This window comes from Lytechinus pictus, chromosome 6, assembly GCF_037042905.1.
Source record: "Lytechinus pictus isolate F3 Inbred chromosome 6, Lp3.0, whole genome shotgun sequence".
Lineage (NCBI taxonomy): Eukaryota > Metazoa > Echinodermata > Echinoidea > Temnopleuroida > Toxopneustidae > Lytechinus > Lytechinus pictus.
The window spans coordinates 21,190,846-21,262,934 of NC_087250.1; the positions used below are offsets into that span (position 1 = coordinate 21,190,846).

The 72,089-nt window shown below is 36.0% G+C and overlaps 2 protein-coding genes across 2 annotated transcripts; one reads left to right on the forward strand and one right to left on the reverse strand.

Moving 5' to 3' along the window:
* Positions 1-16,006: 16,006 nt before the first annotated feature.
* Positions 16,007-42,014, reverse strand: LOC135154558 (uncharacterized). Its single transcript, XM_064101182.1, has 5 exons — positions 41,730-42,014; positions 40,521-40,559; positions 33,577-35,147; positions 25,917-26,434; positions 16,007-19,352 (listed from the first exon to the last, which is right to left on the reverse strand). Exons 1-5 carry the CDS (start codon positions 42,007-42,009, stop codon positions 19,220-19,222), a joined length of 2,541 nt encoding a protein of 846 aa, XP_063957252.1. The 5' UTR covers positions 42,010-42,014; the 3' UTR covers positions 16,007-19,219.
* A 22,688-nt stretch (positions 42,015-64,702) lies between these two features.
* On the forward strand, positions 64,703-68,822 carry LOC129277928 (uncharacterized). The gene is made up of 3 exons (XM_064100473.1): positions 64,703-64,850; positions 64,982-65,791; positions 67,462-68,822. The coding sequence occupies exons 1-3, from the start codon at positions 64,703-64,705 to the stop codon at positions 67,467-67,469; spliced, it is 966 nt and encodes a 321-aa protein (XP_063956543.1). The 3' UTR covers positions 67,470-68,822.
* The last annotated feature ends 3,267 nt before the right edge of the window (positions 68,823-72,089 follow it).

A 72,089-nucleotide genomic window follows, 5' to 3' on the forward strand; every position in this document is an offset into this window, starting at 1 on the left:
TGCATTAATGATTGCAATTCGTCTTTAGAATCATCCGACCTTTCACACGCTCAATCGAAAACTGTGATTTGAATTCCAATTCCGACCAAGCGAAGGTGTTTTTGGTGACTTGTCAATCAAAACACTGCATCGGTACGATGAGTGTATGACAATTGTATTATCTACGGAAGTGCCTGAAAGGACACGTAAGCTCCGACCCTAAAAGATGTTTTGGAGGTCAAGCCTTTCACACGTAAAATTCGTACCCGTCATTTTAGTGAAACTTAACTGGAATTCGCATCCGGAGTAGAATTTGAATTCGTGATTGTGATTAGCGTTCGTGATTCTAGTTTGGTTTCACACATGCTAAAAATTCGCCATTAGCCATAGTTTTCAATGGGATCATCATTCAAATTACGATTTTTTTGCCGTGTGAAAGGGCGGGTTGAGTAAGAAAGATTACTGAGTGAAACGACTCACATACTTGGCTGCCCAAGTGCATGCCAATCTACATGTTGAATACTTGCACCTGCTCTAAAAAATGTGTGCCGTTCAGAGAATCATTAATCGCCCTTTCACACGGTCAAAAAATCAAAATCTTGAATGTAAATGATTCCATTGAAAAATAGGGCTAATGACGAATATTTAGCACGTGTTAAACCAACCTAGAACCTGTTTAGAATCACGAACGATAATCACAGTCACGATTACAATAGTAATCATCATTATAATGATGATTCAAGATTCACGTGTGAAAGGCCTTAAGTTAACACAAACAAATCTCTGCACCATATTATCTTTGTTTTCCATAACCCTGTAGCTATCCTTCGAATCTAATGATTAACGATCCAGTGTAATATGCATTGCAGTCTTATAAGGCAGTAAAAAAAATGTAGGTCTGTAAGCATAATTCCAACCCCGACACTGAAAATTTTAACTTAAACCACCACAAACATTTTCACGACTCATGAATTACTGGCAACGTGTTGATTGCTATGATTAAATTGCTAGAAAAATTACACTATGTAGTATTTACTGTAATTCAAAACTGAACACCATTATAACTTCAAACATTTGAAAAGAAGTATGCATTTTCGAGAATAATTTGTTTTCTTCAAATATGTTATCAATGTAATTCTCTGCTTTTATGACGAATAATTTTGTATAATTCATATTGAAAATTATATTTTATGAAATTTGAAAAATGAATGTTTATTTGAATTGAATTGAAAATATTAATCATATCCGCTTTTCTGCAATTATTATACTGTCGGTTAAACTGTTACGTAATCAGGCCAACTTGAATTATGAACTCCACTGAAGTTTGAAAATGAGAACATTTATATTTACACTAATTTCATAATTATACATAAAATGTATAATCCATGTTACAAGCATATCGTATGCCGATATTTACTTTTTTTTTTAAACAGGGTAGCCCCATCAGTAGTGACAAAGCTGTTATACTATAATGCCCTGCATAACGTAACATACATATACATAAATATACATGAAAAAACATCCAATGGTGATACGAAAGATACAAAATAATAGTGGATGCTACTTGTAAACGAGTTATAATTGAAAAAAAATATTTACAACATAATTGATGAATACAATTTTAATCTTTGGTTAAATTATGATCAACGAAAATATAATAAACAAACAGTTCATTTTAAGGCTACTAACAAATAAGACTGTAAGAAGATAAAAGACATTCGGTAGGAGCAAATCGGGTCTAAACTAGTCATATTACTTATTATATTATAATAAGCTGCTCTCAGAAATGATATTAATGAATATTATAGTAGCTATCTCTACAAAATTGGGCAAAAAAACATAAAGGCATGGAACATAGCAGTTGACTTGACGAGTTCTTGTGTTTTCAGCGTCTAAATCCATTCCATGGCGTGGTATACTATGAACCTGCTTGCATTAGGCTTTGATGGCGCATTTAGGATTCAGCTTCACTCTCATCATGCTCATCGCTCAATCGATCGATGTGGGGAATGGAGTAGGCTTCCGGAAACAACAAATCATCCTAAAACGAGACACAAAACAATATAAATGCCACCGAGATAAACAACATTCATTAGTGATGACACATTTTTCAATTTGTATATGATTTTTAACGTAACGGGAACGGAGACAATTTTTTTGGTTGATATACATTGGTTTTGATAATTATACACCCCTTGTTTTTGTTGCCTCCTTCATTTGGTTGTAACCCTCGTCCTATTCGGAGCCCACGCCCATAGCCCTGGGAAGCGCAGGTGCTGAAGCGTCCCAATATCTATTTATTTCATGTATTTATTTAATTTATTTATTGATTTAAATATTAATTTATTTATTATCATGATTATTACTTTTCTGGGGGGGGGGGGGGTGCTGTGAATGTTATACACCATAGGCAATTCCCCCTGAAAACCACTTGGTGTGCAAATTGTAAAATACTTATTTCATTTAAAAAATAGTTCCCATGTCCCTGTCCATTCCCCTTTTTATCAAATTTTCCTACCGTCCCCTATCTCGCTAATTTGTTTAATATATCTTCATTTCGTCTATATCTTTTTATTCGTCTGCCGGTTATTGCGCTTACAATCCTCTTTATAGTATCATTTTAATCTACAATATGATTATACGATCAGATAAATAATTTTCTTTTGATAAAATGGAAAAGCGAAATATAGAATATTGGGAAAATTGGTTAGATGTTTGCTTCCTTTTGTTAGTTTCGTTTCGATTTTCAATTTTTATTTTCACGGAACGATAACGGGAAAAAAATTTAAACAAAACGAAACTTTTGTTTTGGTTTTAGCTATTGATTCTTCAATTCTTACTTTATTTTGGTGAAATGAAACTTAAATGGTCTTAAGGCACAGACACTTGTTCTTTTTTGCATAGTGCAGGGTCTGAAGCAGTTAGGCTAAAATCAATAAGTTATGTGACTGACTCTACTCTCATTTCACGCAAGATTGGGGTCAGTGCTTGCAGACTAATATCTTAATGGTCATTTCTGGGGTTATCCTTACTTTGATCTTGTTTCTAGAAATTGGAAACTAAGTCCCTCCTATATCAAAATGCTGTAATTTTGAATGGAATAATTTTGAGATATAATATTTCGTAGGTGGTTTTCTAGAGTCATAAAGCAACTCTTGGGGAAAATAAAATCGATCGGTTTATTCATGCATGGGTAATCAAAGATTGAATCAAAAATTATATTTTTCACAGTCACAAGTTTTTTCATCAGATTATGTAAATACAAAGTTGGGCGAATGCTTTTCTTTTGTGGTGAGTTTTATGGTGCTTATGATGTTTCACTATCCATCATTTAGCCACTCTACATACAATTTTGATAGCGTCTGTTCATGGTTAAGTGAGCACATTTTTGTGACGCATCATCATAGGGTTTTATGGTAGTATCCTCTATAACTTAAAAAAATACACGTAAGAATTGAAAAGTGTTAGTGGCTCCCCTCCCCCAATTTCTCGCCCCCCTTCCCATTTTCAAATTCTGAATCCACCACTGATTTGTCCATAAATTTAACTGATCCTGAGAAATTGTTAGGAAATGGATGCATTTATGCTACACAAGAGTATTCATTCCTAAGTTTTCAAGTGTAAAAAACTTCAGAAAGTGTGCGGTGATAAAAATGACTGAAGATAAAACCAACAGCAATCAAATCACATTTGAAACGGAATTTGCCCCTTTATAACCCCGCAAAATAACTGTGACATTGAAAATGCATTTTTTTCCCTCTTGGATGCGTGCTCATACCACTGAACTAGAGATACGTGGAATACGTGTCCCTATTCCCAACGTACACAAAGCCGTGCGGCAACGAAGAGCATCGGACTTCACGCTCGACTGAGCGCGCCGCCATTTTGCTAGGTCAATACTGGCTAGTCGACAAATGCTGCGTGAAGGCAGATGGGAGAAAGGAACGCAAAGAAAGTGTTCCTTGTGCTGTTTAAAGTTTTAGTTTGCTTTGTTACATCATGAAATATATGTTATTGAATACTTTCATAACTGAAAATGTTGATTTAGTCACATTTTTGTATTAAAGGGGAGTTAGGGGAGTAAATATACAGACATGAAATCATAAAAACTCGACCTTTTTCACGCGCACACTATGACAAAGAAAGGCCCAACAACAACTCTCTCTTATTTCTCCCCTTTATATCATCTCGATCTCCCTCTTTATTATTTTACCTTTCTCTTTGGCTTCTTTCTCTCTGATTTTCCTCTTCTTTTCATCTCTCTCTCTCTTACCTTCCCTTTCTATATATCCCCCTTATATCTCTCTTTTATTTCCCCATCTCCCTTATATCAAGCCCTCTTATCTCCCTCTCGTCTCGCCTTTCTCTCCTCACCTCTTTCTCATTCCTCGTCATTTCCCCCTTTCTCTCCCTCTCTCTCTTTGATCTTCCTCTTCTTTCCATCTCTTCTCGTTGATCGTCTGTTTCTTTTTTTCTCTCCGGCTGCATCTTTACCATTTTGCCTTTCTCATTTCAACTTTCTCTATATAAATTTTGAGTAAATATTCCCTTCCCTCCCTCTCATACTGTTCAATCACACATTTAGGGTGAAAAATTTGATAGAAGTTTGAGGACAAGAAGGTTGTTACTTTTAATGAGCCTTCAAAGTTGGACCCTCGTGTGCTCAGCCATGAAATATCTACTAAGTACAGTGTATATAAAAATGGGCACAATATAATTTGAATTCTTATGAAATTTAATTTGGAAGAGCATGGATGTTGCACGACATGTGCTTATACATCAATACACCTTTACATAAAGGAAGGGGTGATGGATAAACAAATTCAACTCTAACAAGTTTACTAATTAGAGCACAGATCAGAAAAACATAGCAATGGTAATTCCATTTAAAAAGTTGTGGCACTAAATTTCGCTTATTTTCACATACCAGATAATTATATGCATATCCTGGTCAGTATATTAAATATTCCACATGTCAAAAATTGCACAAAAAGGCCACTACCTCTTGTCAAATATTTCCAGGGTGACCAGACGTCCCGTATTTCCCGGGATCGTCCCGTGTTTTGCTCCTTTGTCCCGGCGTCCCGACAAACCCTTTCCGGGACACCTATCTGTCCCGTATTTTTAAAATATTGAACAAAATGTAGTTGATACATTTAAAAGTGACGAATTTTCATCAAATAACCTAACAGATGACGAAGCAGAGACAACAATAAATCGATAACTAAACTTTTGCAAAGTTTTGCGGGTGATTTTTATCCTAACCCAATAGGCCTACATTGCAAACGAGCAGCTGCTGGCTTCCTGCCTGTGTGTGGCAGGCTCTATGCATGTAGGATCGGAGCAGATTCTCAATGGTGCAAACAATCTCACATGATAAACAGTTTTTCCACCAATATAATCGCAAAATCGGCGGGAAATGTTTATGATCATATATTATAGATTCTCAGATTACTGATTTAATAGGAGGAACAAGTTTTTTAATTTTCATAACTGGATCTACATGTAGTTGTTTTAGCTTTCGTTTTGAGTCTTGTTGTGTAGGATGCCGGCGCTGTTTCCTCTAATTTGTAAGTTGACAATGTTTCACTTTGAAATTTTATTCATTTCTAAACCACTTAGTTTTTCAAAATTTTAAAGATAAAAAACACCAAATATATCATTGTTATTTCTGTTAGAAGATTGGATTGCTTTTGTTTGCTTGAAGTTTGAACTTTTTCCTCTTTCATTTTTATTCTTCATCCTTCTATCCTTCCTGCTTGCTTTTTTTGTTCCATCTATCTTTTAATATTTCCTACCTTGCTTTCCTGATCCAGTCTGTGTGTTAATTTTCTTTCTTTCCTTCTTTCTCTTATCTGCCCTTTTTATCTACTTCCTTCTCCCTTCCTCACCTTTAATTTCTTTTCGTTTTTTCTCTCCTTCCATTATTTTTTTTTCATTCTCTCATCCCTCCAATCTTTCCTCCCTCTCTTTCATTCTTTCTTTCATTCTTTATTCTATTTTTCCTTCTAATTCTTTCTTTCTTTCCCTCCTTTCCTTCCCCCTTCATGTTTTCTTCTTTCTTCGTTTCTTTCTTTCAAAGAATGAAAACATTTTTCTTTCCGGCATTCTTTGTTTCCCTTCTTTTTCTTACTTTTTCTTTCTCACCTTTATTTTGTCTGTCACACATCTTCCCTTTAATTCTTTCTTTTTCTTTCTTTCTATATTCAATGAATTCAACGAATGACGGAAACCTTTTATTCTCTTTTATTCTTTCTTTCATCGTCTTTTTAATTATTCTAACTTTCTTTCATGTTTTCCCCTTCATTTTTTCTTTCTTCTTTCTCATTTCATTTCTTTTCTTTCTCTCCTTCATTCTTTCGTTCACCCTCCCTTCCAATTCTTTATATTTTTTCTCACAAGTATAATACTGTGTAGCCTTCTTTGATTATCTTTTTTTTATGGATTGTCCCGTATTTCATTTTTTGAAATCTGGTCACCCTGATTTAAACCCTTTTTTTAAACTACATGAATACCAGGTCCCAGTACATTGTGCATATAGAAATATGTTTGTACATGATTGGCTTAATGACATTAAAATACACTTTGCCACACTAAGTAGTACATCAGTATTAATCTTATATTTATAGAGAAAACATATTGCATCTTGCACATACTTTCAATTGCCTTCTACGGCGCGTTCTCGAACAATTGACCTAGCAAAATGGCGGCGGTCACGTGACTTATCGAGTTCGCCGGCGATGTTTTGCTTGGGTGAACACGACTTCCACGTATCTCTAGTTCAGTGGCTCATACGAAGCCCCAAACCGGACATTTTTGACAACGAAAAAAAAAAAATTATTACGTACGTACGTGGTATTACTACGTACGTACGTAGTAATTATTACGTACGTACGTAGTAATTATTACGTACGTACGTAGTATTTATTACGTACGTACGTAGTATTTATTACGTACGTACGTAGTATTATTACGTACGTACGTAATATTAATAAGCACCTCGCCGAACCTGTCGGGGAACCTGTATAGAGTTTGGATTAATATATGGATGCCAAATTTGTTCATTCATTTATTTCGATTTCCCCGCCTTTTGAGGGCTTTTGTGACTCCGGGGTGCGCGTGATTACATATTCACATTACAGCACATTGAATGATCGCTATGTGAGTTTGCTGGACGATATGGGGAGAGCGGGGGCGGGGCCGGGTCACCTCTCCCACGTGTGATCGAGCCTCGTAGTCAGTTTAATGGCGTGGCAAGAATCAAAATTATCTATATTGTACGGTCAAAGAAACATCGTCATAAAAATCCACTGGGGCCAGCATAGGCAGATCCAGGTGGTAAAGGGGCCGCCCCTCCCCCATTGCAATGGCGACGCGAAAAAAGGGGGAAAGAAAGAAAAAAAAAGGAAAGGAGGGAAGGGAAAGGAAAGGAAAGGATTTAAAAAAGAGGCAAATAAGAATAGGGAGCTATTACAATGCTATAAAACATTGGAATTCCCTTCCCAATGATATAAAGGAAATAAGAAACTTTTTGCATTTTAAGAGGAAATTGAAAGAATATCTTTCACTTGAGAGTCAAAAAGAAGATGCAAATGATATGTTGTACGGTTGATTTAGCCTGAATACTGACCTAGTTCTTTTCTCTTCTCTACTAGGTATTATTATGTATTTTACATAGTTTGATTGAAGCTTCGATATGTCCTTTTTTCTATTCTTTCTATTTATTTTATCTCTTCCTATTCTCTTCTTCGTGTTGTTATTGTCGTCACGTTTTTGCTGTTGTTCTTCTGATTTATTTTCCTTCGTTATCAGTTTCTTCCGTCTCCTTCTACTCCTCGTCCCCTCTCTTCTTCTGTTCCTCCTCTTCCTTCTCCTTCTTTTCTTCTTCTTCGTTATATTCTTGTATATATCTTATTTATTGTCTATATATCTTATTTATTGGTAATAGTGAATTCTGATTTTTTTTCTTCATTTTTAATATGTAAATAGTATAATTTTACCATTTTATTAGCTTAATTCTGTATATTGAGGACCCCACTGGAAATAAGCTTTCGAGCTTTCATGGGTCATCCTGTGCAAGCCTGTTGTTTTAATGCTACTGTATATATGTTATGGTGACTTGCCAAATAAAATCAATCAATCAATCAATCAATCGAGCTAGACGAGTGAATGAAAATAAGGTGAGGGGAAAACTTTGAAAATAAAAAAATCTTGATCATGCAGCTATATACAGTATATAAATTTTTTGCTCTTGCTCCGCGCTCTCGTTGCCTGTTATGAGATAGGCCTACATATATCTTGCTCAACAGGCTGAAATGGAGATAAACAAAACATATTCAGCTCGGACATCGAGCTTTTATTTATTTTGTGTAATTTACAAATTGATTTTTAAGTGCTCTGTATTTTTTTTTAATGCATGGTCTGCATCTCAAAATATCTCAGCTCGAGCTTCGCCCTCGCGCATTATTCATGTGGGAAATTAACCATCCTTTTCATGAAAATATGACTAGAGTATATAGGCCTATCCTATTTCGGGATTTAAATTTCAAACTTTGCGCTCGCATCAATCTGCCTATATCATGTTCATAATTATAAAAAAAGGTGCTTAGAATGTCCAGTTTTTAGGTCCGAATATCAATTTTTTGCATTTTTTTTCTCGGGCACTTTAATCTTTAAAAGGGCACCGACAAAAGTTTAAGATTTAGATAGCAGTATAACTAAACAATTTATTGATGCGAGCGGAAAAAAGTTTGAGATCGAGATCTAAAAACTGAATATTATATTTTTAATTATGAAAAGGATGGTTATCTTCCTTTATGAATAATGCGAGCGCGAAGGAATACAAATAATGCAACTAAACAATAATTGATGCGGCGAGCGCAAAGCACGAGCGGAAAAAGTGTGAGATTTAAGAAAACGGGATACTCTATTTTGTTACTATATATTTTTTTAACCTAGTTTTTAATTTAATGACAGGCCGAATGAGAACGCGAAATTTTGGAATTCATACAGAAGTATTCTCACTAACCAAAACACGAGCTCGCAGTGCTAGTTGATATTTTTTTACAATAAGACCTGAACAATAGACCATCTTGAGAACTTTATGGAATACACGAAGAAGGACCTAGTTCACGTTTCAAATAATGCGAGTGCATATCAGACAAAATAATGAATGCTCTATGTCTGAAATGGAATATGTTTGTGTACTGACTTAAAATTGAATATTTTAAGCTCCATATCAACCTCTATAAATTGACATGAAAGATTACTTTTTCAAAGTCTTCGACTGCCCCCCTCATTTTATTCACTCGTGACCCGTCTTCATTATTTCTTTTTACCCTCTCCTTTCCTTTTTTTTCTTTTTGAGTCCCGAAGTTTTCTTACTGCGCCGCCAATAGGGGGAAGGGGGGGGGGGCGCTTTCCTTTTCTCTTGGATCCGCCTTTGCTGACCCCTGCACTTAACAAAAAATCTTTTAGGATGTTGGTGATAATAGCAATGTTTCTATGAACGTACATTATGCTAATTTTTATGTTCTTGTTACTCCACAAACTGACTTAGCTCGATCACATAATGTATCAATATTATAATGCCAACACTATTATGGGAGGGGTGACCCCCTTAAGTGTCCAGCAGATCTATAGTCACAAAAGGTGTGGAAATCGAAAGATTGACATCCATCAAAAGTAGTCAAAATCTATAGTCCGACTGTCATTGATCTGTTAAGATTACAGGTTCGACGAGGTGCTTATTACGTACGTACGTGATGAATATTACGTACGTACGTGATAATACTACGTACGTACGTGATAATACTACGTACGTACGTGATAATACTACGTACGTACGTGATAATACTACGTACGTACGTGATAATACTACGTACGTACGTGATAAATATTACGTACGTACGTAATAATACTACGTACGTACGTGATAATACTACGTACGTACATAATAAATACTACGTACGTACGTAATAAATACTACGTACGTACGTAATAATTAAATGCTAAATAAATCCCTTTTGTTCAGGTCTGATTGCAAAAATATATCAGCTAGCACTACGCGCTCGCATTTTGGTTAGTGAGAATACTTCTGTATGAATTCCAAAATTTCGCGTTCTCATTTAGCCTATTATTAAATGAAAAAAAAAATCCTTTTTATGAATTCATAATCCTTATTGTCTCTTTTTTCAGATCGGAATATCAACAATATTTTCAGCTCGCCCTTAGGTAGAGGAACTAATAATAGTTATCCTTTTCATATGATGACAAAATGTGCTTAGAATGGTGAATTATCGGATGGTCTAATACCACATGGTCTATTATCAGTTCGTCTAACTTCACATGGTCTAAACTCATTTCGTCTACAACCAGTTCGTCTAATATCCAATTCGTCTAATTCCCACTTGGTCTAATATCCAATTCGTCTAATTTCCATTTGGGCTAATAACCAGTTGGGCTAATTTCCACTTGGTCTAATATCCAATTCGTCTAATTCCCACTTGGTCTAATATCCAATTGGTCTAATGAGCAGTTGGGCTAAAACCATTTAGTCTAATTTTCAGTTGGTCTAACACCACTTGGTCTAATTTCCACTTTGGCTAATTTCCACTTGGTCTAATTATCACTTTGTCTAATTGCCACATGGTCTAATGACCGTTTGGTCTAATTTCCACTTGGTCTAATTTCCATTTAGTCTAATTTCCACTTGGTCTGATAGCCAAATGGTCTAATAACCAGTTGGGCTAATCGTCACTTGGTCTAATTTCCATTTGGTCTAATTCACACTTGGTCTAATGTCCATTTATTCTAATATAGCATCATTATTATTCATTTTATCTAGAATTAGCAAATATGGTACGTAATGGATAAATACCATGCATCAGTTAATACATATCGCCAGGATCCGGAGGGGTAGAGCTGGTGGGCGAAAAAACCTCACCGTGAAGGACTATCGATGACAAGATAGTCGCTCATCAAATTAATTATTCTAATAAAATAATTCTCATAATTAGGCCTGTTTATCGATTATAAGATGATGATAAAAATTATATCATACTCATAATCATTACATCACCGCATGCACATTTACAGAACAATAAGTTGGGGACCTTGTAGCTTATAATGGTCGAATGGCGGGGTTTCATCAGAATAAAATTATTATGAAGAAAGGAACGAAAATATAATGTAATTGATTATGTGGATACGTATCTGGTAAACATGTTTATGCCTCTTTTAAATCATTGTTATGCACCATTACGGACGATACTTGAACTTGATGGCCTAGTTATGCAGTTTGGGGGATTCCAAAACTTACAAAGCCATTAGATCATGCAATTTTGTTATGAATATTTGTTTAGTTATTTCAATAGTAAGACCAGTTAGATATAGTTTGATAACACTATACAGGTCTATTGGGTTAGCTGCGACAACATCACTGCGACCATCTTGGTAGCAGCCACATAATTCTGACGTGTAATAACATAGTATACATGTAGTCTACGCTTGCAGACCTTTATCAGTTATCACCACAGTAGTCATTCATCTTATATATCTTCTCATTCTGTTTTTGTTCTACTTCTTTGCCTCTTCCTTAAAATGGATTGGCAAGGTTCCCACCCCATCAGGGAAATCAAGGAAATCAGGGATTTTTTAAAAACGTTTTTCCAGTCAGGGATTGCCTCAAATCCGGGGAAAATGCCTCAAATGACGGCAAAATCAGGGAATTTTGATCGGCCCAAAAGTCGAAAGCATGATAGTCAGTGAGACTCTGTTATATTTTGTTGTATATTAAAACAACATTCATTGAATGACATGTTATGGTGGTTTTTTTTAGTGTAGCCTCTTCTACTACAATACAAGTATAGGCCTACTGGTACATTAATTATACATGCATAACTAAACTAATAATAATACATGTAATTCACTGCAACAACTTAGAAAACATGAGAAACTGGGAATGGGTTTAAATGATTATTAAGGAATTTTTAAACTTCATTAGAGATATCAGGGATTTTTGTTTTCTTGAAAAGTTGGGAACCATGATTGGGATAAGCCAGCGTTAACTATCTACAGTAGATCGTATACATAGAGGTGAATAAATAAACATATTTTTCACCTCTATATTAGCATTATTTTACAGAAAAATAGCAAATTTTGTTGTTTTCACCAAAACCTTCAAAAATCCCCTGAAACAGACAAAAAAATCCCCAAAGTTTGTTTAATCCCTAAATAATTTTTTTCGTCCCCACAGGCTCTCGAAAATCCCCATATTTTCAAAATTCAGTTGGGGACGAAATATACGTCACTCTAACTGTACTCCAATATCGAGGGGCGCGCATGTGAAGATTCGAAGCCGGCGCGCGGAAAGTAACTTTAAAAATTTCACCAGAAAATTGAAAAGAAGTCACCATGCAGATTTTACAAATTAGACCAAATGGCGTGTAGACGAAATGAATGTTAGACTATCTGGAAATTAGACCAAGTGGAAATTAGCCGAAGTGGAAATTAGACCAACTGCACATTAGACCAACTGCACATTAGACCAAATGAATAATAGACCAAGTGAGGATTAGACCAACTGGTATTAGACCTACTAATATAAGCCCAACCGACTATTAGACGAACTGGTATTAGACCAAATGAAATTAGACCAAGTGAAAATAAAATAAATTAGACGAAATGGCAATTAGACCAAATGAAAATTAGACCAAGTGACGATTAGCCCAACTGGGCATTAGACCAAGTGGCTATTAGACGAAGTGGTCATTAGACCAAGTGGCCATTAGACCAAGTGGATATTAGACCAAGTGGTCATTAGACCAAAAGAGAATTGGACTAAGTGGGTTTAGCCCGAATGTTGTTAGCCCATCTGATGATTAGACCAAGTGATAATAGACCATCCGTCAGTAAACCCTTAGAATGTCCCGTTTCTATGTTAAATAAATATAGTAACAAAATAGAGTATCCCGTTTTCTTAAATCTCACACTTTTTCCGCTCGTGCTTTGCGCTCGCCGCATCAATTATTGTTTAGTTGCATATTTTGTATTCCTTCGCGCTCGCATTATTCATAAAGGAAGATAACTACCCTTTTCATAATTAAAAAATATAATATTCAGTTTTTAGATCTCAAATCTCAAACTTTTTCCGCTCGCATCAATAAATTGTTTAGTTATACTGCTATCTAAATCTTAAACTTTTGTCGGTGCCCTTTAAAGATTAAAGTGCCCGAAAAAAAGCAAAAAATTGATATTCGGACATAAAAACTGGACATTCTAAGCACTTTTTTTAAAGTTGAATTAAGAAGGGGGTGAGTTTCCATAAATATAGGTTCTACACACAATATATAGTATATATAAGTAGTTCAAACAGATAGCATGTCACAAAAATCCTCTGCCTTCTCGATATTTTGCTTTGAAAGTCTATGAAATTAGCCACCTGTCAGAGCCCGAGAGACGAGTGTACAGAAAAGCCACTCGGAGTGTGACGTCACCGGGGGGAATTTAGTATAAGAGGTGCCTGAATGTCATACAGAAATGCTATGCAGAGAGAGAAAGATATTTTACAATTTTTTTTCAAAGCAACTCAAATCAAACAAATAGGACTGATATGTACAAATCTTTACTTTCCCTGTATAAAAAACAGTATGAATAACCATCATGAACTCTTCAATCATGATGTAAGATAGCAAACAGTGAGTTATTGAATGATATTTTCACTATTTCTTATTTATTTTATCACGATGTTCAATCAAGTGAATAGCTGGAAAGTAATTCCGGCGGCTAGCTCAGCTCTCGCTCAGCGCGCGCTGAACGCATAATACTAGTACACACAGTACAACACCCAGGCATTGAGTGTACTGTTATGGTCTGGTATGTCGACTTAGTTCATGGCCGTGCAGCGATCCCCTGGCGTTTTTTCTTCTTTTCTTTTGTCTTTGACTCCACTTTTATATCCTCTGGATCATTTCCACTCATAGCTCATTCCACAGAACAATCTTGAACCAAACGTATTATTCTTTCTCGGCCTTCTGAGTTGTTTTCTATATTTAATTACGCTAGGGGTCACCGTCACACATACAAACGCAATTCGCAAGTGAGTTGAAGACAGAGAGATATAATCTATGGTTGAAGACAACAAGAAAGGTATGCGGTACGGTGTAGCTCGACAGCTAGCTGCGCCGGAGCGGGCGGCCGGTCGGCACAAAGCAATTCCGCAACCAACTGTGTTTTTTGCAAGAGCCGCGTCACACGCGGATAAATATGTCATAATAACACGTCTGCTACGTTATCGACTGGTGAGAAGATCTCGATCAAATTTCATATTATTCACCTTGAAATTATTCCTTTAGGGTCTATGGTATCATTCTGAGGGAATTTACATATTTGGAATAATAGTACGGCCACAAATATTTTAATCATTTCCTCTTTGCAAGTTCTATGGCTCGCAGATACAACTTCAACTGCAGTTATTCCATATGAAGGCGTACAAAGCGGCACTGCCTTGTTTACTACACCGGGACCGAATACCCCCCGGTGACGTCACACTCAAAGAACACCCGTCTCGGTAGGCATTGCAGGAGCGAACTCAGGGAAAATGGGTAGGGATAAATCGTTCAAATTCACTATTTTGAAAAAAGAAAATGGGGGGTCGAATCACCTCTTAGTGTTTGGGGGGTTGTAAGGTTGCTATTAATGTAAATATCTCAATATTTGGAATCGTCTTCTTAATTCAACTTTAAATAATTATGATCACGATATAGGCAGATTGATGTGTGCGCAAAGTTTGAAATTTAAATCCCAAAATAGGATATAGGCCTATATTCTCTAGTCGTATTTTCATGAAAAGGATATATTTTCCCACATGAATAATGCGCGTGGGCGAAGCTCGAGCTGAGATATTTCGAGATGCAGACCATTAAAAAAATACAGAGCACTTAAAAATGAATTTGTAAATTACACAAAATAAATAAATCTCCATGTCTGAGCTGAATATGTTTTGTTTATCTCCATTTCAGCCTGTTGAGTAAGATATGTAGGCCTATCTCATAACAGGCAACGAGAGCGCGGAGCAAGAGCAAAAAAAATTATATACTATGTAGCTGCATGATCAAGATTTTTTTATTTTCAAAGTTTTCCCCTCACCTTATTTTCATTCACTCGTCTCCCTATTGTTATTTGCCTCTTTCCTTTCCCTTCCCTCTCCTTTTTTTTTCTTTCTTTCCCCCTCTTTTCGCGTCGCCAATGGAGGAGGGGCGGCCCCTTTACCACGTAGTGGATCTGCCTATGCTGGCCCCTGGATTTTTATGACGATGTTTCTTTGACCGTACAATATAGTTAATTTTGATTCTTACCACGCCACAAAGTGACTACAAAGCTCGATCACACGTACGTGGGAGAGGTGACCCCCGCCCCCCGCTCCCCATATCGTCCAGCAAACTCACATAGCGATCATTCAATGTGCTGTAATGTGAATATGTAGTCACACCCAGGAGTCACAAAAGGCGGGGAAATTGAAAAATTTGACATCCATAAATTAATCCAAACTCTATATACAGGTTCCTCGACAGGTTCGGCGAGGTGCTTATTATGTACGTACGTAATAAATACTACGTACGTACGTAATAATACTACGTACGTACGTAATAAATACTACGTACGTACGTAATAATTACTACGTACGTACGTAATAATACTACGTACGTACGTAATAATACCACGTACGTACGTAATAATTACTACGTACGTACGTAATAATACTACGTACGTACGTAATAATACCACGTACGTACGTAATAATTTTTTTTTTTTCGTTGTCAAACATGTCCGGTTTGGGGCTTCGTATGCTCATCATCCATAAATAAACAAATCGATTTCATTTTTGCACAGAATTCCGCCCACAGGATGATAAACATTACTGTCAAATGACATTGATTAAGACAGCTTTGAAAGAAAGTTCCACCATATTAAATGAGGGGTTACTTATTCTTAAAGGTCCTATGACACCAATTCCATCTCATCTAGATACATATCTATTATTAGGTAGTTTTACTTGAAAAATACGAATTTGCCATCGGTTCCTGTGTACGACGAACTGGTGTTGAGTTATTCCATGGAAATTAACTTCAACGGGAACGCCCACTAAAATTTTCGAAAGAGTCCGACCGATCGACCTGTCAATCATTGTGACGTCATCGAAGGAAGGCTTTCCCAGCTGTGCAGCCGGACCCCTAGTTATTGTACACGTTCCTCGTGTAGTTGCTGTTTCGAACGAGCTCATCCTTAACGGATTTTTTAAAGATTTTTATGATGTTTTGATCATGGCTGCAGCATCGTCATCAGCTGCGTCTGATTCTTCAGACTTTGAAGATTCAGGTTCTGAATATTATTCCAGCAATTCAATTTATTTACTTTGGATCCACATGTGCAACCAAAATAAACACTTCACGCTCCGAACGTGAACAACACTCAGCAGCTTCCTTCCCTGACGTCATAATTGTCACGTGATATATACGAAACCAAATCTGGCTGAATTTTTTTGGGAGGGGCGAATTTGGCTCAATTTTCAATATAAAACTGCCTTTGAACCTGATGTGGGATATTTTTGGGTAAAATTTTGATGGAATCGTAATTAGTAACTACTAAGCTAACGAATAAGTCAGCATCTTTGCTGTATTTCATGGCACCTTTAAACATATTCACCCATAGTGTACAAAATGTATATGACAGAGGAAACCAAAATTTTAATAAAATGGAAATGAGGGTTTGTTTCATAGACGGTTTTTGTTACTTTTGCCAACTTTTTTCCATGAAACTTTGCCCATGGCATCAGTGTGACACTATCCAAAAAGTGCGCACACTAAAATAATCATTCGGTACAGCACAGTGTGGGAACAAGGCCTTGAACTTTCTTCGTTTTTGCATAATTTTCGAATATATTGTGCTCACTGAAGCATAATGCACCGGGATTTCATAAAAATTATATCAAATGAACTATGCAAGAAGGTTTGTGACAGATATCCATAGTTAGCAATTGCATTTTTCCCAATAGAGTAAAAAAAAAAGAGCTATTCACATTCCTCATGTTCATTCAAGCGGGAATGTTTAATTTAAACGCCTTTGAATCACTGAAACATGTTAATTTGTCATGAACTTAACGAAAAAAAGTTGATAAGATAATTTCAGTTCCCATAATAAAACAGTACTTGCCTATGATATTTGTTGACGATACTCTTCCCAAAAATAATTGTCATCTTGTCATCATATTCGATCATTTTTATCGATAGAAATGTGTAAAAAAAATCAAATTATATCAAATTTTGAATTGTGTTTATTCAACCGTGAAATTTAGCAAAAAGAAAGTTGTACGGTCTTTTAGAAAGTATATTTTCAAGCCATCTGACGATTTTTCGTGATGAAAATGTAAAATTCGTTCCAATAAAGTGGAATCAAAGTCATGATATTTGGCTCGCGACTTTTAAAAAGTGACAATTTTGGCTCCTTACGGTGCCCACTAAAGCATGGCATAAAGTACGTCCGTAACATTCACTCTGAGGGTAGCTTATAAAATTACCTACACGCTCATGTAAAAATATATCGAGCTCTCTCAGTGGTTCGGAAATTATTGATGTTTGTCTAAGGAGGGACTTACTTTTTTGTTGTGTATTATTTCAACTCTGCCTTCTTTTTCTTATTTTCTTCACAAAGAGATAAAAGAATGTCTTTCGTTTTGCAATGTTGCTTATTTTTTGCATTTACGACGTGAAACAAGCATGGACTACATTTTTTTCTGTGGTGAGAAGTTTTGGTAATTGGTTAGCTAATAGAAATAAGACAGGTGGGATCTCATGCACTCCATGCCCGAAAAAATAAAACGAATAAGGAATTATCAATGTATTATATAATATAACACAATAAATGGCATAATCCTTTTCATGGTTAAAAATAATTAATAATCATGTCATTCATAGGGGTAGGTAGTTTACGAAAACAACATCACATGTCCTGAAGATACCATAGTTGTTGTTTTTCACTGGAAATAATCGATAGAAAAGAAGATAACGAGTGGTAATATTCTATTTGTTTCATATGATATTGTATTTACATACTATATTTAAACGAATGTTTATTTACCGATGGTCATTTGTAGTTCGTGCCTATAATGTAGATTTTCTATGATCATCACACGATGTATCAATTTACGTTTTTTATGGGGCATTGTAGGCCGCCACGGACTATAATTTTTTGCGTGTGTGTGTGCGTTTATATTGTTTAAAGTCATCTTTTGAATGTACATGCTTGACATCGTAGATGGCCGAATAAAAGCCATCATGAGACAACGATTGTTATAACAAACTCACGCAGAAAATACAATAAGTATAGCATCACCAATCAAGCACCCTTAAGTTTGCTGTTCGTTACAACATAATTATGCAATTTGCAAGTCATAATTGTGATCGAGTTATGACTTCGATTTTCCTCCCTCAGGTTAAGTATATAACGCTTGATAGTTACGTTTTACTGGTATAGGATCGGTTTAACGTTAACTTGCATGAACGGAATATTTATATGTGGGGCTATGGACCGACTACGATAAGAAATGTTCTGACTTTTATCCCTTTCCCTTCCCTTCATTTCGCTTTCCCCCTTTGACCTTTTCCTTACATTGAATATATAGCGAATTATATGTTAAAACGCGATCACTTTTTTCCCCACATTCAAGGCTTTTACCATACTGGGTGCTTTTGTTTCTTAATAAAAAAATGCTTCAATTCCTCATTGTCGTTGGAGTATGCTAAGAATTAAAGGTAAAATTGATTAACGCGCTTTGCCTGCTTTCAATTCAATTTATTTCACATTTGCATAAGACGACAATACATATAATTACAGTGAAAAAAGGCATATAATACATAAGATCACACAAAATACCGAGAATACAAATGTGTGGAAACTAACAAAGGCCAACGGCATATCGAAGGCAAATCTCAAACGGTTGCAAACAGAAAAAACGTGTTTAAAATAGAACCTAGGCAAAGACACGAATTTATCAGAAATTCCATTTATATTCGTTGAAAAGAGTTGAGTGAATTATGAATCGGAGAAGAGCTACTACTACACATTAGATTTCAAATTGCATTAATTTAATCTTTCACTGTTGGATTATATTTCGATTTATTCTGACACGTACATGCTTTACCATCAATACTGATATTAGTGTGTCAATAATGTGATATTGAAATTACATAGTGTAAAGGCAGAGCATGTGACTTACATAGAAAACATACACGTCGAGATCGTTGGATGATTTAGTGTAAAGGCGCTTGAGGTGAGAAGCCACCTTACCATTCGACATCGTCCCACAGTACGTGAGCCTATATTCATGAAAGAAAGTAATGGGTTTAAGGAATCAAAATTAGATGGGGAATGTGTATCAAAGTGTCTGCGTGTCTTGTACGTATATTTGTATGGTTGAGGTGGATATGCTAGTGATATTGGAATGTTTCGTTTGGATGGAAGATTTTTTGTTTACTGTTCCCTTCGGAAATCAAAATTTATACTTTATAATGCAAAAGTGTTTAAAACATCAGTCCCTTTGGAGTTAGCGCATTGCACATTATAGAATTCCATGAGAGTTTGCAATAACGGATATCAAGATCATGGTTCTCCAAATATCATTTCAAATTGAAACGGAAGTGTGCGGAAGTGTTTTGTCTTTAGCTTCAGCTTTAAGCTTGATTTGTTGAACATGCGTTTCGGCGACCACCTCACCCTAACAAATGTAATTGTTTGGCCTGCAGTGAACGTGAGATGATTATGACGAAGTAAATTATCTCAATCGAGTTTAAATGAATACATTTTGAGATTTGTATTGGTCGGCTTGGGTGACAAATATAATAAATAAAAACGCAATATACTATTCATCTTTTTAACAAAATGCCATTTCAGAGCATGTTGTGTGCTGATAAATTATAGCTTTGTCGTTTAATTTGTAAAATGATGGGGTGGCACTTAGAGCCATTTTCAAAGAGGTTAAAACAGAATTACCGAGAGAGGGAGCTCGATATCCCCGAAGGTGACATTCTGATTGTCAGATCACTTTCATAAGATTAACAAATTAATGATATAATAATAACAGTCCATATTCAATATAATAACTATACCAAAATTGAACTATTTGTTCTGAGATGTACATTCCAATGTTGTGATAAGACAAACATATTACCCCCTCTTCGTCCAACTCTTTTAAGTAAATCTTAAGGACGTTCCACAGTCAAAGTGAAATCCATGTCATTTTCACCAAACTTTGCACATAGATACTTTAGAACCTTAATATTTGAAATATGCAAAAATTAACATAGGTCCATGTGCTTGATTTTTTGCTATAGAGCTTCAAAGTTCACCCAAATTGATGTTCTTAAGAATTGCGCATTCAAAAGAATTTTGCATTTTTAGACCGCCCAAGATTACTTCAATGAGTTTAAACCTCTATTACTCAGTCAAAATACATGAAAAAGTCATCAAATTTCGCAAGAGAGTTAATGATTGTATCGTTAAAATGGAGAATCTATTCATAGTGCTATTTGTTTGCAATTTTAAGTTTAACGGCACTGTCAGTTCTTAATAATGGCGTAAAAGATAACAAAATCCCAATCTAAAAAGTGTAAAATTTAAGTAACAAACTACAAACGTACAATAAATGCTGCACTTTATTCAAAATCCATGTAATTTTCACCAAAATTTGCAGAGTTGTAGAGGAAGGTATACCTAAGAGGTACAAACTTTAAAAAATAGGGGTTCATGTGCTTGTTCTTAAACTATCAGCATTTTTATCAGAGCAAATGTGCTTTTTAAAACACCAAAAATGCACCGAATGCTTAGTATCTGTGTGAAGAAAAAATCAGAACCACTCTACCATTTATTCAAACTCGGGGTAATATTCGTGATTCTTGGCAGCACTGCAGAGTAAAGTATTTTGAAATTGTAGAGAATATTTTTTTTGAATGGTCCATGGAATAATTCCATTTTTTAGCTTCATGAACTAACGCATCGGATCTGCAGTTAAAATGCAGAAGATGAGAAAAATCAGCTCATACCCGCAGCTAATTAATCACCTGTTCATCCATTGTGACGTCAGCGCGCAGAGTGTAAATTATGCGCAGATCATAATAGTCTGGTCTGTTAGCGGAATTATGTGGACACGGTGGACAAAAGCATATTTTTTTCTCCAGACCTTTGCTTATGTATAAGAATTAAAAATTGGGTATGCTCCAAAAAATCTGGCTGCAGGAACAGTGAAAAAATGGGTGAAAGAGTCAGAATTTATGAGTTTAGATTGGTCTGATATATAGACTAGCGCTAGTGCAAAACTCAATTGCAGTGCATTATTTTGCATTGATTTAGTTCTTGAATTCAGACCCTTTTTTAACATATGTTCTGTTTGTCCTCACATCTCAATGCACCAAATATCTGAATGCAGATGCTAAACAAGCCGAAGGGTGGCGGTGGAGGTGGTTGAATGTTGGTATGTATGTACATATTTTGGTCTTGGGGTAAAGATGTGCAAAACACATTTTTGCATGTGTTGGAAATGGTGTTGCCATGGTAACAGTGTATTATGGCAAAAATAAGGTAAAAATCTTACAGTTAGAACTACTTCCTCTGTTTTTAACCGATTCTCATGAAATTTGGCACACACATTGGTCTTGAGGTGAAGATGTCTAAGACACATTTTTGTGTGTCTTTCAGAAATCTTGTTGCCATGGTAACAATTTATTATACGGTGAAAATTGGGAAAAAAACTTAGAATTCAAACTGCTTCATCAGTTTTCAATCATTGCTCATGAAATTCGGCACACACATTGGTATCAAAGTAAAGATGTATAAGGCACTTTTTTGTGTGTTTCAGAAATTGTGTTGCCATGGTAACATGTTATATGGAAAAGTTTAGGTAAAAATGTTGCAATTTGAACTACTTCATCAGTTTTGAACCAATTCTCATGAAATTTGTGTCACACATTTACCTTGGGGTAAAGATGTGCAAAAACCATTTTTCTGTGCATTTGTCAGAGAGTGCATTGCCATGGTAACCACATATGATAGCCAGAAATGCAGGAAAACTCATTGTGGATCAAACTACTTCCCCTGTTTTTAGTCAGTGCTCATAAAAATTGGAAGAAATATTCATCTTGGGATAAAGATTCATATTAAATTCCAAATGTCTTCTCTGCATTAAAATGTTCACGCCAGAGTGTGGGGGTATAAATCACCTTCATTAATATTTCTAGGTTTTGGGGGGGGGGGAGGGGCGGGATTGGTCCGTAAAATCTGACATCAAAATAAAGAAGGTTAAAGGGTTAATGATGACTTTTATTTCTCTGCATATACTTATATTCTAGTCATATCCCTTTCAGATGGTGGTAACTGCAGGAATGGGAAAACTCAGTGATAAAACTAAAATTTTCACAGAGGATTTTTGGGAAATAACTAAATCCATTTTTGTCAAGCAACAGTTATTCCATTCTGAATGCTGCAACCTTGTTAATATGAATTTGATGCACCTTTACCAAAATATAATATCATGACAGTAATTTCTTCAATTCTTTAAACTAGACATTAAATATTGCTAATAGTATTATTCAGGACAGAGTGTAGCCAAAGTGGAGTTTAAAAGATTATGAAAAAAAATGAATGTCATGTCATTATATTTCGGTGTATAGGTGTATTAGTATTCAAAATGGAATAATTGTTGCTAGATAATAATGAATTAAAATAGCTAAGAAAAATGTACTTAGAGAGGGAGACAAAGAGGGGGAGAAAGGAAACAAAACAAGAACGTATGGTAAAGATCAAAAGTACAAAAAGTGATGTAAGAATGTCAGAGTAGGAACTGAAATGAACAAAGACTGAGCAGAAGAAGATGAATAAATTATTGATTAATTGGGCACCGAAAACGATATTTGAATTAATACGCTGAAGTGTAAAGGATTTTTCTCCCCCCTTTTTTTCTTGGGGGGGGGGGTTAAGTTCCTAGTAATAATTTCCTTTTACTCTTTATGTGGCAATTTTCTAAAGCCCCCCCCCCCCCAAAAAAAAAAAAAAAATGGAAGGGGTGCTTTTTTAAAAGAGTGTTTAAGTTCCTAATGGTCATGGCCTTTAACCTTCTATATTTTTATGTTGTCAGTTTTTAAGGACCTCCTCCGCCCCCCCCAAAAAAAAAAAAGAACCTATAAATATTATTGAAAGTGATTAATACCCTGCGCTATGTCGTTAAAGGGGAATCCAACCCAAATAAACACTTGTTTTTAGAGGAAAAGGAAAAATCAGACAAGTTTATAGGTCAAAGTTTGAACTATATCGGACAAACCATAAGAAATTTGTGAATATATAAAAGTTGTAAACATTGGTAATCACTATACCCATGAAGACTTCAAATTGGCCGCATATGTGATGTCATAGTGATGTAAGGCAAGGACCACTCTTCCATGTACTGGAATAATTAATTGGCTAAAATGTCTTTTTCAAAAGTTTTACTTCAAATTATATCTTTCTTTCATGAGGACATAAAACAATATACTACCGGGTTTATATTACGGCCCCAATGGAATAGGGATTTAGGAGAAAAACAAAAATCCTGATAATTAAGTACAAGCCCTATGAAAAAGTTGTCCTTGCGGCCCTTGTCATAATTTACTTACCCAGTTGCCAATTTGAAATCTACATACTAGCAGTCTTAGGGATCTTAATTTTAAAGCAGCCATAAATTTTGCTTGTCCGATTTCTTTCAAACTTTCACCATTCTTATTTTTCTCCTTTTCCACACAACATGTTATGACCAAGGCTGGATTCCCCTTTAACACTGAATATGAATCTTTACCCAAAATGAATATGTGTGTCAAATTTATGAGTACAGGCTGAAAACTGAGAAGTAGATTGATCCACGATGAGTTTTCCTGCATTTCTAGCTATCATATGTGGTTACCCTGGCAATGCACTCTCTGACAAATGCAAAAAAAAAAGGTTCTTGCACATCTTTACCCCAAGGGCAATGTGTGAGCCGTATTTCATGAAAATTGTTTCAAAACTGATGAAGTAGTTCAAATTGCAAGGTTTTTACCTAAATCTTGCCATATAATATGTTGTTACCATGGCAACACAATTTCTGAAACACACAAAAAGTGCCTTGTACATCTTTACTTAAATACCAGTGTGTGTGTCGAATTTCATGTGAATTGATTGAAAACTGATGAAGCAGTTTGAATTGTAATTTTTTTCCCAATTTTCACCATATAATATGTTGTTACCATGGCAACGAGATTTCTGAAAGACCCACAAAAATGTGTCTTAGACATCTTCACCTCAAGACCAATGTGTGTGCCGAATGTCATTAGAATCGGATGAAAACAGAGGAAGTAGTTCTAACTGCAAGATTTTTACCTTATTTTTGCCATAATACACTGTTACCATGGCAACACCATTTCCAACACATGCATAAATGTGTTTTGCACATCTTTACCCCAAGACCAAAATATGTACATACATACCAACATTCAACCCCCTCCACCGCCACCCTTCGGCTTGTTTAGCATCTGCATTCAGATATTTGGTGCATTGAGATGTGAGGACAAACAGAACATATGTTAAAAAAGGGTCTGAATTCAAGAACTAAATCAATGCAAAATAATGCACTGCAATTGAGTTTTGCACTAGCGCTAGTCTATATATCAGACCAATCTAAACTCATAAATTCTGACTCTTTCACCCATTTTTTCTCTGTTCCTGCAGCCAGATTTTTTGGAGCATACCCAATTTTTAATTCTTATACATAAACAAAGGTCTGGAGAAAAAATCATGCTTTTGTCCACCGTGTCCACAAGTAGGGTGTTTTTTACGCTAACAGACCGGACTATAATGCACACAAACATAACTGTGGAACGTCCTTAAAGGAAAAATCCGACCTTTTTCCAAATACTATAATTGTCACGTGTTTGATATTGTGTTAGAAGAGTTTTAATTTAAGCTTAAAGGAGAATGAAACTCTTGGAGCAAGTTAGCTTTTGTGAAAGCAGATAAATAAAAAAATAAGATAAAAAAAAGTTTTAGTAAAATAGGACTAGCAATAGAAGAGTTATGAGCATTTGAATGTCGAGATCACTAATGCTATGGAGATCCTCCCATTGGCAACGCAACCAAGATCTATGATATCACAGATGAACAACTCTCCCCTTTTGGACACTGAAAATATACCCCAAAACATATCTTTTTGCTCATTCTAATCATATGACAAACGATTCATCAATGATATAATGTTGTGAAACCTCTGTCCTCTCATAAAGAGAACACCTCACCTTGTGATAGATTCTATATAAGTGAGAATATAAGTGAAATAAGTACTAAAGCAATGAGGGAGTTGTACGTGTGTGACATCACAGATCTTGGTCGCATTGCCAATGGAGGATCTACATGGCATTAGTGATCTCAATATTCAAATGCTCATAACTTTCTTATTATTCATTCAATCTTCCTCAAACTTTCAACAATATGTTTCTTTGATTTTTCTCTTTGATATGGATTCAGCTGGTTTCAAGGGTTTCATTCTCCTTTAATAAGTTTGAATCATTTTGATTAACACAAGTAAACATTAATATTTTATGAAAATGATGCAAATACAATATTGAGAGAAATTGGGGGAAATACACTAACGTGTCGAGTATTCAATATTTCTTATGAGTTTGAATTTGGAAATAACAAATAGTATTAATCTGTTTTTTCAATTGTGGTATTTAATGTTTACAAAAATTCTGTGATTGGTTTAATAGTTTAAGTAGCTGAAATGTTAGCCCTGGTGCAAATTAGTTACAGGGGGATCTCTTGTAATGTTAACGCTTTTGATTGATGTACCTTAATAATAACAAATACTGTTTAAAGCAAGAACCTACCTTACTTGTACCATCGTCTTCACATGTCTGCAGCATTCAATGAAATAAACCAAGTCACCCTCGTCTGTACACTTCACCTCTTCCAGATGGAGATACTCCAGGTTCTTGGTATGTTCCTTGATGAGCAGACCCAGTCCTCTCATTGTCTTGCTTGATACATGACTCTTCTCTGATGGGAGTGAGTTCGTAGTGCGAAGGGTAATGTGTGTGAGCTTCCGTCCTCCAGTCCGACGAAGACCAGCCGTGATAAAGGCTATGTCTCCCTCTGCATGATCGATAGTGATATGAAAATTTACCACAGCAGGGAGTGATGAGATCAGACCTTCAGGGCATTGTGACGTCACTCCATCAGTTGATAGCTTTGTGATGGATGGTAGCTCAGGAGGAGATGGAGGGAAATCGATAGATGAGTCTGAGATGGTGAGATACTTAAGCATCGGGAATGATTTAAGGCAGGCCCATAGTCCATCTGTCACAGCGGTTGCCATGATAGACTGCTCGAATCGTACACTCACAACCTATTGAGGAAATGAAAGAAAAACAAATTAACAGCATAGGAAGGAGATACAATCGGTTTTATTTATTGATGGTAACTGCAACACTCAACGAGTATTCTTTAACTATTTACCAATATGTAGTATTGTATACCTTTTAGTAGTTTTTTTTCTCACAGGACCAAACTGAATAGTCAGTAAAACGGACCTACTATACCCAGCTTTTTATTTTTTATTTTTAGCTCTGATTTGTTTATTGTTTGATCATAGTGGTCTGGTTCATCACCTGTAGCGGCCGCACATAAACGCTGTTAGGGAAGGTGTTAGCGCGAACAATTTACAAACAAATCAGCCACTAACAACACCATGAGCAGACTGAACGCACAGAAAACGTGGGTTTGAGCCTTATCTATGACATGCTAAAGTGATCTATGTGTGCATTTATACAATGTAAGGGCCCTAGGTTCAATGTATTATTCCCATTAAGTCGGGGCTCGGATTTGCAACATTAATTCTTACTTTGTGATGACATTTTAGTACGGTGTTAATTGGTCCATGTTTTAACATAAATCATAGACCTTAACATCGATGAAAAATAATGTATTAATGGCATTAATCGTTAAAGGGGGAGGGGGCTATATTGCTTTGCTCGTAGAGTGGAAGAATAGGATGTGAAGTATAGAAATACAAACCATTGAAAATGAGGTGAGCTGATCATGTTATTTGTAATTTCCCCCACTTATTCATTTATACATGTGAGATTGTGTTCATTTAAACTCAATTTGTCCTTGCAGGGAAAAGTAAATATGACCACTACTTCGGTAATCATCATGACCATTGACAAGTTTTACATAGGCCTACAGGTAGCAGTTGTTACAACCGATAATGTCGCAGATTGCGACATTATGCCAAGAGCGTCCGACGCATAATGTCGCAGCTATCAACGCATAATCTCGTAGTTTTTCTAACGCATAACGTCACATGTCGCAACGCATAATGTCGCAGCAAATTTCTAACGCATAACGTCACATGTCGCAACGCTTAATGTCACAGCGGTATTTTCTTCAGGACTCGAGTTACAGATACGATATAAAATATGCTTTCACTAAGTATTTTTAAACACGAGAAAGAGAATTAGGTGATTTGGAAATCAGGATTACTCTTTGTATGGATATTTATCGGTTTATTGCCTTTTTGTCTACTGCCTTTTCCCCACTATCGCATGGTCTGATATCATTTCGTCTACCATTAGTTAGTCAACTATCAACATAGTCCAATAAACATTTCGTCTTATTACCCTCTCGTCTAATAACCAGTTGGTCTAATAGCCGTTTTGTTTATTATCATTTAGTCTAATTGTATTTTTTTTCTATTGGTCCAATATCCACTTTGTCCAATATCATTACTTCTATTACCTTTTGGTCTTTATAGCCAATTGGTCTAATAACCACTTGAACAACTCTCATTTCGTCGATGTTCCATTTGAACTTCAGTTGGTTCACTATCACTTTGTCTAAACCAATTTCGGCTAACAATCATTTGGTATCGTTGCCATGGGTCTAATCACCATCTCGTCCAATCATCATTTCGTCCAATAGGCATATTCATTTCATCTTATAACCATAATGGTCTACTGGCACTAGACCTCTACGGTGAATCGATGTATCATTGCCGATTTGTTGCACTCCTGATTTGTGGTTTAGATCAGCTCGCGAGCGCAAAATAAAACCTTTACCATCCGCCGACAGGGCATAGGCGGATCAAGGGATAGGCCCGGCTTCCCCTCCCCCGCATAAAAAGGAAGTGGAACGAAATAAAAGGAAAAAGAAGGGGAAAGAGGGTGCCATGAGCCTAATTACATCAGGAGGGCTAAAGATATTCGTTCGACCCAACCCATTCGAATTTTTTCAATTTGATATTGCTGATTGACAAAAGTGTATGAATATGATTCAAAATCTAACACCGATTTTAGAAATGGTAACTACTGAACTTCTTTTGCCCAAATTGGGAAGATATATCAATGATTTGGAACTATTTTTTTGACTGGCGGAAGAATTGGGGCTATTTTACTGTTTCAGTTGATGAATTTGATCCCATCATAGTTATCTTCATAAATGGCGATTTATTTTTAAAATGAGCTGGCTACGATACCCTTCTCTGGTCAGATATGGAATGTCAGATATATATCATATCCAAAGGTAGTACACATTCGACCCTCTAATTTCACATTTATTTTTTATGAATTTTTCTTAAGTGCCATTTTAACACACAAGTCTATGGGGAATGTTTTACGCGCGTGAGACCAGAGAGGAGGGAAAATGAGGAAAAATAAGAGGAGACAGAAGAGTGAATAAAATAGGGTGAGGTGAAGACTTGGAATTTTTTTTTCATGTCTCAAAAGAGGCGCGATAGCTCAGTCGGTAAAGCGGGGTTTCTGATTCCGGTAACCCGGATTTGATTCCTGATAGGTGCTATAGTGCCCCTTTGTACGGCATAATAGTCATTATGCCTACCAGGTCCCTTGTAGAGGACCTTAAGCCGTCGGTCCTCTGGTTGCTTGCTTACAAGCATTCATGCTTTCTTAGCAACCAGGTAAAAAAATCACCATGTGATATCTATAGCCTAAAATTTTCGCTCGCGCCTCGCATCCACATCCAATTCAGAATTTTCATGCATAGTGCTTGAAAAAGTGCTTAAATTTACCCCTTTTTGGACTGGAATATGAAGTATTTTTTGCTCGCGCTTCGCTCTCGCTTTATATCTTTATGCTTTTTCAGTTCTGATCTGCATTGCAAAGTGTACATCGATAATTATTACTTTTATTGTTTTTACTATTACGAAGTTATGTTTATGCATGTGTGTAAAATAAGGTATAATGAAACTAAGTTTTTAGGGGCTGGCCTCACATACAAGCATTGCTTATTTTCGCCAGCCCCTCCGTTTTACTATAAAATACAAAAAAAAATAATATAAGGCAGCTTAATGTTATTGATTGGAATACTCCCCAGGGAGTGGAGGATGTGCACACATTGTGTGTGGGAATGGCTGATTGAATCCGATGACCGGGGTAATAATATATCTGTAAAGCGCTTAGACACGTCGTTCAGATGTATTAAGCGCTAAGTTTATCAAATCTATAGGCCTTATTATGTTTTATAAGATGTTATGTTTTGTTATATTCTTTATTTTTATGATATGTTCATTATATACAACATTGTGAAACGGAAAACAGCGAATGAAATAATTAAAACATGTATTCAAAATGCCTAAATTCTAGGTGTAAAAAAAAAAAAAATGCGCATTCAAGTTTGTTGAGATACGTAGCTTGTTCTATATATTTATAGCGTGCTTGAATTGTCCAATTTCAGATCAGAATATCAAAAAAACTTCTGCTCGCATTAATAACATTAATGTAGGAAGATACTTAGTTACCCATCCATTTTACGACTTACAAAACTTTAAAAGAGTGTAATGTTCTTAGATCCGAAATCTATTTTTTCGGCTCGCGCTGCCGTCAATTGTTTAGTTATGTAACTCGAGTCCTGAAGAAAATACCGATGATTGGACCTATTGGTGATTGGACCCATGGCAACGATACCAAATGATTGTTAGCCGAAATGGGTTTACACAAAAAGATAGTGAACCAACTGAAGTTCGACCAAACGGAACATGGACGAAATGAGAGTAGACCAAGTGGTTATTAGACCAATTGGCTATTAGGCCAAAAGGTAATAGACGTATAATGATATTGAAAAAGGGGATGTTGGACCAATTGAAAAAAATACAATTAGACTAAATGATAATAAACAAAACGGCTATTAGACCAACTGGCTATTAGACGAAATGATTATTGGACTATGTTGATAGTTGACTAACTAATGGTAGACGAAATGATATCAGACCATGCGATAGTGGGGAAAAGGCAGTAGACGAAATGACAATAAACCGATAAATATCCGTACAAAAAGTAAACCTGATTTCCAAATCACCTAATTCTCTTTCTCGTGTCTTAAAATACTTAGTGAAAGCATATTTTATATCTTATCCGTAACTCGAGTCCTGAAGAAAATACCGCTGTGACATTAAGCGTTGCAACATGTGACGTTATGCGTTAGAAAGTTGCTGCGACATTATGCGTTGCGACATGTGACGTTATGCGTTAGAAAAACTACGACATTATGCGTTGACTGCGACATTATGCGTTGGTGCGACATTATGCGTTGGTGCGACATTATCGGTTGTAACAGCAGTGTTGTATTGAAACATAAATTTACCAGTTCGCGGTAAAATCAGGAAAGGGGGGATGAGGTATGGGACTTTTTTCTATTTATGATTTTTGATTGGTTTTGCAATCACAAACATAATCTCAACATCTACATATCATTGGTATACTTAATGGGGGAAAACAAGGTAATGAAAAGGTAATAACAACAGTAATAATAACAATCATGAAACAAATGAAAAAGAGACTTGACTTCGTAATTCCATTCTAGGATATTCATTGTGGCATGGATAGTCATCAATGTTTTCTAAAATACTGTACAGTGTTCACTTCATTCAGTTCATCTTTCTTCATTATTTTCCATGAAGAATTATGTTATTGATTGAAATTACTGTCTTCTCATCTAATTTAATTATGTTTACTCTCATATGCACTGGGGGCTGGATCACTGGCGGATCCAAAGTAATGATCCAAATTTTCAGTGTAAACATGCCAGCCATTTTTACCGAAGTGTGCCCCTCCCCTTAGAAGCGATTAAGAACCCTTTTTTTGCTAGCAAATTTTTATTGTGACAATAATACCTTAAATGTTAGATGTAACCCCCCTTCTTTATTGCTTGCCAAGCTTTTTCTCGGGAAAATGTGCCCCCTTTTGGAAGAAACTGAATCCGCCCCTGTGCTTGAATGTCCTTTTAACTCGATTTAGGTCTATTCTTAAGCACTTGATATAAAAAAGGAGACAAGTTTTACGCAAGAAACGCAAGAGATATTCATTTAAGGGATAGTCCAGGCTGTCCATATCGAAAATTTGATTAAAATCGGATAACAAATAACGAAGCTATTGAATTTTAAAGATTTTCATCATCTGGTGAAACAATAGGCATGTCTTTATGAATATTCATTACGTGGGCTGATGATGTCATATCCCCACTTTTATTCAATCATTTTCTACCAAGAGCTAAAACAATTGGATTGACAACTGATTAAATGCATTACTTATTTATTGCTGCAACTTATTTCATCACAATGGAGACATATCATTTACACATGTATGAAATAATGAAATATTTATGATTTCATGTAATAACATTTTAAAAAAAAAAAGTTGGGATGTCACATCATCAGCCCACCTAACGAATATTTATGACGATGTGCATATAACTGTTTTCACAAAATATTGATAAACTTCAAAATTCAATAACTTCGTCACTTGTTATCCGATTTTGATGAAATTCTCAGCATTTTGCTCTGTGAATTTTACTCTATTTTTTTAGATATAAATATTTTAGCCCGGACCATCCCTTTAACATTAGCACTCTCACTGACTTTGGCACTGTTATTGGATAGTTCAAACATTAGCGCTAATGTCAGCTTCTGTGCGATCTTGTAATATTAGTCTAACAGCGCTAGCTAGTGATTTGGCTAACATCCTGCTCCTGTGCGGGCAATACCTCGCTAACAGTGCTATGAGCGACAAGTGCTCTGTTTAATAGCGCTAACTGCGACCTTTCGCAAACCTCACGGACGCTAATATTAGAGTCCTCTAACACTAAAGTTGACGCTTAATCATACACTTGATTTTTAAGATTGATTGTACATTATAGTCAATAGAATCAAACGTAGAAAACTGCTCTACAATCATTGCTAAGCTTTGTGTTACAGAGGGGGGGGGGGGGGGGGGTTACAGGCCCTACATATCTGCTTTTCGTGTGCAAAATTCTTTCCCGCGACACCCGCACCATACATGCATGTACATTACGACTGATAGTCATCATCGTATAGATTATGACATATGGATAAGAAAGTGGTTTTTCGAACAAATCGAGTACATATTAAGTGAGGAATGAAGTTACTGAATTAACCAATGAAGTTACTGAATTAAGGCTTATATATAGATCATTACAGTCCATCGAATCGATATTGCATTTAATGTGGATTATTGGTGGATGACTGGCAATTGATTCCATGGGTCAGATCACCTCTCCAGCCGAAACCGTTTCGCATGCGTTGATATGTGCACGGCATATAGGCAATAGGCCTAAACATATATACGTCTGAATACAAGCCAAATTTGCGGGGTTTTTTCTTTTGCTTACTCCTCCTACACAAACGATATGCCCCTATGTCTCTAGCACCCAATGTAATGGGCATTACGTTTTACTTTCCCCAGAAATTGGGGATTAGATTCAAATTCCCGGGGGGACCACTTCCATTGATAAGTTGATACCAGGCGCGACCATGGGGTTTCGAAAATCACCCTAAACAAGGGAAGCAAGTCTTTTCAAGATTATGAAAATGCATCTCTTAACAAGTATTAAGCTTGTAAAACCCTACAAGTATTGGAAATATACCCCCCTTTTCAGTATTTCAAACATCGTTTTTGGCACCCTTATTACGTTACATATGCCTATACGTAACGTACTAACCCACTCTTTCCCTTTTTACGCGTGGTCGCGCCTGGTATCCACTCTTCAATGGAAGTGGGCCCCCGGGCGGCCTCTCAAGCTCTGGGTGGAATCAAATGTGGCTCTGGAAAGTCGTTCTAAATCGGATATATCGCTGTTACCATAGTAGCAACCAGAATTTTGCACACGGAACGCAGATTGAATGTTTCCGTTCAAAATGCGAAACGATAAAATCTCATGTCACACAATTTGCATTGCAGGACAGAGTTTTACGACCATGACGACGGGCCCAAAAGTCTCTTCCAAAATCAACTACCGTTGTAAATAGCCGTTTGAGTTCTCGAACGAAAGGTCGGGAACAACGTTTCTGCGCGGCCGATACTTTATCATCAATGGATTATATTCTACTGCTGTTATCTTAAACGATTATCGATTAATATAATGTGATTTGGTATAACAAAAGAAAGCAAATATTTATGAAATACAACATGATGGATTATATGAATTTATTTCTCTAGCAATTATCTAGCATTAGAATACCTTTTGTTTCAGTTCTCTTGGAAGATTTCGCATCCCAACTACAGTATACACTGTTGGCGATTGCAAAAGCATATTTTGTGACGTCACACACCTTCGAACCAAGGATGACACATTCCCATCGCTAACCCCAGACTCTGATGAACAGTCTAAGAGAATACGATAACGCTCACTCTCGGATAAATAACTAGTTGTCAGAAGCGTCTCCATTATTCGAATACAGAGACTGTTCTTTGTGCCAGCAGCAAAACGAATGAGATTTTCATAATCGCCAACATTTCTTTTAATCTTTCGCAACACTTGGTCTAACTTAGAAATCTTCAAATTCAGCTTGAAACGACTTGTTTTATGAGCTAGGAACTTCCCGGCTGCATGTTCTTGGGCAAGTTTGTGATAAAATTCTATAGTAGTAGAATAGGTTTCGTTAGTTTGAGGAAGGTGTTCGCTTGATAAAGTTGTCTTGGATACTATCCCTAACTGACATGCCTTATCGAGGACAGATGGAATCTTCTGAAAATCACGAGGGGTAAATACCAACTTCTTAGAATCAGCAAGTAGACCAGTGAGAGCAACTTTGCCCAGTTTGTGGATTACTGCGTCTAGGGTTTCAGGTGTGAATACCCCACCGGTCCGTTCATTTGCGTGGTGGCTTAGAAATACGTTTACTTTGTCGAGTAATGCTGTTTGAGTTGAAGTCTCACTGTTAAGACGATCTACAGACCATAAGTGACATACCATGAGGCAGAATAGTGGTGTTTTTACTAGTTCCTCTATCAGTGGATTTGTCTCGAGGTAAAACTTCAGACCATCTGCTTTCATTGGTTTCTGAATCCGGGAAGAAAAGAACCTGTCAATGTAATTACATGAGCTCTCTTTGGAGAATCCTTCGATCTCCATCTTCGTGTATACCCTTGGTAGATCCCCTTGACTGAAAATGTTTTCTAAGTGAGGTCGAGTGGTTACAAGAACTCGACATTGTTGAAACATTTCCCATCGGAGAATGCTCATGATATTGCTTGAGGAGGAGATACCAGCATACTCATCGAGCCCATCTAGTACAATATGACAGATTCCCTGATGCTGCCTGATGAAACTTTCAAGCCCCTCTGGCGTCAGATCGTCAACATCACTCAGGAGTTGTGATATGATGGCTTCTCCGATCGATGTACTATGGCTTGTGTTTCGAAACTTGACAACAAACAGCAGTGGCAAGTCCTCTAATCCTGAGCCATCTTCTCTGTGAACCCAGTCGTGCGCCATCTTAGCAACAGCTGTCGTCTTTCCTCGTCCAGCGGGAGCCGAAATAAGGATTCGAAATGGAAATTTTCCGTTTACTTTGGCTGAAAATATTTTTCCTGCAGAGCCTTGTAGTATTTCCTTTTCCTTAATATCTCTCCCACGATTGTCCTTCTTTACCATGGTAACAACGGTGTGCATATCTTCAAACTCTGCATAATCGTCTTTGTCCCAAGGTTTCATTTGAATTTTACATAGCTGGCTCGAATATTTGTCCTCTAAGATTGTGCGACATTTTCGAACAGTCAGAGATTCCGAAATATTTTCACTGTAGATATCTGGAATAATAAACAAGGGACTAAAATGAGTTCATCCACTTGCTATCTGACTCCTGGAGAAACATATGAACATAACATAGAGAGGGGACAATTGCTGACTCAAGATAAGTGGACGTTTTAATTGTATTTAACATGAAGTAAAAACAATACTACAAGTTGAACGAAATTAAAACATGATACATTTATCAAAAAATTGATTAGCCCGTGTGGAAAGTAATTAGATAAATGTATTTGTTTGTTTCAAGACCTGTTGCATTTATAATACAGAATGTCGGGGGAGATGTAATACATAGGGGCGCATAGTGAGCGCATCAATAAATCTGTTACATTTTTGGAAAAGATTTCGAAATGTCGTTTGTAATGATTACGAAGATTTGTTAATACTTAACGTGCTATAGTCTACTTCATCAGAAATCACGAAAATTGCGCCATTATTGTAAAGGTAATGTATTCCAGAACACCGGCTGTTTTGCCAAAGATGTAAAAAAAAAAAAACGGCTATGGCCAAAATCGGAAACAAAATTATAGAATGAAAGCAACTGGCTGAATTGAATGCTCCCAGGCAAAATGTGTTTGTAGCTCGTTGCATGCATGACAATGTGATATATAATATGTACTGATTAGGGTTTATAGGCATCAATTTTCTATGTCCGATTGATGAAAAGGTATGCGCAAGAAGATTACCTTTTCGATTGAGAACCTGAAAATACATTTCGATAAATATACACTAGAAGAACTAGAAGACAGGCTAAATCTAAGTATCAGTCATGACGGTTTCTGAATCAATTATTTTTCATCCCAATAGCCGTTGATTTTTTTTTGGGGGGGATGGGGGCTGCTCCCTCCTCAGCCCTCCCCCATCCATATCATGTACAGGCACTCTGATATATTTGAAGGTAGTATTATTGAATATAATTTGTAACTGTTGTTAGGGATTGCCAAGCAGCCAAGCTAAGCTCATAGTTGCAACACCTACATGGTTGTTAAAGCGTTACGTCATAAATACAACTTGGTTATCTCTTTTGAATCACAAATATTGTGTTATGTACTGTTTTCAATGCTTTTTTATATGAAAAATATGCAGAAATCAATTAAATGAAACGAAATGAATTGCTACCAAAATAAATATTTTATTCCGTATTATATGTTCCTTTTCAGAATTGAAATCGATGGGACTCTCGTTATAAAGAGGTTAATGATACTTTAGTTGAATCGATATCCGTTGTCAGTAATTACGTGTCATACTCAGTAAGATTTTGATGGAAATTAACATGTTTAGCAAAGCAAGGAGCAGATAAAATATTATAATTATTATAATACTTTTAGCACCAATCTAACGATAATTTTAAATGAATGTAAATATATATATAAGGTAAACCATGCGTTAATTCATAGATGGTCTCATAAAACATGTAAAAATGGAAATAGGTATAGATGAAATTCAGTACGGGTATGTAATTTTGTCTGTATTTATTGGGGATATATTTCATGATGATGAAAATATCCTATTTTTATTTTGTCATTTTATTTTTTCTAAATTAAATGAAACGTATGAGGCGCCGAATGTACCAATATTATATAGAACAATTATTTGTTATATAATCATTATTTATTAAATAATAACTATTATTTATATATAATTTACATTTTATTTGTAAATAACTACTATCATGTAAAATATCATTTCTAATTATTTATATATAATTCCAAGTAATACTTCATTCTTTGTAAATAATAATAGTTCGACATTCCATTATTTATAAATAATGATTATTTGTTTTTCATTATTTATAAATAATGATTATTTGTTTTTCATTATTTATAAATAATGATTATTTGTTTTTCATTATTTACAAATAATGATTATTTGTTTTTCATTATTTATAAATAATGATTATTTGTTTTTCATTATTTATAAATAATGATTATTTGTTTTTCATTATTTACAAATAATGATTATTTGTTTTTCATTATTTATAAATAATGATTTTTTTTTTCATTATTTATAAATAATGATTATTTGTTTTTCATTATTTATAAATAATGATTATTTGTTTTTCATTATTTACAAATAATGATTATTTATTTTTCATTATTTATAAATAATTTGTTGAGTTTTCCATTATTTATAAATAATGATTATTTGTTAAATAATGAAAACGTCTACTTCATTTTTTATAAATAATTTTTTCGAGTGCACCATTATTCTCATTATTTATAAATAATCATTATTTAATGTTCGAGTTTTCCATTATTTATAAATAAAGATTATTTGTTAAATAATGAAATATCTACTTCATTATTTATAAATAATAATTTTGTTTCAATATCCCATTATTTATAAATAATCATTATTTATAAACAATTTTTACAGTTTGCCATTATATACAAATAATCATTATTTATATACAAATAACCATTATTTATTAAATAATGCCATTATTTATTAAATAATGCCATTATTTATTAAATAATGCCATTATTTATTAAATAATGCCATTATTTATTAAATAATGGAAAACTCGCTATAACATGCAAATGTAGGACCGCCCATGATATGAATATTCATGATGCGATTTCCTTTTTCGTGATTTTTCTTCACAAATTTTTGTCCATTTCCTCTTCATAATGACATTTTTTGAAGCAATTTTCTAGGGATATGGTCTGATTGTAATATTCTTCATTTTCTATATAACTTCGTCTTCGTAGAAATATCAAAAAGTGTAATTTTATACGATTTTTCCTACAGTTCACAATCCCCATAGGCGCGCGTGTATCGTAGGACAACCGGTGAATCGACGGAGTGCTCTTCATCGAAATACTACGTTGGTTGGTCCCCGGAAGTGGCGGGCGGAATTTAGCCCGAATCCTCGATGGAAGTCGATCAAGTGCATATGAGCTGAGAGAGTGAAATATCAGTGTACTTGTACAGGCCCTTCTACTTTTTATAAATATTTCTTGTTGCTTTTTTTGTTAAGTTAATTTTTCCTGGTGTAGAGATAAGTTTCAGTTCTAATAATGCACTTCAAATACATTTTGGAGTGTCTGTTTGAGGCGTTTGGGGCGATTTCACCCTGGCCCCAAAATGCTCGCAACGACAATAAGGGGGCATGATGACCCCTAAATTTTTAAAAACTTTTTTTTCTATTGAAAATTATCACAAAATTCACCAAAAGTGTGCACGAAAGCCTTTGTATTTCACTTTTAAAACTCCAAAAAGTGCCCAAATGACAAGCTTGGTCGCTTCGCTGTGTCGCTTTCAACTTGAGAAAGTTTACGCATCTGCTCCCCCCCCCCCTCCTCTGAAAGAAATTCTGTATACGGCCATGCTCTAAAGAGCCTGGCACATTGATTTATGTATACTTCATTTTCATTATTTTTATCTCATTATCATCATGGCCTTACGCATATTTTTTTCCGGGGGGGGGGGGGGGTGGGGGGAGCAGGACGCGCGTAAACTTTCTCATAAAAATCTTGAAAAAGCGAAGCGACCAAGCTTGTCATTTGAGCTTGGTCGCGTCGCTGTCTCGCTTTCAAGATTTTTTTGAGAAACTTTACGCGCGTCCTAGCTGCTACCCCCCCCTCCCCCCCCCCCCCGGTAAAAATTCTGTGTAAGGCCATGATGATGTGATAAAAATAATGAAAATGAAAAGTACATATAAATCAATGTGCCATATGCTCTTTTGAGCATGGCCGTTCACAGAATTTCTTTCGGGGGGTGGGGGCAGACGCGCGTAAACGTTCTCAAGTTGAAAGCGAGACAGCGAAGCGACCAAGCTTGTCATTTGGGCACTTTTTGGAGTTTTAAAAGTGAAATACAAAGGCTTTCGTGCACACTTTTGGTGAATTTTGTGATAATTTTCAATAGAAAAAAAAGTTTTTAAAAATTTAGGGGTCATCATGCCCCCGTATTGTCGTTGCGAGCATTTTGGGGCCAGGGTGAAATCGCCCCAAACGCCTCAAACAGACACTCCAAAATGTATTTGAAGTGCATTATTAGAACTGAAACTTATCTCTACACCAGGAAAAATTAACTTAACAAAAAAAGCAACAAGAAATATTTATAAAAAGTAGAAGGGCCTGTACAAGTACACTGATATTTCACTCTCTCAGCTCATATGCACTTGATCGACTTCCATCGAGGATTCGGGCTAAATTCCGCCCGCCACTTTCGGGGACCAACCAACGTAGTATTTCGATGAAGAGCACTCCGTCGATTCACCGGTTGTCCCTACGATACACGCGCGCCTATGGGGATTGTGAACTGTAGGAAAAATCGTATAAAATTACACTTTTTGATATTTCTACGAAGACGAAGTTATATAGAAAATGAAGAATATTACAATCAGACCATATCCCTAGAAAATTGCTTCAAGAAATGTCATTATGAAGAGGAAATGGACAAAAATTTGTGAAGAAAAATCACGAAAAAGAAAATCGCATCATGAATATTCATATCATGGGCGGTCCCACATTTGCATGTTATAGCGAGTTTTCCATTATTTAATAAATAATGGCATTATTGAATAAATAATGGTTATTTGTATATAAATAATGATTATTTGTATATAATGGCAAACTGTAAAAATTGTTTATAAATAATGATTATTTATAAATAATGGGATATTGAAACAAAATTATTATTCATAAATAATGAAGTAGATATTTCATTATTTAACAAATAATCTTTATTTATAAATAATGGAAAACTCGAACATTGAATAATGATTATTTATAAATAATGAGAATAATGGTGCACTCGAAAAAATTATTTATAAATAATGAAGTAGACGTTTTCGTTATTTAACAAATAATCATTATTTATAAATAATGGAAAACTCAACAAATTATTTATAAATAATGAAAAAACAAATAATCATTATTTATAAATAATGGAAAACATTTCAAATTATTTATAAATAATGAAAAACAAATAATCATTATTTATAAATAATGAAAAACAAATAATCATTATTTGTAAATAATGAAAAACAAATAATCATTATTTGTAAATAATGAAAAACAAATAATCATTATTTATAAATAATGAAAAACAAATAATCATTATTTATAAATAATGAAAAACAAATAATCATTATTTATAAATAATGGAATGTCGAACTATTATTATTTACAAATAATGAAGTATTACTTGGAATTATATATACATAATTAGAAATGATATTTTATATAATAGTAGTTATTTACAAATAAAATGTAAATTATATATAAATAATAGTTATTGTTTAATAAATAATGATTATATAACAAATAATTGTTCTATATAATATTGGTACATTCGGCGCTCATAGAAACGTCCCTGAACATCTACAAATAAAGTTCTTAAAGTGAAACCGATTTCAGTCTTCATACCTGATTTGCGTGGTATTGGTTCTTCCGCTTGGTATTCACCTATAGACATTAAGAAAATCAACGTTATGCTTAATGGAAATGTTATACTAACTAGTAATCAAAGATATACCTTCTGAAGTAGTTACATGTTTAGAATGTTTGAAGAAATATATCACACATGTATATCCGTAGATATCTAACGGTGTAGAAGGTCAGTATGTTAAGGACGAGTTCTTCCTTTTTCCATTTTCATAGCTACGTTCATGTTTTTAACGTTATGAATTGCAAAAGTAGAAAGTAGTTATGTATCTGTGCAAGGAGGTTAACCTTTTTTGAATAAGAAAAATACTTTGCAACAACCCCCCCCAAAAAAAAAAAAAAAAAATATAATGAAATAATGATAATAATATGCATTTATATAGCGCAAAAAGTATTTCTATATATTCTATTGCGCTGCAAATAAAAATAAATAAATGAATAAATAAAATAAAATGAAATAATAAAGCAAAAATAAAAACAATAACGAAAAACCCTTCTTCAGATGAACATAATCATTTCGCCATATCGAATTCAGGGGATTTGGGATCTTTAAAGAAGGGCGCTGGTTTGTTTACAAGTACTCGTCCCACCCCCCCCCCAAAAAAAAATACAATAATTTGGTAATTATATTTCTCAACATGAATCGATCAAAATTGCAAATTGAAGGCTATTTCGATAATGCAATATTTGAAAAACAAACAAGTCAAAGCGTTTTGCTCCCAAAGGACGGAGATTTTGATCAAATCCCGACGTGTAATTTCCAGGGAGTGCTTCACCTACCCGAATTCGAATTCGAACCTTTGAGAGAATTGGATCAGTTCAATTTTTGGGGCTATTTTTCATGGCAAACACCGGTTCTTCAGATCATGCAAAACAGCAGACTTTCAGACTTTGGGACGGTTTTCTCAATTGTTCAATTATATATGTATCGGGAACTGTTCTTATCTGATATCCGATCTTCCGCCCCCCCCCCCCTGCAATTCAGAAGGGTCCAACGTCGAAATGCAAAATGTTTCCAGCGTTCACATTATCATTTTACCATGTTACAACAAAACCAATCAACAACAACAAACTTACCTATCGCCCCAAAACCATGAAAACAGTAAATTGATATTAAGTAAACAATAACAAATACCGATGGCAAAATAAAGAAATGTTTAACATGGTTAAGTAATGTGAGTGTGTGATTACCTTGGGATATTTTTCCTGCTAATCCACCCAGATCTACCTCTTCAAGCTTCCCTGCCAGGATTGATCGTGACTGACTTGGATTGGTTTGTGTCTTATTCCAATCGAATAAAACCTGCATTAAAGCTTCTTTGTATCTTGATTGATGACTAGCAAGAATTGTCTGACCATTAGTATATGAACCCAAGGCTACGCATAACTCTGAGTAACTGTTGTGAGGTATGTCTTTGGCAAGACGGGTTATCTCGACCTGTTGTAAAGGTGGTAATGGTTCCATTCTCATTTAGGATAGATCTAAAATAAATCATAAAAAAAACAAACACATTAGCATTTGACTATTATGATTAATGAATCCCTTGTTCTAAGGTAATTATTGGAATAATTGAGAAGAATTTTTGTTCAATGAAATGCAGGAGTATCGATTATTATTATTACTATACACAACAAAAAAGTAAGTCCCCCCTAAATCAAAGTGCTGTAACTTTTGAACGGAATAATTTTGAAACATAATATTTCGTATGTGGTTTTTTACACTCATTAAGCAACTCCTGGGCGAAAATGGGATTGATCAGTTGAGTCGTGCATGAGTAATCAAAGATTTAATTAAAAATGACAATTTTTGAAAGTTACAAGAGTCGTTTTAAGATTGTGTAAATACAAACATGACAAAGTTGGGCAAAGGTTGTTTTGTGGTGAATTTCATGGTGTTAAAGCTGTTTTTCTATCCAGCATTTAGACACTCCACAAAAAAATTTGATGATAGATAGATAGATAGATAGATAAAATGGTTTATTAAAAGATCATCGCAGCCAAAGGCCGAATTGTGATCAATTTTACAAACATTCAAGTACATATAAAGTTCTCATACAAAGTATCGTAACAGTTTCTTAAAATGATACACGAACCTATTATGTATATTATGTGATCTTAGAAAAAGAGTCAGTGGGGAAAAAGGAGAATGCAGTGATAGGTGAGCGAAAATAAAGAAGGAAACTAGAAAAATGTAAAGGGAAGTTGTGAAGGTGTAAGGGAATGAATGGAAAAGAGAGGAGAGAAAGGGAGGAAAAGAGGAGAAAAGAACAGATCACGTTCATCACATCTTGACATGTACACACCATATCCTATCACAGATGGTAGCAAGAAAATTGCAGTGAGATTAAAAAAAAAGAAAAACAATAAAAACGTTAACATAGTAAAAAGGTAAAATGATGATAACAAACGTTGTAATTAAAATGTGGAATCGTCAACAAACAAAATTAGATTGATTACATGTTATTTAAAATATTAACAAAGTATGGAAGAGAGCTACATTGGAAACGTTTAGTTTTGCATTTATATTGTTGATATTTCAATTGTGATCTTAAAACATAATTACATTGCTGCCTTAGAGGTAAACTATTTGTAAATTGTGGATGCTTGGCAAGAGAACTGGCAAAGTCAATACATAACTGTTTTCGTCTTGCCTCTAACGAAGGAATATTGTACGTTTCCAATGCGTTAGCATAGTCTTCATACTGGAATCCAAGCATAATCTTACAAATATGTTCATGGTTGAGTGAGCACATTCTTTTTTGTGACGTATCATCATAGGGGTTTATGGTAGTATCCCCTGTAACTTGTTAAAACTTGTTAAAATTTGAAAATGTAAGTGGCTCTCCTCCCCCAATTTCTCGGCACCTTCCCACTTTCAAATTCTTGATCCACCACTGATTTGTCCATAAATTCAACCGATCCTGAGAAATTGTGAGGAAAAGAATACAGTCTTATGCAGTAAAAAGTGTATTAATTCATAAGTTTTCGAGTGTGCTCGCTCAACCATGAAAGTGTAAAAAGTTCGGAAAGTGTGTGGGGATAAAAATGATGGGTGATAAAAACAACACCAAATAAGTACATTTCAAACAAAATTTGCCCCCTTTATTAATAATAATATAATAATAATAATAATAGCGGTATATTTACCCAGGGTAGCCGCTTCAGTTCCGAAAACTGTTCTCCCAGCGGGCCCTGCTATTATTACCCGCTCAAGCATTCAAGGAATTAATCCTGCCGGGTACCCATTTACCTCACCTGGGTCGAGTGCAGCACAATGTGGATAAGTTTCTTGCCGAAGGAAATTACGCCATGGCTGGGATTCGAACCCACGACCCTCTGTTTCAAAGTCCGAAGACTAATCCACTGGGCCACAACGCTCCACAATTCACTTTATAAACCCTCAAAATGAGTCTGTGACATTTGAAAATGCCCCCTTTCCCCCTTCGAGGCGTGCTCACTAATCCATAGATAAACAAATCGATTTCATTTTTGCATAGAATTCTGCACATAGGTTGATAAACATTACTACTAAATGATACTGCTCAAGACAGCTTTGAAAAAAAGTTTCACCATATTAAATGAGGGGTTACTTATTCTCAAGCATATGCACCCATAGTGTACACAATGTCTATGAGAGAGGAATTCAAAATTTCAACAAAATTGAAATAAGGGTTTGTTTCATAGACGGTTTTTGTTACTTCTGCCAATAGTTTTCTACTGAAACTTCGCACATGGCTTCAGAGTGGCACTATCCAAAAGGCGCGCACACCAAAATAACCATTCGATACGTCACAGAGTGAGGCCAAGGCCTAGAACTTTCATCTCATTTGCATAATTTTCGAATATTGTGTGCTCAATGAAGCATTAAACATCGGGATTTTCATAAAAATCAAATCAAATTAACTATGCAAGGAGGCTTATATGACAGATATCCATAATTAGCAATTGCATTTTTATCCAATAACGTAAATAAGATCTTATCACATTCCACATGTTCAATTAAACGCTTTTGAATCATTCTGACTATTTTTCATGGTGAGAATGTGGAAATCGTTCCAATAAACTGGAATCAAAGTCATGATATTTTCCTTGTGACTTTTAAAAAGTGACAATTTTGCCTTATTGGGATGCTCAATGAAGCATGACATTAAATGCGTCCGTAACATTCATAAGAGGGGAGCTTATAGAATTACCAACACGCTCATGTAAAAATATATTAAAAACTCCCAGTGGTTCGGAAATTATGGATGTTTGTTTAAGGGGGGACTTACTTTTTTTGTTGTGTATTAGTATTAGTAGTAGTAGTAGCAGCAGTATATTATGATTATTTCAGCAATGAATAGTTTATCGAATTGGTGCAATGTAATACAACACATGAAGTACAGATTGAGAACCCACTAGACTGCCAGGGTCAAATCGTAGTCAGTAAAGACCATTTGGCCCTATCCAGTGGGTGCTTACATATAAGCAAAATCTGAGAACTGATCGATGGTGATAAGGGTAATACTACGAGCAAGAATAAAAAAAAAAAAAACATGGACCTGGTACAAAATACTGAAGATCGTTGTTTCACGTTGCTTTGTCTTGAAACAGATACCTGGGATGAACTTGGCCAGTTGATAGTATATTATAATAAAACTTTTCATGCAATTGAAACTATCGACATGATTGATCGAAAGGCAATCGACTATTTGTATACCGGTTTTCCGGCCTCGCCTGAGTGGTCCATGTCGTTCTCACGCTCTGTATCTTCTCATCAACATTTTACAAAGCTAAATCTTCATGAGTGCCTGGGATTCAAAAAATATGAAACAAGTTTATTGGCGCTAAAAACAGTTCACTGCCGTAAAGTTTTAGATTAAGTTTTAGATTTCTGCAAACTAAGTATTTAGATTTCTGTAAACTTAGTTTTAGTATAATGATGAAACTACACAAGGTGTGATTATTCGGTCCAATGCAAATTGGATCGAATATGAAGAAAAGTAATCAATAAATTTTCTTACACTAGAAAAACAACATACATTTAATTCTACTGACCGAAGACTTTTAAAAGAAGATATTATCAAAGACGGAAAGGACATTTTACAAAACATGAAACACGTTTACAGGCAGCTGGATACAAAACAAAACGTTAACACAACAGATGAGAATGCAAATATTTTGTTTTTTTAACAAGATGACATAGACTCTGAATCTTCCGCCAAATCATGTGATGGGCTCATCACTGAACATAAGCTTAAAAAAGTATTGACGGAAATGAATGTGGAAAGTTTCCGGGGATTGATGAACTTTCCAAGTAATTTTTTAGGGACGTTTTAAAGGATCCCTTACATGTTTCATTGAATATTTTCTTTTCAAGAAAATTAACTGTCAGCAGGGATTTGAGAGTCTCCCTCTCACGTCCCTGCTGTCAGCAAGTCAAAAGCAAAGTGTCATATCTTTACTTTGTAAGTCAAATATAAACTTCTTTTGGAGAGTTAAAATTTCAGTTTCAGTTTGGCTTATTTTCATTATTATCGATCGCTTCGGGAGTTTTTCTTACATGTAAATACTTTTTTGATATGCGCCATACTGTGCCCCCTCTATTTTGTCCCCTTTTTACTCATCTCGCTACTCCTGCATAGAGCTTTGCGCCAACGCTTGCGTACATATCATGGAAAATTCTATTCACGATGATATGACCTGGGAACTTTTGGCTCTTGACCATCCTCCGCCCACCGACCCTCGACCCCTGATACGCCCCGGTCTTAAAGTTTGTATAATATTGTATTGGGAGCAGGCCCAGTATTGAATTTTTATCAGGAGGGGTGAGGTCTGGAATGTATTTTTACTTCTTTAGCGAGTGAAATTATCGAGCACCTCAGATCATCATGGTGTTTTAAAGACAATTACAAATTCAACGTTTCATCGTTGTTCATGACGTTATGTTTCGTAGTGTTATTCAGAATTTATTTTGTCAGAACAATAATTTCAAACCGCAAATTTCTATACTATTTCATTTCTAATTTAAAATGTCTAAGTGGGTTAAAGCTCTGTATGAAAGTTTGGAAGGTTGTGCCCCCTCACACCTATCCGGATTGCCTGAAATATGCCTTGCGATGGCCGGCGAAAGGCATTTGAATAATAATACTACTAATAATAGGCATTTATATAGTGCCATCTATCTAGAAATATTATATTCCGAGGCGCGTTGTTATTATTATTACCCCGGCTTTAGCTCGAGCTGCGTTTCAGCGCTCATGCATTTAAGGAATTAATCCTGCCGAGTACCCATTCACCTTACCTCGAGTGCAGCACAATGTGGATAAATTTCTTGCTGAAGGAAAATCGTTTTCAATGGTAACTGATAGTAAATCATATTTACCCTTCGTGTTTGGGCTCGTACATTTTTTGAACTATCTGTTGCGATTGTTCAAATTCGCGCGGAAATTTTGAATGTGTTTGAAATTTCCCGACGAATCGAAAAATCGTTGGTCATCTGTTTAAATTCGCATCTCATATTTCGTTTGCGGTAATTGTTCGTTGATCGTTTGTGTGCTTTTGTCGCGCATAGTCCCTCTTCGCGCTTTCGCCAAAGTGGACCGATCTCGAAAGAACCAGTAGCGAAGCAACACGATGACACAACGAACAAGATTGCCCGATCTATTCCCTCGTATTCGTTTCTAATCGCACGCCATATCAAACCATTGCTCACTGTTCGCTCGCCTTCGGCCGCAATTTTCTCAAAGAGGTGAACCGGAAACTCAATATCCTTTGCACGTCATATTTATCCTTCGCTAACCGTTCGTTCATAAAATTTGACAATAGTTCTAATCGCATGATTTTATTTGAATTCGTTGAATTCGCGTGCATTTCTTTCATTTTTTCCATTCGTCACCCTTCGTCCGCCTACATTCGGTCAGGTGTGAGGGGGCTCTAAATAATGGTAAATCTACTCAATACTTTCAAATTACGAGACGAGTAAGACAGGTTGATCACCCCTACTTATGACATCTTTAGAAACAATTGCTATACGTATTAGAAATTCAGTTGATGTAAGAGGTATTGATACCAGTGAATTTAAACTGTCTTAAATAGCAGACAAGTTTGCTCATTCTGTTCAGATTTTAATTTTCTAAACTCATTATTTGATATTATACAACAAGTTTGAAAAATGTCCAAGTTTAACCATTTTATACAATATTTTTTGATGGTTTCTTGCCAATTCGAGGGTGCTGATTACGAATCTGAATGATGCCACTCGTGTAACATTGAGCATTTTCCGCAAATTGGCAAAATCCAATATGGCCGCCAAAATATGCAAATTACCCATGAAAATCATAAAATTGCCCGCACATTGGTTATAAAATATATTTATTTGCGTTGCAGAAGTGAAACACTCTCTGAAAAAAAAACGATTTTTGCCAAAAAATTAGATTCTAGATATTCAAAATGGCCGCCATAGACCCATGTATTCTATATTATGTACAATATGATTGGGAAAACTAAATTTCACAAAAGTGAGAACTAAAATGCACGTAATTGTGATTTTTAGTGAAATAATGGATGAAAACATGATTGCTAACGAAATGTATTATTTGTTATATCATGTATGTAATAAATGAAGCATTTTAATATTCAAAAAGCCGCCTAATGCCCTTCCAGTATTATGTACAATGCTAATGGGGACAAAAGAAAATCACAAGAGTAAGTAGGAAATGCATATTACTAGTATTAATAAAAGCGAGTGGAATACTGGCTAAAAAAATATTTTTCAACGAAATATTAATGCAATTTATGTGTTAAATGCTGTATTTTGACATTCAAAATGGCCGCCATAGGCCCATTATACGTTATATAGGCCTACAATGCGATTGGAGAAATTAATTTTCACAAGAGTAAGAATTAAAAATGCATGTTATTGTGATCACCGAGTAAAATAATGTCTGAAAACGTGTTTTCTAGCAAAACATATCATTTCTTTTTATTCATGCCTGAGATAAATACTGTGTTGTGAAATCCAAAATGGCCCCTATAGGCCCTAATAGTATTATCTACAATGTAAATTCTAAGAATTTGGATTTACTTGACTATGAAATCCATAAAATCCTGTTGTATGATAAAACAGTATTTGAAAACATGATTTTTATAAAATATAGCATTTCTTCTACCATGTTAGTGATAAATACTGTATTTTGACATTCAAAATAGCTGATACAAGCCCTAACTAAATAATTTTACATGCGTATAGGGAATCTACTTTTTACAAGAGCGAGAATCATCAAATGCATGTAACTGTGATGTATGGGTAAAATATTGTCTTAAATATGGTTTCTAAATAAATACATCACATATTGGTCATGGAGGTAATAAATGTTGTACTTTGACATTCAAAATGGCTGCCATAGGTCCTAAAAGTAGTATGTACATTGTAATTTGGGAAATATGATTTGGACATAATTTGGCTTTGCTTGACTATGAATATTGCATATAATTGTGATGTAAGAGTGAAATATTGTCTAAAACCATGGTTCTTAACGAGGTATATCATATCTGGTGCATTTAAGGTGATAAATGCTGCATTCTGAAATGGAAAATGGTCGCAATGGCCCTTATTGTATTATGTACAATTTGAATGAGGACAGATAATTTTCACAAAAGGGCATATGGCGGCCATTTTGAATTTTGAAATATAAAATTTTCACCTAAATTTTAGATGATATGATATATTTCGTTAGTAATTATGTTTTCAGACAATATTTTACTCATACAACACCATTTAGTCAAGCAAAGCCAAAATCTGTTAAAATTATTTGTCCCCATTCCCATTGTACATAATACTGTTGGGGCCTTAAGCGGCCATTTTGACTTTCAAAATGCAGTACGTATCACCTACCTGGCAGAAGAACTGATACATCTTGTTAGAAATTATGTATTCAGACAACATTTTACTCATAGATCACAATTACGTGCATTAATGGTGTTCACTCGTGTGAAAATTTATTTATTTACTAGTTCGCATTGTACATAATACAATCAATGTCTATGGCGGCCATTTTGAAAGTCAAATTACGGTATTAAACACAAACTTAAAACCTGAATGATATATTACGTTAAAAATTATGTTTTAGACAGTATCCCATTTATTCTTCACAAAAAATTGCATTTCAGTGCTCACTCTTGTAATTTCTTTGGTCCTCTTTATCATTGTACATAATACTGTAAGGGCCTTTCGCGGCCATTTTGAATATCAAAATACAGCATTCATCACATTCATGGCATATTGAATAATATATTTTGCTAGCAATTGTGTTTTTAGTCAGAATTCCATTCGTTTATCATAATAATATGCATTTTAGTGCTCACTGTTGTGATTTTTGTTGGCCCCTTTGCCATAGAAAATAATACCATTTGGGCCAGTGGCAGCTATTTTGAATATTAAATACAACAATTTTCCCGTACACGACATAATAAATGATATATTATGTTAACATTGATGATTTTCATATATTACTTCGTCCATAGATCACAATTACTTGCAGTTTAGTGATATTTTATGTGAAAAAATCATTTTCTCTACTCATATTGTACATAAACAGATAAAAGGGTATACAGAGGTCTGTGGCGGTCATTTTGAATATTGAGCAATTGAGTTAACATGTAGGATTTATCTAGTATTGGTATAATGTGGGCAAAGAGCACGCAAAGTAAACTTAATATGACGTTAGGTTAGCTTTGGCCTGCAGAGTATAGTGACTGCACTACGAGTGCTGATTTTCTAGTTTAAATTTGAACTAGAAAATCAGCACTCGTAGTGCAGTCACTATACAAGCACTGTAAGTGCTAAATTAGCACTTCATTTTCAGCACTCGTTGTGCAGTCACTATACAAGCACTGTAAGTTATAAATTAGCACTTCATATTTACAGTGTATACATGCCTGTTAATTTGTGTTCTGTTTTCCCACTTTACTCTATCAATAATGATGATTTTCTTAACCGTGTAAAACAAACTAACAAACTAAAGTTATAACTTATGATGAATAAAATAATATGGTTGAAAATATAAGACTAAATGATTCTGCTCCCATTCTCGATTTTGAATTTGATCAGCAATATGTAAATGATTGCAAATACTATTCCGACGATGACTTCAAAGAATCTATTGACCCTAGTTTGGTTCAGTGCTATCCACTTTAACTCGAGGAGCATGGTAAAAAATCGATCAAATTTCTGCGTACCTGAGCAGCCTTTTTTATCAATTTTACGGCTATAGGTATAACTGAGACTTGGTAAAACTCAGAAAACGAAAATCGGTTCATATTGGATGGTTATAACTTCGTCAATGATAATATAAGATTCGGTAGAGGAGGAGGCATTGGAGCATATTTACATGAACGACTAATCTATCGATTGCAAAACGATCAAAATCCGAAATGTTCTTCATGAGAACTATTTTCATTGGAATTAATACAGGGGCAGATCCAGTCTTCGCCAAGAGGGAGGGGGGGGGGGGCCGGAATTTTTTTTCAGCCATATTTTCCCCGATCGGCCGCTTGAAGATGATTTTTGTGTGTTCTTTTGAAGGGGTAGTCCTGATAGTCACTTCTTAGCTTTATTCTTATACAGCGAAATATATAGTATCATACATGTAGTCCTTGTTTATATAATGCGAGCGCAAAGCGCGAGCGAATTTTTTGTTATTTATGTATTTTGTTCTAAAATTTGAACATTCTGGGCAATGTTTGTTTTACAAACAAAAAATGTGTGTGCAACTAACTAATTACCACAAACGCGAAGCGCGAGCGGAAATTTTAATACATGTTTTGAACTGATCGAATAGGAACCTAGCTGATAATATTTTGAATAAAATGTTGAACGGAAATAAAATCTACATGTAAATCTAAATCTAAATCTAGCTGTTAAGGACTGCTTGCAGTTAGCCATGAAGACGATTCAACAATCAAGTACTGCGAGCGCGAAGCGCGAGCTGAAAGTTTTTGACATTTCTACCTAAAGAATGGAAATTCTAAGCACTTTTTGTAACTTAAACAGCATGAACAGGAAAGCTTTATATTTAAACAATTGATGCGAGCGCGTAGCGCGAGCTGAAAATTTCGAGATTTAGAACTAAACGAGACACTCTATTCATGTTTTGTAAATCATGTAAAGGATGAGTAATTGCGATCTTCCTTACAATAATAATTCGAGCCCAAAGCGCGAGCATAACATTTTTATATACGTTTTGAACTGATCAAAAAGGAACCTGTTAAGGACTGCTTGCAGTTAGCCATGAATACGTTACATATTTCAACAATCAAATAGTGTGAGCGCGAGATGAAAATTTTTGACATTTCTATCTAAGGAATGGAAATTCTAAGCACTCTATTCATTTTTCGTAATGAAAAGGATGAGTAATTGGGGATCTTCCTTAAAATAATAATTCGAGTGCAAAGCGCGAGCTGAAAATCCATGACAGTGGAAAATTTTAATCAATTTTTGTAATCATGAACAAGATAGCTATATAACTAAGCAATTGATGCGAGCGCGAGCGGGAAAAAAATCTAGATTAAGACCTAAAAACGGACAATCTATTCATGTTTTGTCAATCATGAAAAAGTATTAGTAATAGGGGATCTTCCTACATTAATAATGCGAGCACAAAGCACGAGCAGAATTTTTTCTATATTGTGATCTGAAACTGGATAATGATATATAGAGAACAGGTTGCCTATCTGAATAAGCATGCGCGCACTTGTTTCAGATTTAGACCTAGAATCTAAGCATTCAAATACATCTTTTGTCATGAAAATCAATAAAGCGAGCGCGAACCGCGATTTCAAAATATATCATATTCCGATCTGCAAAAGGGTTAATTTATGTATCACTCTTAATAAAAAAGCTGGGGTCCTTTTCATAGAGAGTTATGTACAACTGTGTAACTTTGCCATTATGTCAACTACCATGGCAACAGGGCTCAGCAGCCAATCACAATCAATTTTACCATGGTAGTTGCCATAATGGCCAAGTTATAACAGTTGTAACTCTTTATGAAATGGGCCCCTGATATTTTTCATTATTATTGAGTTATGATATATAGGACCGGGACACCCTAAGGGCATTTTGTCATCATATTGAAATGATGACTATCTTCCTATTCCTCTTCCTAAGAGCGACATGAAACTTGTCGATATTCTGAACAAAGGGACAATTTTGTTATTAAATCAATAACTTATTTATTATTTGTAAAGCATAATGAGAACGCGAAATATGTTAATATTATGGCCTGAAAACTAGACATTTCAAAAATTTTTGAAATTATGAATAGGATGCATGAGTTAATATATGTTTTTAACAATTAATGCCAGCACAAATCGGTGCCGAAATTTTTGATGAACTGTCATGAAATTGGGATTTCTAGTAATATCATCTTCCATTTTCTATACTGATAACGTACACGTAGGTAGATATCTTTCGCAAAAGACAATATGTGACTCGTCATACCGAAATGAGAGACAACTCGGAATTTTTCAAATCCAAGTTTTGTAGTGATTATTGTTCTCCGTTTCTTTACCTTTAATTTGATATATCACTCGACCCTTAAGAGTAAATAATAGAGGAGATATTAGCCTTAGAATGCAAGAAGAATTGGGCTTTTGAAAATAAAAATCAAGAGAAAAACGCCTTCGAAGTTTGACTTCCGTTTTGAATCCGCTCCATGAAAAAATAGTGGGTTTTCGCCCAGCGTCGTACGACGCTATCTACGACGTAGAACGATATCTTTGTTCGTGCGTCCGTCGCGCTCAACTCTCGCTTGTAAGCAGTTTCGCAAATCGCTGAACGCGGCCGGATCGACCGGCTGGCATGGTTGGCATGTAAAGCCCCTTTCACAATTGACGTACGACCATTTGCGACCTTTTGGTCGTGCGACAGGCTGCAACAGGCATCAATCGCTAGTCATCTCATAAGATCGCACAGAGGCTTTCACAGTTGCAACAGCCGTCGTACAACAAAAACAACCAGTAAACCCCGTTGCACGAGTAAGTCGCATATGCTCTTATTGTGCTCGTGCGATCACATGCGAGTGTTGCACGAGGGATTGCGAGTGGAACGGTCGCATACATGCGAATGAAACGGTAGTGCAATGTTGTAAGCCGTTGCGATCGGTCTTGCAACAGTCTTATGGCCCATATTATTATCGCAACCAGTCGCAAGACAGGTCTCTGTACATGTACGTCGCTTGCACATGTGCAAGTGTTGCACGACCTCCAGTCAAGTTAATGCGACTACTTAGTTGTGCCACCTCTCGCACCAAGTCGTACAACGTTGAACAACACTCGCACGATGATCGCCCGACCGATGGTACGACCCCGGGTACGGCCTGATGCGAGTGAATCGATCGTATTTGATCGCGTTCGGATTTTGAACATGTTCAAAGTTCAGATGTGACCAGTCACGACCACCTCGAGTTCGTGCGACCGTCTACAACGACTGCGAGTGCTCGCAAGACACCAAGAGATCGATCGTGCAACAACAAGAAAAAACTGTTGCAGGCAGTCGTAAACTGGTCGGACGTCAATTGTGAAAGGGGCTGAACGGTCGTATACATGCGAATGCAACGGTAGTGGAATGTAGTAAGCCGTAATTTCGATCGGTCTTGCAACAGTCTCATATTATCGCACCCAGTCGCAAGACTGGTCTCTGTAGGTCTCCAGCACATGTGCAAGTGTTGTACGACCTCCAGTCGACTAAATGCGACTATACTTAGTTGTGCCACCTCTCGCACCAAGTCGTACAACGTTGAACAACACTCACACGATGATCGCCCGACCGATGGTACGACCTGTTGCGAGTGAATCAATCGTATTTGATCGCGTTTGGATTTTGAACATGTTCAAAGTTCAGATGCGACCAGTCACGATCACCTCCGACCACCTCGAGTTTGTGCGATCGTCTACAACGACTGCGAGTGCTCGCAAGACACCAAGGGATCGATCGTGCAACAACAAGAAAAAACTGTTGCAGGTGGTCGTAAACAGGTCGTACGTCAATTGTGAAAGGGGCTTAATGTTGACACGCCAACATGTGCATTGTATATGTTCCTACTATGTGCACACAACTGGCAGTGCCATGTGTCTTGCAGTCGCGTCGTCGACCGAGCCATGCAACGGCTTTTCAATCATATTTCAATAATCATACTCGTTTAAACTTCTACTGTAACATTTTGAAATTATACTTAGCTTGATTTTAGTATAATTGAAATGGTACTCACCGAAAAACTCGCATTCGAGTCCATGTTTTGAAGCTTTCAGCTATCAGTGTAGTCAGAGTAGAGTACAACATGTGCATGCACGCGATGGGCGAATGTGTTTACATCGATCGGCTCAGCTTGCTCGCTCTACAAGCGATCTGATTGGCTGTTGACGGCTGTTGACAAATCCTACGTTCTAATGCGGACGCCCGCTAATTTGCGGAAGAACCGTCCGTGATTTGAGCTCAAGAACGCTCGGGCCTCTGTTTCCATGAAAGTTGGCGATTTTTGCACACGTACGTTCTACGTCGTACGACGCTGGGCGAAAACCCACTAATTTTGCCACCGCCGAGCTAACCGAAATGTCCTAGCAACCGCTTGCCAAAGAAGGCGAAACGATTGACCAATGAGGAGGCTGCATTTGGAACAATAGCGAACTTGCAGGTCACGCGCGACTGCAAGACGAAACAAAGTTAATGTTCTGGTTCGATATGTCAATCCACTGATCTTCTATACAGATCAGTGTAATAGCTCCATAGTTATACTGGGGTTTTGTAATTATATTCGTGAAAGAAATAATTGTCATGATCTCCCTTTTTAATGAAATAAAAGGCAGGGAGAAAAGGTCGGACCTAAAACCAGTGAGGAGGGAGTATACCAATGATTTTCATTGTATCATCGTCTTATTTATTAAATAATAATAACAATTTCATATACCGCAAATTGCCTCTATGCGGTTGTTTGAATGTCGATCGCGTTTACTCTCACATGTAATCTATCAAGCGAGTCATTATGACCTAAACTTTAACCGCATGTTCTAATAAAAAGAACTATCCGTTGTAAAATGGTAAGATAAGCCTTTAAAATATTTCAACTTGAACCTTATCTTTATACGAAAGGCTTGTGTGATCATGTTTTATGAATGCTTATGTTAGATTGAGGCAGTGAGACCAAAAAACGTGAATAATTTGCTCAATATCGTCTATTATCGATCTTTTTTTTTTGGGGGGGGGGGTATAATTATTTACAGCATTGGAATGATTTAAAATTAGTATGAAAAAAAAAAAAAGATATATTAATGAAAAAAAAGTTATAGTGATTCTAAAACTGATTCCGGGAAAAAAAACCTGGCATAAACGTCTTAACTCTACAACAAAAAGAGCGAGGAGGTACCCTGAGTAAAATCCCGCCACAATTATTTCCAACAAAGGATAGATTAGGGGAGATAAGATTTTTTTTTAAACTAACAAGTGCACACCTAGTTACCAAGAATGCATACAACATTCCACTTATTTGAATGCAGGATAAACCCCGGGCTTCCTATGTATAGTCGGGCACCTTGGACCACTCGGCCACGACACCTCCACGAATGCTGATTTTCGGATCGATATCAAGCACAAACAATATTTTGGTTGTGCCGTGGCCGAGTGGTCTAAGGCGCCTGGCTATACATAAAAAGTCCGGGGTTCGATCCCCGGCCGCGGCACCTATGTCTGTGAGCAAGGCATTTAATGTGCAATGCTATTTTATCCTGCTTTCAAATAAATGGAAATTCTATAGGCATTATTGGTAGCTTGGTGTGCACTTGTTTAAAAAAAATATATATATTCTAACGCAGTAATACAGATAAAGAATCAGAGGTTTGTTGCAAATGCCTTGTGCAACAATGATGTCTTTGTAAGATTGAATGATTAAAGAAAGAACAATAAAAGCTGTTCGATATATTTTCGCATGTGTTCACTCTCAAACATATAAAGAGGATTTAAAAAAATAAGACGAAGAATGGAGGAAAAATACGGTGGGCGTGGGCAGGAAAGAGGAAGAAGAAAGAACGGCTGTGAAAAAAAAATAGAAGATCGAATGGGGAGAAGAACGAATAATACAGAACAACAAAATAAATAAGAGGAAAAAGGATGAGGAATAAGACGGTGGGGTGAGCAAGAGAGAGGAATAAGAAGGAAAAAAGGGGGAAGAAATGAGGTTAAAAAATATTGAGAGCAGATCGACGGGGGAGAAGAAAAAGAAATGGAGGGGGGAGAGGAATAAGATGGTGGGAATGGGCAGGGGACAGGAAGAAGGAAAACATAATTATATAAAGAGGAACGAAAGAAAAAAAGAGGAATAAGGCGGTGGGTGAGGGAGGGAGAAAACAAAGAAGGAAAAAAGAAAGAAAACCGGCAAAAAGAGAGAAGATCGAAGGGTGAGAAGAACGAAAAACAGAATTATGTAAATAGAAACGAAAACAATAAGAAAAGGGGAAAATTGAAAAAAAAAGTGGAGGGTGAAAAAAAGGCAAGAGAGAAGAAGGAAAGGAGGGGGAAAAATCGGCAGAGAAAAAAAAAGATCGAAAGGGAAGAAAGAAAAACAGATTAAGAGGGACGAAAGAACTAAAGAAGAGAAAGGGGATGAGATAGAATAGGGGAGGGGGTTAGAGAGAGGAGACCGAATGACCTGAATAAGAAGAGCGAACGAAAAGGGGGAGAGAGGAAGAAAGGAAGAAATAAAACACAAGAAAGACGAAAGAAGTAGGTAAGAGAATAAGAGAGAGGGAAAGAGAGAATAGATCTGGACACAGTCGAATGGAACAACATGACAATGACTTTTATGAAATGTTTATTTCAATATGTGTATTTTAAACGACTGATATTTTCAATCAATGTCTTTATCCAAAAAAATGCACTAAACCTTCTGCATGGTCGTTTCGGCCATTTTTCATTGGTCGACGTTAGCTGTCTCAGACTTTCTGTTTGTACAGTTATTTCTTTCGCTTTCTCTATCTTTCATTCAAACATGATAAAAATTGAGGGCAACAATGTCTTGATTATAAATAATTGGAAATAATGAAGCCCACCAAGCTTTCTACATAAATTTTGTTTCTTTTGTTAAAGATACTGCAGATCAATTAACTCACATTCACGAACAAACAATACTTTTAAGGATTGTAAACCCTTTCTTTTGAAAATGTTCTCTCTTGAAAACATCCCGATCACTTGCAAATGATGGAGAGAATCTTCAACATGTCCATGTTATGTTTAATGAAATTAATCCTCGCAAACAAACTGTGTTCTGAATACTTTGCGTCTCTACATGACTTTTATTTCGCGATTATAGCCAGGCTAAAACTCTAAATCCGGTATCAATCTATCGCTAATACCCCCGCCTGGTACTATTATCACCAAAAAATAACCCTTTAGAAGTTGTATCCCGTTTGTTAACTATTGTCAAGAAGCCCCCCTTTTGAATTTCAGAATACGTATTGAAATCGATGCTTTTGATCTTTCTTTTGAAGCTGAATCATTGAACCGATCGATCGATCGAGCGAGCGGCCGCCGCCAGCTGTACACGAGTTTAAATGAATAGCCAATCAACAATGGCATGCGTTGCTAGGGGCGGAGCTTAGTATGAAGCGAAATTCGATCAAGTCGAACGTGCCAAGTATCAGAAATTTTCGAATTGACCGAAAAAAACACTCGCAGAAAAACTGCTTTTTTATCATATTCCCGTCATCAATTTCACTCGTCTTTTTCACAGAGTAATTATGAAACATGGAAGAATCAGAAAATGGAAAAAAAGGAAATCTTCACAATTTTGACTTTTTTATTTGTGTGTCGAATTCCAAGGAATTTTGATTTGCGACTTGTCTCTCATTTCGGCATGATCGATCACATATGATGATCATCATCATCGTATAGAAATGCACGACTAAACTAATTTTTGTGAACTTGGGGCTTAGGGTTATGACAAGACAGAGGCCTCCATATTTCACTAAAAGTCATTTTTTATATTTTGTCATACATTATATGTATCATTTAATTCAATTTTCCACGCAGCTATTATAATAATGAAATAATTTTGTTCCTGAAATTTGCGCACCGGTATTCGATTTGTAATATCCTGAAATTATTTCAAAGAGTCAAACGAGTAAAAGTGACTAAAATTGTAAGTCTGAAATCATACCTCCCAACTCTCTCCTTGTCACTTTCTACGTTTCTTTCTTTCTAAGAGAAAGTATTTTTTCTTGAATAAATTATAGCATCCGCAATCAAAAGTGTTTTTTTTTTTGTTCTTTCGTTTTGTTCTATTTTTAATTTGTCTCCTTGATTTCACAACCGAAAACAAAGTAATAAATAAATCATAAAAAAGCATTCATAATAGTTAGAATTCATTTTGTCTCTATCGTTTTAATCGTTCAATCTAATAGTACAGAGGCTGCGGAGTTGGTAAGAAGTTTTAGTCCTCACCCCCTTCAGCAAACATGTACAAAAAAGCCGAAGTCTATATAAATTTGTATTTTTGGGGGCCGGTCCACTTCCTCCCACATTCAGCTCCACCCCTTCAGAAAAATCAGATATTTTGGTTTTGATGCTAACCAGGGTAAGCGCCCCAAATGTTTGTTTGCAGTAACGGAAACAAAAATGGGTGGGTCGTTTTTTTTTCCTCTATATGAATCTTTTCTACCATGCTATTTGCCGGTTAAAAAAAATGGCGAAAAAGTAGGAAAATCAATAATATTTGGGTCAGTATCAACATCATTTTTTTTTTTTGGGGGGGGGGGGGTGGGTGTTGGTCACACATGAATATAAGTGTGTAGGATTGAGAGGGTTCTGTCGGGACACGCCAGACAAACGTGTTTACTTTAGGGGATGCCTTACTTTCCTCCATTTCGGGCGAGGAAACTTTTAGTTCATTATTGGTTTTATTTGATGTGATTATGTTTTCGTCAACTTTTCAATGCAAAAGTTTTCATCTGGGAGAAAAAAGGAGAATGAGATGGAGAACTTCTAAAACCTAACTTATTATAAATTCATTCTGTAAAATGGCATGAATTAAAAAAATGTGATTTTTTAGCCGATTCACCCCAGTCCCACAGCTCAACCCCTGCACCATAAAAAAACATTGCTGTCCCTGTATAACACAAATCTTTTCCCAAATATTTTGGTTTGGATGCTAAGCATGGTAAGCGCCCCAAATGCATTTTTTTTTTGACGTAACGGGGAAAAACTGGCCAGGACGGTCTTTATTCTTATCTTTTCTACCGCGTGTTACGATACTGCAACAAATAACAATGAAATGTTTTTTAATTTGATTTCCTTTTCTTTCAGGAAATTGATTATACATAAAACAAATAAAAAAATAATAATGGTCTTACGTCTCTTGAAATTGTGATAATAATCCATAGTAAACTCTAAGTTGGCTGGCGAAGATTCCTTAAATTAAAGTTCAGAATGATGGCGAAGATGAAACTGATGTTGAAGCACGATGAATAACAAGAGTCACTGTAATGAGTTGAAATGTCCGTGAAGAAGATGTTGATGATGATTAACAGTCAATTTCAGCAAAATATCAATGGGTTGAAGAGTGTTCATTAAAACAGGTTGATGATGTCGATGAGAACTGAGAATTACTCTCTCAAAGTAACTGCAAACAGTTCATTGAGTCTGCTCTGACATAAATTATGGCGTGAAACTCTGAGTTCTGGTCTGATATCATTAAGTGATCTGATATCATGATATCCTTGAAGAAACTGTCAGCTTATACATGTTATATACAAATTATTTACTATTCTGGAAGCTTCTAGTATTCACTATTCTTGATGCTTCTAGTATTGTCTAAAAAGAACATTCTGCCCATTTCTAGAGCAGTCTACATTTAGAAGACTCTTGAATGACCTCAGTGAAATTAACATGTCAACAACATAGCTAAGCCTATGCTATGAATATCCTTAAAGAGAAAATAACTAAATAAATGAATGTAATTGCTCTTACGATTATAAACGTATATACAACACGCGTTACTCGCAATTAAAAGCAGAAAATCGGAGAGAGAAGACAAACAAGCAATATTAGAGTGTAGGTCAGAACATTTCCATCGGGGGGGGGGGGGGGGCTGGGTCAAACAAGAATAATGATAAAAAGTCATCGGTTTGACAAGGGTCTGAGGACAGAGTTGTGACAAACAAACGTGGGATTTTTTTAAAGTAATCTAACCAAAAAATAAAGTCATTTTGTTATTCGTTTAAGTAGATATTCATGGAATTTTAGCAAAAGCGCACTTGTCTATTTCCCCTTTTATCTCTGTCTTTCATTCTCTCTCGTTCTCCGTGACATCTGAACATCTTTTTTCTATAATTTCCCTAAATGATTCTTCTTTCATCCTAACATGCATCATTACCCAGGGGAAGCACTTTTGTGCAATATGAATCACTGACGGATGTCATAAGCACCTGTGTTGTCGGGAAATGAGACAAAACATTTTTTTTAGATACGGTATGTTGGTCGAAATAAAAAAAGGTATTCATAAAAGCTTTTGTATTGCTATGTACGAAAAGCATTAAATAGTTCATCCTGCCGATAAACACTAATCTTCCTTTTGTTCGGGCGTTGACCATCTGTATCCTGCTCTTTTCGGAAGGAATTTGAGTGGCCGCCCTTACATTCTTTTGTTCGGGTAGTGCGGATATCATAAACTACATGGACGTTTCCCTTTTGAAAAGAGCACAAGATGAATGGTGTGCGAAACTGCTTTCTTTTCTCCTTTTTTCAGAATAGTAGACAAAAATAATGAGAAGAAGATGGATGATGGGGAGGGAAAAAGTTCAAAAGTGCACCGAGATCAACTCAAAGTACTAAGACATTACTCTAGACTAGTACAAGCTTTTTGTTTTTCTCAAAATACAATCGATCGATGAAACCAAGGCGATATCATTCTAAAGTGATATCTCCTTGATGAAACAAATAATAAGACGAAAATGGTGAATAAACGCGTAGCTTATTACGTGACGATCCTGCAGAAAAGATGTTAGCGTATCTATCAGAACAACGATGCGGATAAAATCATTTGATCAGGCCTTGTGCGCGCGCGTACGTGCTCGTCAAAAAATGTATCCACCCCGTCTGACTCCAACGAAAAAATCGGGTAAAGTTGAAATAATTGCCTTCTTTCGGGTTTTTTCTCCATGTAGATGTATATTTTTTTAATTCTGTTATTGAAATAGGTTTATAAAGGAAATAATGGCAGAGGTTTTAGTACATAACAATTACCAAAAAGCTGAAAAACTTCATCGAATAAAACCAAACAAATCTCGGCTTCTGTAGAAGCCCGTCGTAGCTAAGTGAACGACTCGCTGGGCTTCTGTGGAAGCCCGTGGAGGCCCGTCGCACCCAAAGGGTTAACCCTCATTCAAATTATGAACATTAAACTAAACCAGGGATTCTCAAATAGTGGCGCGCGCGCCACTTGTGGCACACCGAGCTTTGCAGAGTGGCGCTTGGGAGCCGGTATAAAAAGTAAGTAAAATATGGGAAAATGAGGGTGCAAAAAATGTATCTACCAATAGGACTAACCTGGAAATGAGGATTTGGTGATCATTTTATTACAAAAACAAAAGATCCTTACTTGACACTTAAATGCTAATTGATTTCCTCAGATTTTGTCAAATTTTGCACTCGGTAAGGCCTATTAATCTATTTGGTGTTTTTATTTTTATTTCTATTTTTCTGTACAAGGTTTCTGTGCCACACAAGTGATTTGAAAGCCCCGTTCATAGGATTGCTATTTCTACGGCGAGTAATTTGGAATTTCCAGAGTATATGCTTTGGTTATTAAAGCTTTAAACGTCATATGATATGATATTAAAAAATATATATAATGAATTTGAGACAAATTAACAAGCATAAACTTTGTTTGTGAAGCCGATTAAAATCAAAGGTGTAAAAATGAAATATGCTCCGGTGTATTGTCTCTACCGTGATTGCCTGCATGCACTCTTGCTTAACATGAACTGAATGAATGATACTGCACGTGAGTTGTAGAGAGAGGGGGGCAGTTTGGGGCGTTAGTGCAGTGCAACGCCTTCGCAAATGATTCACGGCCAAGAAAAAAAGAGAAAAATAAAGAAAATAGGGAAAGGGTAAGAGTTGAACGCTATTAGATTTTCTTAATATTATGTCAAAATCTATCCAAAATATAGGTTTTGGTATTGAAAAGCTCAACATTTTTTATTGCTCGCTGCGTTCGCTCGCATATTTTAAGAAATTTTGCTCCAGCCACCATATCTTGCCCCCTCAATTTTTTACTCATTACGCCACTTGCTTCAGCCACTAGATCTGGTGCAAAACAGTCTGAACTAGTGGTATTACTCACTGTAAAAAGTATCTGTATTTTTACAACAAATGCTGTCAGCAGAGTTTCCATAATTGTGTGCAAAATTACAGAAGTGTTGTTTATTTTTTTCCTAGAAATATTCAAGAGAGAGAAACAATATACATTGGTTAGGACTAACACATTTCATCTGTTTTAACTATAGGCCTACTCTATAAAAACTCTGATTTTATTATTTTTTCTTTCTTATTCATGGAAAATTTAACATCAATACAGTAAAAAGAAAATACGCACATTTTATGGCGACTCTGCTGACATCAATTTTGCTGTAAAATACATATTTTTTGTTTACATTGCTGGTAGGCCAATATTGTGAAAACGTCACTAATCATTTTTTTTTAAATAAATTGTGTAGATTGTTGGCTTTTGTATTTCTTCTATTGATATTAATTAGAGCCCATATTCCAAAGCTTCGGGGGCTCTGCCCCCTCGACCCCCACCATGGCCCCTGGACCCCTTCCGCAATATTTCGCTTGTTTGCGTAATTGATGGATGAGCATTATAGATTCTCAAGAAGATATGTGGAGCTTCAAAAAAAGTAAATGAGAATGGCTGAACTAAACGAAGGATGTGCAATGATTGTTGGGGTACTTTTTGTCATATGTTATTTGGTAACATACTGCTTCTGAAATAATCATTTGTATATTTTGTGATTTATTTCAATTTGTTATAATAAAAACAGAAAAATAAATATTTTGCCTTCAGTAAATAAATTTGTTGATACCACACTTTAACTGAATTGTGTGCATTTCTATTTAATTCATTTTAAAAGTGATATAATTGAGTAACATAAGTGGATAATTTTAACGATTAACCTCCGTAACGTTGATATACATTGCTTGAGTTAATCCGGTCAGTACTTCAAACTGACGCAACGGCAACTTGCCTTTTTTCTGTTGCCACTTTCTCATAGATGGTACTTTCACAATGTGCATCTTTCAACCCATTCTGTAGACTTTATTTTTACGATTTTCCCCCATCAATTGGTGCATTCTTCTGAGAATGAACCGTTAATCGTATAATGAGGGTGGTGTTAGGATTACTGATATTTTTATCCATTCCAAATCATTAAAAATTTCATGGATAAGACGGTTTATTTCTTGTTCTGAAAATTTTACTTTTAACATGTTTCGATTATTTTTGCCTACAGCATATACATCTTTTCAACTATACTCATGGGCGCTGAGCATTATACATCACTTGCTATATCAATGAATAACCCATTTTGGGCACAGGTATTGTTGGCCTTTTCGGATCTTACCCGTCTTATTGTTGATGACGTTGCATGTCAAGCCCTTTGGAATAATCCCAAAATTAAAATGAATAATAATGTAATATTTTTCAGGGTTTTGGTGTGTTAACGGGGTGTGTTTTGTTAATGATATTTTGGGAACAGATGGAAATTTTCTCTCATATTTTGATTTTCAACGCAAATAGAACGTAAACGTCAATTTTCTTCAATATTATGGCCTGTGCAACGCCATTCGTTATGGTTTCAATAAACATGTAAAACCAAAAGATAGGGAACCTATTATACCAGAAGCACTGCTTTTGGTAATTAAAGTTCTATTACATAACACTCGTACAAGTCTTCAGAGGTTAGCATATCCCAGGTGTTCAGGCAGTGGAATCACACAAAGGAATTTCAAAGTAATTTAAAATTCAAATGAGGCATCGAGCCCGAGTCTCTATAAAAGGACCCGCTGTCCGTGCGGTATTCATCTTTTCCTTGTGTGCAGGCAGTGACGTTAGTTCTACACCAGTACTCTTTTCTCCATGGCCGACGAAGCCCAACCGGAGCGAGCAGAGCCGCTCCTCTCCGTAGGAGAGGATGTTAACCAACGCCTGACTTCTCAGGCTGCTGAGATTAAGCGGCTAACTGAGACGTTGTCTCGGTATATGGATCGTGAAAGTTCAGCTCCTAGTGAGCATTTCAACAGACGTGCTTGGCACGCTGTGCATCAGCAACATCCCCCTCGGGGTGATGACGACATATTAAGCCTCCTTGCGGGGCCCAACGAGCTGGATGCTATGTCAGATGCTGGACCCCAGTAGTCCACTACGACCCAGACGTCGATTTAGAGCCCAAGGAGCTTGATATCAGAGAAGATGCCGATTTATATGACACTGGCATCAGTGTTGGCCCTGCCAAGTTTGATAAGCTGGCCGAAAGGCTTACTAAAGCGGTTACTCTCCCGCCCAAGAAAGAGAGTTTGGAGAAGATTTCGTCGCGATATCTTACCCCCAGCAATGCCCCTGAAGCTTGTACGCCACGCATTGTGCCTGAGGTTTGGCAGACTATTTCGGGCAGAGCTCGGTCTAACGATGTTCGCCTCCAGAAACTGCAGAACAATGTTTTGCAGGGACTTCTTCCCTACGGGGAAATTTTGGAAGAATTACACGCAGCAACGTCTCAGAAGAGGCCAGTGAACATTGAACGCATTAAAGAGTTTTCTCTTGATGGGCTCACTTTAAGCGGGCATGCTTCTTATGAGTTAAGTATGTATCGGAGAGCGGAAATCAAGCCCTATATCAACCCCAAATACAAGGGTTTGTGTAGCCGGAATACTCCCTTGGATGAGAAGTTGTTTGGGAAAGATATACAGAGTACCCTAAAAAATGTGGCTGAAGCGTACAATGTGGGACAAAAGTCTCACATCATGGGAAGGCCCCACGTCGCCACACCCAGAGGAAGCAAACCGATTTTTCCACTCAGCGTCGCCATGACTTCAAGGGACAACGATCGTCTCAGTGGAACCGCTCTCGAGCTCCAGCAACGGTGTCTCGTCCACCGCTTTCACCCCCACGCTTTCCAGCGGACCAGAATCGTCAGAGCTCTTCGATTCATAGACAGGCAAAAAAGTAGTGAGTACCCCAAATTTTGCAGGAAGACTCAAGTTTTTCAAAGATGCCTGGTCTCAGATCACCTCCGACCCGTGGGTTTTACCATCCATTTCGGGTTACAGGATAGATTTTTTATCTACTCCCTTCCAGATTTATCATCCGAGTAATATTTCATTTACTCAGGAAGAAAAAGACGCAATCGACACAGAAATTGCCGACCTTTTACTGAAACAAGCTGTTAGAGAAATTCCATTACGTGAATGCATGTATTTGTCAACAATATTTACTGTTGCTAAGAAATCTGGAGGTCTGAGACCGATAATCAATTTGAAAAACTTGAATAAATTCGTGACATACGAACATTTCAAAATGGAGCATTTTAATTTGGTCAAAGATTTGATTATTTCTAACGATTTCCTAACTACGATTGATCTTAAAGATGCATACTTTTCTGTACCCATTGATCCTAGCCAACATGGATATCTTTCTTTTTCATGGGACGAAAAATTCTTCTGTTTTCAATGTCTTCCTTTTGGATTGAGCTCAGCTCCTCGGGTATTCACCAAAATTATGAAACCCGTCATTGCCTCAGTTCGAGAAAGAGGCATACGAGCAATGATTTATTTGGATGACATTTTAATTTTTGCTCGTTCTAGACAGGAAAGTTTGGATAACACGTCATATGTTGTAAATTTGTTAGAATCATTAGGCTTTGCCGTTAATTATGCCAAGTCAAGTTTGATGCCCCAGACTACTATCACATTTCTCGGCTTTGTCGTCAATTCAATGCAGATGACGGTCAGTGTGCCAATTGATAAGATAAAGAATTTTCAATTGCTTGGAAAAACTATTCTTAGTAGCCAAGAGATCAAAATTAGAAATCTTGCAAAGTTTATTGGCTTAATTGTTTCGTTTTTTGAGGCCTTCCCACCAGGCAAATTACATTTTCGTATTCTTGAATTTGCGAAAACAGAAGCCTTACAAAAGTCTGATTATAATTTTGATGCATATTTTGTGTTCGAACCCCATGTACGCGCTGAAATTCAATGGTGGCTTTCTATAACACCAGAGGAATTCCGATCCTCTATTCAGCATCCTTCTATTAGCATAACAATATCTACAGATGCAAGTAGATCGGGATGGGGTGCATTTTCACATGAAGATGACTCTTTTACGCAAGGCACCTGGCCATCCAAGCATCAAGTTTTGCATATCAACGGGTTAGAATTACTTGCATTTCAGAATGCACTACTTTCTCTGTGTGGCACATGTGTGAACCAACACATTCATGTGAAATCGGATAATAGTACTGCTGTTTCATATATCAACAAACTAGGCGGGAGTGTACCAAGATTAAATTCTATTTCCGCACAAATTTGGCTTTGGTGTTTTAAATCAAACAATTGGCTTTCTGCATCACATATTTCTGGTACCGATAATTGTACTGCTGATGTACTATCCCGTCGCGACGTCAATAAAGAATTGACCCTTTCACCATTTGTTTTTAAATCATTGTTAGACAGATTTCAACTTTTGCCAGATGTAGATTTGTTTGCATCAAAATTTAACAATCAGCTATCCAAATACGTCTCATGGAAACAAGACTCGGAGGCAATAGCTATTGATGCCTTCTCTTTGTCTTGGGAAGGATTATTTCCTTACATGTTTCCCCCCTTTTGTCTTCTATGCAGAGTTCTGAACAAAGTGAGAAAGGACAACACACAATTGGCTATTCTCATAGCACCTGTTTGGAAAGCACAAGTCTGGTTTCCAATACTCCTCGACCTACTAGTAGCACCCCCGATCCTGCTTCCAGAGGACAGCCTCATACCCCCACCCTCAACACAAACTCAAACTTCAACTAGCCGCCTGGCTTATCTCCGCCAACAATGGAATTCAACAGGAATTTCGGAACAAGCTGCCGAACTCATTGAATTCTCTTGGCGACCAGGAACAAATAAACAATATGAATCTGCATGGCAGATATGGCGTAGTTGGTGTACTGAACGGTCGACTAATATGCACAACCCGTCTATAGACAGCATTGTTAATTTCCTTGCATATCAACATTCCTTAGGGAAAACATATTCAACCCTTAACGCTTATCGTTCTGCACTTTCGTCTATTTTAACGGCAATCGATGGTTTTCCTATTGGCAAACATCCACTAGTTGTTCGTTTATTAAAAGGGGTATTTAATAAAGATCCCCCTAGACCAAAGTATAATCATACTTGGAATGTGTCTACCGTGTTAGATTATCTTTCTTCGCTCCCAGATAATGTTAACCTGTCCTTACTAAGTTTGAGTCAAAAGTTACTAGCCTTAACGGCTCTTGTTTCTGCCCAACGGACACAGACTCTTATGTATCTAGATATTAGTTCAATGCAGATGTCCGAGAACTTTGCAGTATTTTATGTCAAAGAATTACTTAAGACTTCAACACCCCGAAAGGGTATCAACAAGCAAGTTGTAAAATTACCAGCGTACCCCGCTAATCAAAAACTTTGTGTTTTGACTACCCTAAAAGAATACATCAAACGTACTGAACCTCTTAGAAAAGTAAACAAAGAGACCAAGCTTTTCATATCATCAAGAAAGCCACATAATTATGTTACTACATGTACTTTAGCAAGGTGGATGAAAGCCATTCTGTCCACATCTGGCATAGATACGAACATTTTTTCTGCTCATAGTTTCCGTAGTGCATCGACATCATTAGCTTTGGCTCAAGGTGTTACCCTAAACGAGATTATGAAGACAGCTGATTGGTCTAACACTCGGACATTTGCCGAATTTTATTTAAAATTCCCAGATACTAGTAAATCTTTTGGCGTTACAATTCTGAACAGTGCTTCAAACAACTAGATCATTTTTATGTAGTTTCCATTATACAAACGAGAGTCCTTGTTTGTAAGGAATTTTATTGTTTTCCTTTTCGGTGTATTTATTTTCGGAGAAGAAACAAATAAGAAAGAAAGGAATTGAAGAAGAAAAATCAGTTTAACGTGTTCTCACAGCATTGAGACTGCATGAAATAAACTTAAACAAATAATCTAATTGTTTCAAATGTGTTTTTTTATCTTCGTCAGATTTAACATGCCATCTTCTGTGCGTGATTGCTTTGAAGATGCTAACCTCTGAAGACTTGTACGAGTGTTATGTAATAGAATTCCTAAATTATACAAATTATTAATGAAGTATAATTAGAATTCTATTTAATAATAAGAAGTACAAGTCGAAGAGGTCCCACCCTTTTCACAATCAGGAAATGTTTTCCTTCTGTTTCCCCTCCCTTTCATGTCGTACACAGCACAGAAGATGACAAAGTCTGTTTTGTGTGTAATATCTTTATCATGAAAAGAATGCTTTTTTGATTCTCACCATGAATGAAAGATTGTCTGAGTGTATGCTAAAGTGATTTGATTGTTATGTGAATAAATTCGATACAGTGGGAGTGTTTTCTCTTTGTGAAGGAAGAAAAAAAAAAAAAAACCCTTCAATCTACTTTGAACGATGAATACCGCACGGACAGCGGGTCCTTTTATAGAGACTCGGGCTCGATGGCAGTTTATAATCACTCGCGTCGCGTTCTGGTTCGTAAACACTCGCGTTTTGAATTTTTGGCGATTTTTTTTATTTCGGTGCGATTTTTTTTTAACGGTGTCTTCAATGGGACAGACATGCAGGGAAATTTGAGTTTCGTTTTAAGCCGGCAATTAAAGAATAGAAAACAAGCTTGATCCGCCCCAGACAGCTGGCAGCAGTCTGTTTCGAGGAGTTTTTTTCAAACATTTTTAATTTTTTTTTAAATTTCTCTGTATTTGGTGAGTGGAGCCAACGGAGTTCAGCGGAACAACCAACATAATAATTAATAGACACAAAGACCGAAGCTTTTGGTCAAGATCCGCCCCTGTGGCTGTGCGCGCTCTCACGGTAAAAATTCGCGCGACGATCAAAGCCAAGGTACCGTACCGTCCCGGTGCCTTCCTGAAAACAGAAGTTGTCGGCTACGTCATTTATCCAGGCCCCTTAAACAACTCCAAGCACGAGGTAACTCAGATTGAGTCAGAAATAATGGATTGGAAAACAGAAGACATGGCTTCAGGGAGTCACAGTAGGCTGGATACATAAACATAAATAAAACATTGTGATCAACAACAAATATACACTTGTAAATACATTACAATACAAATTACAATACAGTGTAGATTTCTTGTCCTTGATAACCCCCAAATTTTTTCATATTTTTCACCCTGCAACGTCCTGCAAGATTAATGAAAATCCATTTTACCATTTTTAAATTTTGTTCAGTGCACCATCATTATATAAAAAAACTTATATCACACACACACACAATTATTTGTATAAAGGAACAATTTTGTTGGTCCCTCGGACTTCTTTATAACCAGAGTGCACTTTACTCCCCCTCCTACTTCTATTTCTTCTCAGTCTTCTTTTTATTCCCATTATTATGTCATCTTATTCTTCTCCCTGTTCTTCTACTTCTCAATTTCTTCCCTTTCTCCTTAGTGTTCATCTCCCTTCTCACTTCTTCCTTTTCTCTTCTCAGTCTTCCCCTTATTTTATCTTCTCTTTCTCTTCTTCTACATCCTCCCCTCAATTTTCTCTTTTTAGTTTCATTTTTACCCCCTTATGTCCTCCATCTTCTTTTTTCTTCTTCTACTTCTCCTCCTCCTTCCTTCTTGCTTTTCTTCTTCAGCACTTTTTTCCTCCCTGATTTTTACGTTAGTGTAAAATAATTCACAAAGAAAGGGAGAAGCAAATAAAAAGTGATATTATGAAATTGTAGCACCTCGCTATGCTTTATAAAGAATACCACAGACTTCAGGAAAATCCTCCAAAGGCAAAGCTAAATCGAGAGTAGCCTTTCCTCCTTTTTCTTCTTTATTCCTTTTCTCCTTTCTTTCTCCTTTTTTCCTTGCTTCTTTCTTTCTGTCTGTCTTTTTTTTTCTTTCTCTTTTCTCCCTCTTTCCCTTCCTTTCTCCCCCCTCTCTCTTTTTTTAGGGGGAGCCCCCCCCCCGCTTCCGCCGCCTATGGCTCTAAGATTTAAGATGTGGAATGTGATTATGTTAAAACAGTAGTCAAAATTCGCTTGTTATCTTAAAACAGTGGTCGAGAACGTTTTATTTAAGGCACTTACCAGCTTAAAATAAAACGAAACTCGAATTTCAATTTCATTTTATTTTTCCAGTACGTTTGTCCCATTAAAGACACCGTTAGAAAAAAAATCGCACCGAAAAAAAAAAAATTCGCCAAAAATAAAAAACGCGTGTGATTACCAACCCGACGCGAGTGATTACGAACGCGAGTGAATATAATAAGCCGGCTCGATGCCTCATTTGAATTTTAAATTACTTTGAAATTCCTTTGTGTGATTCCACTGCCTGAACACCTGGGATATGCTAACCTCTTCGACTTGTACTTCTTATTATTAAATAGAATTCTAATTATACTTCATTAATAATTTGTATAATTTAGGAATTTTGAAGTATAAGTTGAAAGATTGCAAAAGTCTCAAAAAATGGAAACAAGCGTTTGACTTTGACAACACTATATGGAGGTTCTACTATCAAATACCTTTTTATTCAACTGCAGATGTCAACATGAGGTAGTTTCAGTTAAAAGTAGTGAATAGAATTATTTATATGAAAGATGTTTTATTACAATTTGAATTACATGTAGTTACATATAATTTATGTACTTTTTTATAATAATAACGAAACTATTATGCATATTTTTTGTTCTTGTGCCCACACAAACGAAATATGGTCTCAACTCGAAATTTGGTTTTCTCGTAACGATTTGAATATCAAAATTTCAAACCAGAATAAACTATTCGGTTTTTACGGAAACAATAATGGTGCTCTGAATTGTATCTTTATAATCGTTATCAAAAAAAAAATTTGCAGCAAAATGCAAACATTGTCTTCCAGTTTTCGACCATATTGTGTCTGAAATAAAATCTAGTTATGGTATGGAAACGTATATATATATATACATATATATATACAAAGTCTGAAAGAGAAGAAATTCATAAAAAGGTGGTCATATTTTACTTTATTACATTAAGTAAGTTATCATTCCAAAATACACACACACACACACACACACATATATATATATATATATATATATATATATATGTGTGTGTGTGTGTGAAGTTATACATGTACTACAGCTTTGGCAACTCTTTTATTTAAATATTGTGTGAAAGAAATGGTTGAAGAGAACAATGGTAGGCGTAGCTTAAATCAAGGTTCCCCAGAGCTATCTACCCTTTGGAAAAATTGGTGATGCC

Excerpts from the sequence above, each read along its gene's own strand:
- LOC129277928 (XM_064100473.1), top strand. The coding sequence starts at position 64,703 with ATGGCCGACGAAGCCCAACCGGAGCGAGCAGAGCCGCTCCTCTCCGTA. Across the intron at positions 64,851-64,981 it reads TCGTGAAAGTTCAGCTCCTA|TCCACTACGACCCAGACGTC; the intron begins GTGAGCATTTCA and ends GGACCCCAGTAG.
- LOC135154558 (XM_064101182.1), bottom strand. The coding sequence starts at position 42,009 with ATGAGAATGGAACCATTACCACCTTTACAACAGGTCGAGATAACCCGT. Across the intron at positions 35,148-40,520 it reads ACCAATACCACGCAAATCAG|ATATCTACAGTGAAAATATT; the intron begins GTATGAAGACTG and ends TTATTATTCCAG. Across the intron at positions 19,353-25,916 it reads AAGACGATGGTACAAGTAAG|GCTCACGTACTGTGGGACGA; the intron begins GTAGGTTCTTGC and ends TCATGAATATAG.